The sequence below is a fragment of the Pteropus medius genome, unplaced genomic scaffold, assembly GCF_902729225.1.
Source record: "Pteropus medius unplaced genomic scaffold, Ma_sr-lr_union100, whole genome shotgun sequence".
NCBI classification, from domain to species: domain Eukaryota; kingdom Metazoa; phylum Chordata; class Mammalia; order Chiroptera; family Pteropodidae; genus Pteropus; species Pteropus medius.
Window position 1 is genome coordinate 1,843,947 of NW_024352790.1, and position 72,089 is coordinate 1,916,035.

General features: G+C 35.3%; 1 protein-coding gene across 1 annotated transcript; it reads left to right on the forward strand.

Annotated features, from left to right (window-relative positions):
• Positions 1-1,459: 1,459 nt before the first annotated feature.
• Positions 1,460-59,385, forward strand: ENPP1 (ectonucleotide pyrophosphatase/phosphodiesterase 1). Its single transcript, XM_039849951.1, has 25 exons — positions 1,460-1,708; positions 23,427-23,499; positions 25,898-26,014; positions 26,765-26,890; positions 27,781-27,841; positions 29,850-29,947; positions 31,855-31,934; positions 32,851-32,970; positions 34,028-34,137; positions 35,418-35,483; positions 35,774-35,846; positions 38,452-38,560; positions 39,512-39,643; positions 41,032-41,063; positions 41,823-41,950; positions 43,191-43,260; positions 43,982-44,069; positions 45,191-45,360; positions 46,135-46,186; positions 47,475-47,626; positions 49,438-49,567; positions 50,642-50,725; positions 51,520-51,652; positions 53,203-53,365; positions 56,288-59,385. The coding sequence occupies exons 1-25, from the start codon at positions 1,472-1,474 to the stop codon at positions 56,456-56,458; spliced, it is 2,775 nt and encodes a 924-aa protein (XP_039705885.1). The 5' UTR covers positions 1,460-1,471; the 3' UTR covers positions 56,459-59,385.
• Positions 59,386-72,089: the final 12,704 nt, after the last annotated feature.

Genomic DNA, 72,089 nt, shown 5'->3' on the forward strand with positions numbered 1-72,089 from the left:
CAATAATGCTTTGATGGATGGCCTTTTACTTCTTCCAGATGTCAGTTACTCTTTCCACTAAGCTTTCAGACTATGCTATTTATTTGTGGCTCTATTATGCATGTATGACTTGGGTTTTAATTTTTTGTTTATTGCCTCTACCCCTTCGACTCAGACTGAAAGCCACTTGGGAAAGATATGCTTTTATTCATCTTTGATATGATACCCATAGTTGGAGGCCAAAAAATTGAAGGATTCATTATTGAGTAAAAGAATGAATGAGTCAATATAAATGGAAAGTGTACAAAGTTGACTATTTTAAAGGGGACAACACACACTTTATATCTGTTAAACATCTGTACTCATTTTAAAAAAACATATGAATATATTCATGTAATCAAAATGAATTGAAAATGTATTATTTTGGAATTGTATAACTTTCCTTTGTCAGTGAAGGCAGTTCTGGGTATTGCAAAGCCATTGAACATCACTGGTTTCCCCTTGACAGGTAAGAATCCTTTCACTACACACTCGTGGTTTTTCTAAATGATGACCAAGGAAATGTAAAAGTTGTAGAATCAAAGGTGAATCAATACCCACCAAGAATTATAGCCTGTTCGTCGTGTCCTAGTTTAAAAATAAAGTATCAAAGTATTTCATATTGCGTTAAATGTTTGATATTACTAGAATCAGCGTCAACCTCAGGATAGGAAAACACACTTTGAAGCCTTCAATATATAAAGTATAAAGGAACCAATAAGTATATTAAAACAAGAACAATGACAAAAACTCAGACCCCCCCCGCAAAAAAAAAAAAAAAAACCCGTGGAAAACGAAGTGTTCCTTCCATGTGTGTTTTTGCAAAATCTGATATTTTAAGGATGGATGTTCCTTTCTCCAAGTAGTGTAGGTAGTGAGTAGCTGAGCTTGGAGGGAATTCTTGTTTAATTTTATACGTCAGAGAAAAAGGTCACAGTTCCCCGTGCTTGTCTCTATAGCCTAAATGCATGTGCACTCAGAAACACACAGGTCTGTCCTAACTCCACTCTTCCAACTCTGAGAAGCTGCACCAGCCTGGGCCGCTACATCCTTCTCCAGCTCCTCCAGCTCTATTTTCGGACCCCATGATCTCATGCCCTCTGCAGACCACACTCTGCAATTCCAGCCCAGCCCGAGCCGCGAGGCCACGCAGGGCGATTCCTGCAAGTGTTCGGAAGGTGGCCGGGGCGCGGCGAGGAAAAGGCTTTGGGGGAAGTGAAAGACACGCCCACGTAAAGGACCCAAAATAACCGACATGCACAGTGCCCGAAATCAGACAGGAAGCCAAATAATTCGGGGCGTTGAGTTGCTTTCCCCTCACTTCTAGCGTTGGGCGGGCGACAAGCCAAGGGTCTGGCCGCGAGGGGCGGGCGCGGCGGCGGGGCGGGGCGAGGCCAGCGCGGAGCCTATTAAAGGCGCGGCGGGGCTGCGGGGCGGGAGCGCTCGGGCCACGATGGAGCGCGACGGCTGCGCCGGGGGCGGGAGCCGCGGCGAGGGCGGGCACGGCCGCTGGGACGGCCTGGCGGGGAACGGCCGGGACCCGGGCCGCGGCCACGCCGCCGAGGCGCCCGGGGACCCTCAGACGGCAGCGTCCTTGCTGGCCCCCATGGACGTGGGGGAGGAGCCGCTGGAGAAGGCGGCGCGCGCCCGCCCGGCCAAAGACCCCAACACTTATAAAGTGCTCTCGCTGGTAGGTCCGCGGGCCGGCGCCCGGGGCGGGGCGGGCGGTGCCCGGCTCCTGCGCTCCGAGCGCAGTCAGCACCCGGGACCCGGAGAGAGGCAGCTCGTGTGCCGCTCCTCTGCGCCTTCACGCTCCGCTCTGCAGACTGCACTGCGTGCTCATCACTCCCGCGCCTTCTGTTTACCCCAGGGGAATAGTTCACTCTCACTCGTATTAACCGATGCTTATAAAAGAGCCTGTTTATGCAAGCAGACTGTTAAAAAATTGTGAACTTTAGAAATACTACCTCTAACCCCCAGTGAGTTCAAGGTGTTTAGAAAAAAAGAGAGCAGCCGGAAAGTTGTTGGTCTTCGAAACTGTCAACAATGTTTTACCCCTGTTGGGTGGCATTTTGCAGTACTAGTTGCAGTATTGATAACTCACCTTGCATTAACTGATTCCATTTGAAAAGATTTAACAGAGCTCAAGTTTGAAGGAACTTTAGAAAATACTTTTTCCTTTGGCTCTGTTGAGGAATTTCCTTGCAGCTGTTTAGCAATTCCATCACTATTAATCTCATGTGAGTGTAAAGAAACGTTTATGATTCTTTGTCCACCCTCTTAACCATAGGCTACACAGTTTTGTTGCTTACAGAAGTCCTCAGTATTCCTCGGCTATTTCATTATGACAGTTGCAGGATCCACAGCCAATTATGAAATATGGGAGTTGTTTTTCAGTCTAGATCTGTGCTGGGAAGTGCTGGACTGAGAGTCAGAAGCCTGGGATGTTGGTTTCATGGTCGTTATTAATTGCTAAGGACTTTATAATCTCTCCCCAAACTTCAGTTTCTTCTGTGTTCAAATGAGGACATCAGCTCCGTTGCATATCGTGTAAGATTATTGTGAGGATCAAATAGAACGATGTATGTGGGGAAGTAAATTGAAAACCTACAAGGAGATGAAATCATTTTTATTGTATTATGTGGAAAGAATAGATTTCTATGTATAGTGTACCCTAAAATAGATCGTCATGTACATATTATGATTTGACCAGTGCTGTCTAGAGAATATCTTTTCTGATTTTTGAAATCTTTTTTTCTTTCATAAACGTTTCCATTTTCATTATAGCTTGAGTGGCGTAGAAATGTTACAATACTTTCAGGAACCAACATTCCTAGACTAAAGAAATGGTGTCATATACTTAGTACTTAAAAATAAGCCCAAGATTCAAACAGTAAGTGTCCCAAATCACGTTTTTAACTCGTTATATTTTGTATCATATATCACTCTTTAGAACGCAAGCTATTGATGAGAACTTAGCTTTAGTCTGTTGAGTTACCTTTTCAGTTTTTTTCAGTAGGAGACCTTAGCTTTTATATCACAATCACTTAAGTTATTTACTATCAGTACTTCAGATGTTTTGCACACCACGCAGTATTTGGTAATTATATATTGAATCTATATGTAACTCCTATGTGAAATCATATCTAAATGCCCATACTCTTGAAAGGTTGCTAAATTTCCAATTGCCAAGTTTAGTTTTTAAATCTTTCCTACTCATTTATTTAGTGATCCACAATTGGTATCAGTAAAGGGCTGTCTTTGGAACATGCCTTCTAATCTTTGACCCCTGCGATCAGCTAACTGGTCAGACAGCATTCCGTTATGCTCTGATGATGCAACTCTAGAGAGGTGTTTAACGTGGAGGTGTCCTAGGACATACTTCCACAATTAGGACAATTCTGAATATTTTTTTATTGTTTTTTGTTTTTTGTTTTTTTTTTTTTGCCATAACACAGATTTAACTGGAAATAATTATCTTGATGAAATACTGTGGGACATTAACATCCACCAAAACTCATTGCTGTATTTTTGAAACTCTTAATTTACCCATTTTTTTCTCCCTCCCTTTCTTCAATACCCTTCTTTTCCTAAGACCTTTTCCAAATGATGCACTTCCGAATGGAAAGTCTCTAAAAGGAACTTGACAATTGTCATCAAAGAGCTCTGGGATATGTCTCCTAGAAAGAAGCTGCAATTATGGGATAACTTTTTCAGGTTAAACATGAGCACACTTTTCATCAAGCTGAAGACATGGACTGGCTAATTGCATCTGGGGTCGAGCTTATGAGAGGCCAGCCACTTAGGAGGTCCTCAGCCAGTTTTTATCTAGCAGGATAAACACGAGAGTTGCCGTGCAGAGAATGATCTGTGGCAACCTGACTATTGCATTTTTTGGAAAATTTCTCATAAACTAAATGATATAGGTGTGTGAGAGTGGATGCAGAGGGGAAGGTCCTGCCCTACCCTTGCCTCTCACCAGTGTGGTATTTGATCCCAGGAAAAGATCAGCAAGCTCTGCTCTTGGGGCTTTTGGCTCTAGGCCCTGGAAATGCTCATTCTTAGGCTCTCAGCCAGACTGCAGAAAATTTCAAGAGAGCAAATACAAGTAGTATTCTCGATATACTTCAATAGATATGTTAAATACTTTCCTTGGTTCCAAATTAAGTTTTGAACTAAAATGTCCACTTTCACTGAGGTTGGACTTGAAGGTTTATTTGAAATGTCCTTCTTGTTTCCTGGCATAATTTTAAAGGGACAAGTAACTTTCAGCCACATGGCAGTAAATTTCTCCATTCTCTAGCGAGCTGTTCTACAGCATTATTTTGTGTTTGTGACCTTCTGATGTACTTATGAATATATAGACCTATGTATGTGTAAAGAGCCTTATGTGTGGGTGGTGGTGAGTGAATACTACTTTCACCTTTCAATGAAAGAGTTCTTTGTAAGTAGCAGAAGTTGGCCTTGTTTATCAGACATTTGGTTGCAAAAGTTATTAATTCTGTTAGCTTTCCCTTCCTCTTGCAACACATTATCTTATCTCTAAAATACAGCATGGACAATATTCAAGATAGTTCTCTGCTCTTAATCTGACCTGGAATTGACATTGCTCCTTGATTTGTAAAATTTGGCATCTGTCCAGCCATAGTTTAGCATTTTATTTTTAAATAACCAGAGCATCTTAGAGGCCAGAGAAGTCCCCTGTTTGCCCCTTATGATATTTGTTACATAGGTTCTAATAAAATGTGCCAGAGATTTCTAGGAACCCAAAAAGATTGTTGTGTTTGCTGCTGGGACCAGCACAGTGTCAGCTTTTGGTTGACTGAAGAATGCACAGCATTTTTACTTAGTCCTAGTAACACTTTGACTTGGAAAGGGGCAAGATGGCAAGACTAAATACATAACCACACACTCATATGGCCAGCTGAAGGGCAGGAATCCAAATATAGATACAGTGAGAGAGATGACACTTGGGTATAAACTCAGGGAAAAGATCAAACTGGTATCAAACATTTTATTAGCATATGATAATTATCGCTATAATATATAATAATATAATTATTGCTATAAAAGGGAGATGGAAGAGGCAGTGAATGAACTATAAAGAAAAGTTCTGAACTAAGGCCAGTGTACCAAAGAGGCCAAACAAGGTCGCTGTGATAACTTGGATTCAGAATTAGGATCTAACCACGGGGCATTTGCTCAGGTACAAACAACCTAATGTGGCCATCTGACATGTACAAGTCAGGCCATCCTGTAGGTATGAATGAGAGTCTCCCTCACACCAAGGCTTCTTCTGTTTGGGTGATTTTGCTGTCGACACCCCAAATTCAATCTTTGTGGCTTTTTTAGGGAACTGTTTTCTCTAGCATTGCTTTCTATTGCTTCCTTTCTTCTGCCTTGAGTCATATTCTGGTATTTTTCTCTCTCAGTATTAATGTCTCAGCTATTTCTACTCCATGCAATCTCTTTCTCATGGATACACAGCCACCCTTTCAACATCTTTCTTTTTTTCCCTCCTATCTCACTTTTTAGTTAGCTCTGTACTCAGTTTTGCTGTCTCCGCCCCATCATATCCTAATTATGGCTGAGGGGAATCTCTAATGGGCATGTTGAGAGACATTATGCATTCTATATAATAAAGAACTGGAAAACATTAATTCTTTTAGAATATTTGCAGAAATTTTTATTCTCATCTTCCTCTAGCTAACACTTTTCCCCTCAGATATCAATATTAAAGGTAAATGAAAATAGCCCTATATTTAATTTTGTTTTGATGAATTCCATTGCAAAATAGTCATGACTTTTAAGACATGGCAAATATATTTTATCTATATTTTATCTATATTATGGGCTTATTGAAGAACACAGAGATTCTGTTTTTTTTCTTTTTGCAAAGGGAAAGGGCATTTCAAGTTCTAAACAACTTAGGAACAAATAAGCTTTTAGAATACAACTCATAATTAGAGATCTGCCTTTAGTTTAAAATAAACATGTCTCTATCAACCATGAAATATCCTCCAAACAACAAAAAAATACAAATACTCCTTTGCAACAAGAACCAATAATCAAAATACTAACCCATCATGAACACTGTTTGGCATCAAATAAGACCTAAGTTATGTATCTACCAAGGAAAGAAAGTGTAATAATACATTTAAGAGGACTTTTCAAAAAAAAAAATGACCAGAATGTTCAGCCAAATATTAATTAGAACACTCTATTTCCTGAGTGTTTTAGCTATCTGAGATTCAATTCCAAGAATTAAGATAACATCGGTAATATTTTTCATTATTTTCTTCTCTTTTACTTGCTTTTAGTTTTTAAAATAAGATTTGGTAGAGATGTAGGTAGTAAAAAGTTTTTTAGATGATTGTAATCATTCTCATTGCACTTAGAAGTTTTAGAAAGCATTTTCCCATACATTCTTAATTGATCCTCAGCACCTCAGCAACTTTAAATTGGTGGCAGACGTACTTTACAGGTAAGGAAGCATCCGACTCACAGGAGTACAGTCAGGATTCTTAGACATTACTGTGCATAGGAACCACTTGGGAACTCTTATAGACAGATTCCTTGGCTCCAATTCCAGAGATTGTGAGTTGAATATTTGGAATTGTTATGGACTGAGTGTTTGTGGCCCCCCACTCCCAATTCATATGTTGAAGCCCTTCCTCCAGAATGTGATGGTGTTTGGAGGCAAGGCCTTTGGGCAGTATAATTAGGTTTATATGAGTGCATGAGAGTAGGACCCTCTTGGTGGGATGAATGGCCTCATAAGAAGAGGAAGAGCGATCTTGCTCTTTCTCTCTCTCTGTGCACTCACCGAGGAAAGGCCATGTGAGGACACAGCGAAAGATGGCCGTCTGCAGTCCAGGAAGGAGAGCTCTCCCCAGGAAATGAATTGGTTAGCACCTTGACCTTGGATTTCCCAATCTCCAGAACTATGAGAAAATAAATTTCCATTGTTTAACCAGTCTATGGTATATTGTTATAGCAGCCCAAGCAGACTAAGACAGGAATGGGCCCAAGGATTTTGCATTTTTTAACAAGTACCTTGAGTTATTCAGATGTAGATGGTTGATTTACTCCACTTCTAGAAACAGTGGGTTAAATTTATAGTCTATTAGTGACTAATAGACTTTCATAAGTGAATGAATTTTTAACTCAAATTTTCATTCTGGACTAATGGCTAATGCCATCCCATTCATTTGCTGTTTGCCATTGTGTGGTCAGTAGTCATGTGTTGTTGTGAGCTTCCAGTGTATTCAAACTTTTGGGATAGTGGCTTTCTTCTTATTTTGAGTTTCCTTCTCAATACATTTAAAATATACTAGACTAGAAAAATGGAGAGTCATGATAGTCATTTTGGAGGGAGTAATTTTTTGTAAGCATATCTTATTTGTAGATTGATCATTTGCTCATATCTTAAGACTTTACAGATTTAGGTGGCAAACATTTTATCATAGGTGTGATTTGGGACTCTTAAATTAAGATCATTTTTGTCTTGGTTTTCAAGAGAATAATCCCAAGAAAGTAGCTTGTCCTAAAGTGGCTTTCTTTCCCTTTAAGAACTTTTTGACATTAGCAGGCATCAGGAGCTTAAGAGGTCTCATGGAGAGAGAGAACTAAAAAGAAATCTAAGTGGTTTTTTTATGATGCTACTGTGCAGCAAAATAAATATAATTATTGTGAGATTTTTCCAAAGCCTCATATTCTCCAGATTACCTTTACATGATTTGGATATATGTTCACCAATAAGACAACACAGGTAAAACAGTTTCGGCCAAAATATTTCAGGTGGCAATTCTCAAAGCATGGTCCCTAAGAGCTTTTCAGGGAGACTGTGGAGTCCAAAGTATTTTAACAACAATAGTAAGACATTATTTGCTCTTTTCACCATGTTGACACTTACAATGATGTTATTAAAGCATTGGTGAGTAAAACTACTGGCACTTTGGTAGAAATCAAGGCAGTAGCACCAATTGTACAAGTAGTCAGGCACTTGCAATGAAAATAAAAGTTTTGCTTAAAAGAATGTACTAGATGAAACAGTAAAAGTATCCTTGATGAAGCAGATTTTATTAAATTTCAGCTCTAAATTACCTATTCTTAATATTCTGTATGACAAAATTGGAAGTGTGTGTATACTGCTGCATACTGATGTACCATTATTTCTGGAGGAAAAGCAATTGTGCAGTTGAGTTGTAAGGTGAACTGGCTGCTTTTTTTTTTCTTTTCTTTTGTGGAATACCAGTTTTAGGTGAAAAAGCAACTGACAAACTGGTTATCAGACTTGGATATTTGGCACATAGTTTCTCATAAATGAATGATGTTAACATGTCACTTGAAAGAAAACAAATGAAGGTAATTTTTGCCCATGATACAATATGAGCTTTCAAGCAAAAATTATAGTTTTGGAAAACTTGTATCTGCCATTGCTAGCTTGACAGCTTCTCAATCTTTAAAGACTTTTCTGATGAAATTGATGGTGATACAATGTAATTTTTATATGGCATGGCATGTGTCAACATTTAGAAGAACTACATCACTCGGTGAACCAATGGACTAATGGGTGATTTATAGAATTATGCATGGATAATAGTGCCAGTCAAAGTGTAAGATAGACTAATGGATTTTAATGTAATAGTATGAAAAGTTTATTAATATTGTTTCAAGTTTCATGTTGCATTTTGCTTTTAAGAAATTACCACTTGTCGGTGTAGTTCTAAAGAAAAAAAAATGTCCACAGTGATCTGAAAAAGGCTTTTTGGGTCTTCAGTGATTTTTAAGAGTATAAAGAGATTCTAAGACCAAAAGTTTGGAGAATATATGCTTTAAGAAAAGGTGTACATTCAGTAGTATTTTATGAACTAGGGAGGTGGGGAAAGGAGATTAAGACATAAAAAGAATCAGCTAGTTACAAAAATTATATCTTTATTTAAGTAAGGTCCTTTATAGATTTCGGAATACTTTTACATCTAGTAACTCCTTTGGTTCAAACCAGAGTTCTGCCATTATCCCCATGTTAGAGATGAAAAAAATCATGGCTTAGAGAAATTTGGGGGACTTTCCAAAATCACAAAATTAATACTCTTAATCTCATCACTGTAGTTTATTGACCAATGGTTTTAAATCCTAGTAGTGTTGTCTGTTTGAATGTAGGCAAATAACTTAAGTTTGCTGAATGTCAGCTTCCACAACCATAAATGAGAGATGATAAAACCATACTAGGTGTTAAGGAAATTAAATTAGATAACATATACAAAATGTTGCATAGTGTGCCCTAAATCAGGAGTCCCCAGCCCCTGGGCTTCAGACCGGTACTGTTCCGTGGCCTGTTAGGAACCAGGCCACATAGCTGGAGGTAAGAGGCGGGCAGCAAGCAAATCTTCATCTGTATTTGCAGTTGCTCCCCAGCGCCAGCATTACCACCTCAGCTCCACCTCAGATCATCAGGCATTAGATTCTCATAGGAGCACAAGTCCCTGGTTCCAAAAAGTGGGAACTGCCCTAAGTGATTGTTTTCTTGTTATTATTGCTAAGCTTCAGTGTGACTGAATTTTTTTATTTTTCCTTACTCAGAAGACACTTTACATCCTTGCTATTGGAAAGTGTGGTCTGCAGACTAGTATGTCAGCATCACTTCCTTGCAGCCTGTAAGAAATGCAAAATCTTGGGCCTCATCCCAGACCTACTGAACCAAAATCTGCATTTCCACAAATCCCCAGGATTTTGCACATTAAAGTTTGAGGAGCTATACTTCATAGGGCAATGCAGTAGAGAAGGCACAGCAACTGGAATTTCTTTAGCTGGGGGTCCTAATCAACTCTTGTTCTGCCATTGACTTCATATTTGATGCTATGATAAAAAAAAAATTACTAAATAGTCATTCATGACTTTAGCTGTGTTGGTGTTTGGTTAAAATGGTGCTACTGCTGATCGCATTTCACCCCTTTCCTTCCTTGGACCTCAGAGGAGCATTGATGAAAGTAGCCCCATTGTTCTTGTGGGGTGTACAGGACACTGGACTCGCAATTTCTTCCTCCCTTCACGTGTACAGTTTCCATCTTTCAGGAGCCTATGTATTTTCTTATACTTTACATTGCCTTTTCCTTACTCTGCCTTGGCTTGTCCTTTAATTGTGCTTTATTACTCTTGGCTGTGCCAATCTGCCTCTTCTGTGATCTGAAAACATTCAGTTGTTCTTTCCAATTCAACCATTCATCTTTTAAAGTATCAAGTAGATTTCACTTAACATCTCATCATCAATAGAACTCTTCAGTTCAGAGTTTCCACTGCAGTACCTTCTGCACAATCAACAATGTACTTGACACAAAACCAAAACAAAGAAATTGTATACCAGGGCTTTTTCAGGTGGTATTGAATCAGGTTAAATGTCCTTGGCACAGAGTTTGTTCCATAATGCTTACTCGGCCAAACACACTGGCTTCCTATAAAGTGCCACCCAGCATCATTTAGATTAGAATCTCCTGGGGAATAGGAAACAGGCGAGTGAAGTATATTCAGGTGGGAAGGGTGTGGGTCAGGAGGATTATGAATAGACTGTGTTGGTCTTTTCTATTTTTGGATTAACCAGGGAAATAAGTACAAAACAACTCTATACTTGTACACTATTTATTTAAATATCCTACTGACCAGCTCAAAGGAAGTAAATGTGAAGTATGTTGGCCTATAAAAGTATTTTACATTTTTCATCTCTTGGGAGCTTTCAAAGAAAAAGAGAATGATGGTTTTTCTGGGACGATTCAGACAAAAGTTTGAGAGACGGGTCATGTAAAGAGTCCTCAACTTAGAAACAAGAATTATTTGCCCTGTGACCTTTGAACAGTCGCTTTGCTTCTGTGACTTTCAGTTTTCTTAACCATAATGAGAGGGATTTGGATTAGGTGGGTTCCTTCTAGGTCTAAAATCTTTGTATAGAGAGCTTAAAATATTTTTCCCTTGTTATAAAAATACCACATATTGCAGAAAGCTCAGAAAATGCAAAAAAGTATAAAGAAGAATATAAAAATCGCTATCTTATTATATGCTATTAATGTTTTGTTTTTTTTTCCCCCTTCCCTCAGGACTTTTCTTTGTGTGTGGATCACTTTTTTTTTTTAATGGGATCATACTGCATATACTGTTTCATTTCCTTTTTCCATTTATGTTCCATTATGGGATTTGCCATTGCTAGAGAGCTTTTCATGAATAGGATTTGAGATTTTTATTTTACTAATCTTAGCTAATCTTAGTTTATGAGGTAATCTTTGAAACCATTTCTAGTTGTATCTCAGACATAATCAGTCCCCCAAAAATTATTTTTATTTTTTTAGTACACATTTTCTGTTGTTTTCATTTCTTCATTGCTTGTGTTTTTTTTATGGTTTGATTATTAGTTTTCCTAAAATAATGCCTTCCTTTCATGATGATTCCACTCAGAATTTCCCAGAGACTGCCACAACCTATGTGGGGAAATGTATATTCCTAAACTCCATCTTCTTTTTAGGCTTATTTCTCATCACTTGACTAACAGTTACCACCCAAGGGCTTACATGAACAGTTTTTTCCATTCATAGCACTCCTGAAGGTTATGACATACATGTGTAGTCACTTATTATTCAATATTTGTCAAGCATTTAGAGCAGACCCTTGCATGCAGTAAGTGCTATGTAAGTATTTGCTGAATTTCATACATGCCTTCATTGAGTTTACTCTTTGTCAGGCCCTTTGTTAAGCACTTTATCTCACTTTAATTGATACTGTGTAAGGTGGGAGGAAGCAAACCTGTTGGCTGGTGATTGAGCCTGGTCTGGGACCCACACCTCAGTCCTTTATCTTATATAGGACATTTGTATTATGCGAGTAACTTGGAATTAGGATTTCAAAGAGCTCAGTTATTTTTTAGTCAACTTCTGCTCTTATGGTACTTTGCCAATTTAGAGTCAGGGGCTCAAAAGGCATATCTCTCACAAATGTTCCAGCTTTGCTGAAACACACCTGCCATTACTATCAGGTCAGACTTGGACTGTTCCCCAAACACACTTTGTGTAGATTACTTCTGCTCTCTACCCCGGGAGTGATCCTTTCACTCTTTCTTACCCAGCACCCTGGGATCCACATCAATTTATTCTCCCACATGAAACATTCCTTAGCTGCTCTTTGGTCAGCTCTACCCTGTCCCTGAACCGCTGAATTGTCACTTAGGCAGAGAGAGGCCATAGAGGTTAGTGGTTAAGAGCCAGGCTCAGGAGCCAGACTGCTGGAGTGTGAATCCTGTCTCTGCCAGTAACCGCTCTGTGTCCTTGGGCAAGCCCCTTCTCTGTGCCTTAATTTTCTCACCTGTAATATGGGGATAATAATAAGAGCGACCTCATAAGTTTGTATTGAAGGTTAAATGAATTAATATATGTAAATTAATTATAAAAGTGCTTGAGAAATAGATGCTAGATTAGGGTTTATTGTTGTTGTTATGATTAATAACTTTTTAAACAAATACTTATCGTTTCCACTGTGTGAGCAGTCAGCCCTTTCAAGAGGCTGGAGGCTAAATGGTGATAAGAGAAGGGGAAAGACTCCCTGTTATCGTGGTCTATCCCCACAGGACCCGATATTTAAAATTAATTAACTAATTTTATAGTTGACATACAATATTTTATTAGTTTCAGGTGTACAAAATAGTGGTTTGACATTTATATACTTTATGAAGTGATTGCCACACTAAGTCCGGTAGTCCTCTGTTGCTGTACAAAGTTATTACGGTATCATTGAATATATTCCCAGGACCAGATATTTATCAAAGATTCCCACAAGATTGTCTCACGTTGCAGCTGTGCTACGTGCTACCTAGAAGCTGTACACAGGGCTTAGTCGTAGAGGTCTGAGAAGGCGTCCCTGAGGAAGTGACAGGTAAGCAGAAGAGGATTCTGAGGGGACGTAGCAGCATGTGCATAGGTGCTGGAATAGCAGGGAGTTATGGTCCATCCCAGAAAGGGAAAAAAAAATATCCAGGGTGGCGGGTTACAGAGAGGTGTGTGATAGGTGACAAGGTCAGAAAAGTGGTCAGGGACCAGGTCTAGGCAGGGCCTTGAAGACCATTTTAGGGATTTGAGGTTTTGTTTAAGGGCAAGTGGAAATCACTGAAGTCTTTTTCTATTTGTTTGTTTTTGTTTTTAGTGCCAAAATCTGATTTACATTTTGAAAAGGTCATTTTAGCTTTAGTGGCAGGAACGAATTAAAGGGAGCATATTGGGTCAAGAAAGATCATTTTTTACTTGGCCATTTCATAACTACCTTTTTTCTACTAAATTTTAAGTTCTAATGTGGCTGTTTAAAATTTACATTAATTAAAATTAAAATAAAAAGGAATTAAATTTCTCAGTCTAACTACTTTTCAAGTGATCAACAGCGACCTGCCAGCCACTACTGTATCAGGCAGCACAGACATATGGAACTTTTTATCTCAGAACTACTGTTACATAGTGCTTAAAGGTTGTGTTAGTGAAGAGATTTTTTTTTTTAATTTTATAGTTCTTCCAGAAAGTAATAATGAAACATTTGTTCAATAAACATTTGTTAGAACAAAAGAAATTGCTTAAAAGGATTAAATTATGAATGTTCTTTAAAAAATAATTTTAAGATTCCTTATCCAAATAAATTAGTATAATTAAGTTGACATAAGCCTAAATATATACACTGAAAGGTGATACATTTCTGAAATTATGTTCCCTCCAGAATAGTAAACCTATGTATCTGTTACCAGTTTTTAAGTTCTTTCTGTAAGCTGCCACTGGAATTGTCATTTGAGTCTTTACAGAAGACTCTATCTGGATCTTTATAGAAAGTAAGTGGTTGCTTGTTATCTCTCTGTTACCCACTTCCTGTCCTCATGAGAAATTACCAAAAATCCTCTCTTTCTGTTGTCTATTTCCACTGTGCCCATGTTTCAAGAATAAATACAAAGCACTCTAGTCATTATATTCCAAAAATTATTTCATAAAAAAAAAGAAATCACATAACCCTAACTGAGCACAGTGTTCCTTTCCACCTTTGTGTTTCATCTTTGACCTACTCTCTGCATAGGCAAGATACCTACCTAAGCAAGAAAAACAATGTCTTTTGGATAAAACCCATGGTGCTTTACCTTTTAATCCATCTGTTTTTATCCTCTGCCTGAAGATAGGAAGGGCTGTCCTGTACCATAAATAAATGACTTTCGTCTCATGAGTTTAACTAAACATAAAACATTTTTCTGTAAAATCATTTAATACTACTTTTATTTAATGAATCATATCTTTCTCAGTCCTAGTTTCAAAAGAAACAAACTATTTTCAGGATGATTTTGGCTGCGCTGTTTTTTTTCCCCCCTTGAAATCCAATTTAAGCAAGATCTAATAAAATATTTTTTGCATCCAGGAGTTTAAGAATTAAAAACAAGTGAACCCTCAAAATGGGAAGATCTTTGACTGTATTAAATTTAGCTCAGATTATATACCTTGGGATGTGCGTGTGTGTGTGTGTGTATGTCTCTCTGTCTCTCTGTCTGTCTCTCTGTCTCTATGTCTCTTTCTTTCTATCTCTCTGTCTGATGTCTGATCATTTGCTATACTGGCCAGGGTCCAATCAGAAGAACAAAGGCCATACTTGATAATTTAATCAGGGGAATTTGATAAAAGAAACGAGTTACAAAGGCATTGGAAAAGCTGAAAGCCAAATGGGGTAATGTAGCAGTGAGGCAATGCCTTCCTCCAATGAAGTAATGAAGAACCAGGTTGTGACCCTAGTAAAGCTGACCAGTTGTGCACTTTCAGCATAATCAGCTCTTTGCTTCCTTCATTGATCATTACCTTGGGAACAATTTAGGCATATACTCTGGAAGAAGGAGAAAAGCAAGTGTGTTCTTTCATGTGGTCAGGGAGCCATGTTGGTTATACTACCCATTTGATAAATTCATCCCTGTTTAGCATCTGATCATTAGCTCTGTAGACTCAAAAACCTCTCACAGTTTTTGATGGGTCAGAAATTCTGGAAAGGCTTGACTGGGCAGGTGTGGTTCAGTGTCTCTCTTGCAGTTGCAGTCAGATGGTGGCCGGAGTTGCAACAGTAGGGAATGGAGCATCTAGGAGCCGGCCAGGTGTCTCTCTCCCACTTCTTGTAGTTTTATGACTTCACTGTGTGGTCTCTATACATGGGATAGTTTGGGTTTACTCACAGCCTCAGAGTAGATTGCTTACGTGGGGGCTGAAGACTTTAACACCAGGTATAATGGATCTACATAATTAAAAAATGATTGGATAGTATTTTATATTGTTTGGAACTACCATAATAATTATATTTACTCACTTGTTTATTAACAGAAATTTAGGTTATTTGCACATTTTGCTATTATACACATTACTACAATAAATAAATATCTGTATGCATGTGCTTATGTGAAATTTTCTATCATATAATAGAACTGGCTTTGCAGAAGTAGAGGATATGAACATTTTGAATTTAGATAGTTATTTAAATGACATTTTAGAAAGAAACTTATATTTCTATGAAGACTGTGAAAATGCCGGTTTCACTTCACATTCTTGGTAACACTTGAAATTATCAGTCTTTTTTGAACATTTGTCAGTTTTTTTGAGTAAAAAGGGGACTCTAATTTATAGTACTTTAATTTTTAATGAAGGTGAATGTCATCTTTTTATTAGCAGTTTTCTTTAAAAAGCTGATTTATTACTTTTGGTACTTTGAAAATATGGGTTATCTTTTCTATTTGATTTTTATACATCCATTATCTATCATGGACATTAACCTCTTGTCATATGTTCAAAATGTTTTACCCTGGTTTCCTCCACCCAAATTTTACTTTTGGTAAATTTTTTTGTTGCAGGGGGTGGTTGTAGAAATTCGTAACTTTTCTGGATTTTGCACTATACTTGTAAAGGTGTTTACCATCCTAAAATTATACCCATAATTTCTTCTGATATCATGTTAAACCTTTAAATGTTAACTCTATCCATCATTTTGTTATAAGACAAGAGACAGAAATACAGTTTATTATACACTTTCCTTAAGATCTCTATTCTCAATAGATTGTTTTTCTTAAGAAGCTAAAGTAAATCAGAAGATTATATAAAGGCCACAAAAATGTATTTTGCTATACTAACAGTCCTACTGAAGACAGAAGACAGTTAAATAAGATATCAGATTAAGAACAGAGTGTTGATATTTTATAATTCTGTGATCACTTCTGGCATTATCTTTTCGTGGATGTAAATAGAAGCTCTAAGGGCAGGAGGCTGTATCTATATAGGAGTTAACCCCCACCCCCAGCCTTTTTAACAGTGATCTACTTTGTATTGAGGTGTTATCTGTTACTGACCTTGTTGACTAGGTACCTGTGTCCCAGGATGCAGTGAGGGTGTACAAGTCATAGAGTAAAGGGTGCCATCCAAGCTTAGTCTCTACTGAAACCATTACTTCACAATACCAAATGGGTGTTTTACCCTTTGACCTTTAACTTCAAAGAGAAATGGTCTGTGACTGTACTTGGCGAGGTCTGGGAGATGTGATTTGCTCACTCAGGCAGAAGTTGTAAGTGGATATTCTTTTCTTTGAAAACATTTGGTATTGTTTAAAGCAAAAATAAATGGGAACGGGATGGGAAAGGAGAATCACTACACTAGGTAAATCAGTTCTCTAGAGGCCTTTCAGGGTCCCAGGAAAATTTCTAATATGAAGAATAAGAATATGGCTCAGGATGTGGGGTGGGGAGTGATCCAAATAAATGCAGGCTCAGTTGTCAGGGAGAATTAGATTCATTGATATCTTAGGTTTATTAGGGACCGTGGAGAATATCTAGTCCAGTCAAAGGAAGGGACTACAGATGACATGGCTTTCTCAGAAGCACAAAGCTCCAAATGTAATTCACATCTTAATTTGGATATAAAGGCTTGGGAGTTATTGGTCCTTTTGTAATTAGGGCCACAATTTTACCATACTTATGTTTTTAATAAAAAATGGCTAGAATTTTAGTAATTTCCTTACAATTTGTGGTAAAGTATTAACATTGTTTTCTTAAGCCAGCCTTTTAATTTGATATTTCATTTTAACCTGTCCTCCTAAAATTTTTTTTTCAGTCAACATTACCAGCTCCCATAGTCTACTGATATGAACTTTCTTTGAAACTTTTCTTCAAATAATTATTTACCAGGATAATTCTTTGAAAAGTAGGGAAATGATAAAATGATTATTCGCTTAATTATCAAAGGTACAAAAAAAAAAAACAAACTTTTCTGGACTATTTTAGTTTAGCGAAGAATCTCATAGTTTTATTTTCCCAAAAGGATGAGTTTTACCAAATGTGTACTGTGCTCATTCAAAATAATTGTTTCGAACTGTACTTTCTTTTGTCAGTGACTTGCAACAGATTTATATTAGATTAAGGGCATTATCTTCTCTATCTTTTATGTACATAGTGTCATACCTGAATTAAAAAAAAAATCTATCAGTTATTATCTTTCTTTCTTAGGAAAGGGTTAAAAAGAGCCCCTGAACCAGTTTAAATAATAATTTGTTTCTATTTCATGTCTTACAAAACTGCTCTCTGTCTCCTTCTGATTTTATCTTTCTTCTGTTCTTTTTAAAAAGATATGAGACAAAAAGAAACGTGGAGATTCCAAAAAAGAACATGTTTTTTTTAACGTGTATGTAGTTCTCTTCACTCACAACTGGAATCCACTTTAGTAAAGTCTATTAAACTCAGCCTGCTGCTGATTTCCCTGCTTACTAACTATGAGACATATTTGCCATTTAAAAAAAAATGCACTAGATTCATGACATTATTTCTGACAAATTAGAAGCAAGTACTATTTGAAATGATGGCATACATCCAGCAATTCTATTAATCATTATTGTAAAGAAATGTGTTGATGGTGGATTCTGGGAATGTAAACCAAAATTTCTGTGATATATCTTTGAAGAATGTTTTTGTGGCCTTTGGTTTTAATAGCACTTTGGAAAGTGCTGTACTGTGGAAAGTGTTTGTGGTTTTCACAGAGAAGAAATTCTTCTTATCACGTGGTGTTACCGTATTCTGTTATGTTGTTATTAGCCTTCTGATTGGTCCTTTAGTTACTCTTACAAACATTGGTTTGGTAATAAATGGCCTTGTATACTAAGGCCCTAGATATTTTGGGGTTTTTGTTGTCATTGTGTATGAGCATGTCGTTTAATAAATTACTAGTTATTGCTTAAAACTTTACAAAACGACACATGTTACTTTTAACTTAATAGCTTTTCTTTCTTCTGTGAGCAGTCTTGAATCTGTGCTAGTCTCAAGTGACAGATATTGCTATAATTTCTTAGATTCTTAATTGAGATATGTTAATGACATAATAAACAATATCACTATTCCCATAATTGCCAAAGCTGACATAATTGTGAGGATAAAGGACATTCTGCTTAAGACATTTATCATATTAGATGTTCCCTGGCACAGACATTTATATTTCTTAAACTGAATTTGATGAGGTTTAGCATGGGTTAGAGAGATGGAGATATAAAAGATATATTTTTGAAAGCTATCATAAATTAGAAATGGAGCTAAAGTTTCGAAGTCATAGTTTCACTCTGTGGGAATTATTCTATTGTGTTGTTGAATTAAACTACTTTGAGAAGAAAATTCAAATTGAATTAGATTTCACGGCTCTCAAAATTGAAGAGAAATTTTCTACTGAAAACTGTTGTGTCCAGAATAACCAGACCCAACTTGAGTGCTCTTAACCAGGAGACAGTTTATTAGCCGGCGGCTGTCCTTGCAAAGGAGCAGCCCCGAAATGCCAAGATACAAGGTTTTTAAGCCCTAAATCCTATTTCTCATTCTGTCTTAAACACAAAGGTCCATCTTTCTCCTATTCACTACCTGTCAACCCACTGGTCAGGTGTGTAAGCGGGAAGTACAGAAGCAGAAAGCTTGTGTTAGAATGTTATGTTCCTATGGGTGATTGCCTATGTTTTCATGGACAATAGCCAGTGTTCCCATGGGCGATGACCAAACAGTAATTTTCAGCTTATATACAATTGATTATTTTTCATGCCACGCAAGCAAGCAGGGTTACACAGGCTAAAATTGGCAGTTAGCGTATGAGCTCATTGTTACAAGTTTCATGATTAACAGAATGTGGTTAGGGGTTCCAGAAACTAGGCCTAAGTTATAGACTTCTTTTGTCCAGTTTCAGGTTTTAATTATTCTTTAACCCTTTCACATTTCAGTGGGCTATTACAAAAACTATTCTGATTGGGTTTTGCATAACAGTAATAGGCATTCCAAATTTCATCTTTTATGGATGGAACTATAGATGAGAAATGATTGGTTCTGTTTTTGTACTTTTGTTTTAATTACATGCTATGCATTATCTTATATAAGGTAAATCTAAGTAACATCTTTTCGCAAAGAAGAGGTGATTAAAAAAATCAGTGTGCCTCTTCTGCAGGAAGTCTTTGGCCTCCATATACCATAAGCTGGGTGTTTTAAACTAATGGTTATGATTTCAATACTTGCTTACCACTATATCTTTCCATAGTTTTCCTCAAGATGAGACTTATTTGTAACAAAACTGTTCACAAGTTCTCTTTTACATTTAGTAAGGACAGTAAAGTTATTGGTAATCTTCATCACTGAATTTCTTCCAGCAATGAGGGAATATGTATTTAAAGTCAATAAATTTCATAATACAAATAAAGTTCTCTGTGATTTTCGTTTATTGGTAAAATGTTAATTGAATAGTCAAAGTACTAGAACTTTGGGGTCAGTCTTCTTACTTCCAGCAAGTCCATCATGCCAATTTAAAGTTTCTGCTTTCGGTTTCATCTCCATTCCATTCTGTCCTACTTCAGAGAACTCAGATTCTGAAATTCCTTTCTGGGCTTATAACTTTGGTTCTTCTTCCTCCCTTGCTTGCTCTCTCTTTCCCAGTTCCTCACACCCTTGACCTCTTCTCTTCTCCTATTTCTCTATTCAGATACCCATGTCCCTGTGGTCCTTACCCTGTTCAGCCATTGCATCCACTCCTTGACTTTTTTTGTCCCCTTTTCTGCTCTGTTTTCCTTCCCACCTCCCCATGCCATGTTATCTCTTTATTCCATTCCCCCACTGCCACTCCTGGATGTCTAGGCCATTTGGGTCCATTATAATCCATGATCTCAGGTGAAGCTGGCCTCCCAGAGCTTGAGAATCTTCTCTCTTCCCTTGTTGACTCAGTCTCCTTCGTCCCCACTGATGTGCTGCCATCCTTCTCATGGAATGTCCTAAGCCCCCTCTATTGCTTCAGAGCACCAGCTTGACTTTCTCACTTCCTGCAGATGCTTCTTACTTATCCAAGAAAATGGAAAAGGTCTGTCATCAACTGCTTCCATCAGTTTCTTATGGTTACATCTCAGGTTTTTTTTCTTTTTTGTGTGTGTGTCTTTTTCTCAAACTTCTTCTGACACCCCTATCTTTGAGGCTAACCCCATGAGAATATGTCATTTTATAGATTAAACATGACTTATTAAACCAGTCTCTCAAAATGAGCTTAGGCTGTATCTGGTTCTTGTTGTTGTTGTTGTTTTAATGAATTCATTCAAACTATTTTGAAATAAACATCCTTGGACACCTGTCTTACTCACTTGTGAGGGTATAGGCAGTTATAGCTTTGTATGACTCTGACATGCACAGTTTCAGTTACCATAGTTTAACACCTGTGCCCCAACAATATGGTTCGAATTTTCAATTGCCAAGATTTATTAACCGTAGTTGTATAAAGTTCAATCTTTGCTGCTAGTTTTTCAGTCCACAAACCATTACGTATGTAAATGCATATTGTAGTGTGGTCAGTGACCAATGTCACTTCTTCCAAAGTCTGTCAGTGATTGGTAATTATATATCTGTTGATCAGTTTAGCACAGAGAGCAAAGCAGATAGTTGAATTACTTCTTTGTCTTCCAGTGGTAAGCCTACACGACATTTCATAGAGGTGGATAATTGAAAGAGGGAATTGGCTGATGAAGATGAAAGCGCAGTAAAGAATAGAAAAGTGATAATGTTGGAAGTGAAATTCAAATTGAATATAAATGGGATTTTGGAAGAAATAGCTAACTGTGGGAATGTTAGCACTGTTGCTGTTGAATAGACTCTAGATATGTGGCCAGAGGAATTTAGTGATGGAGAATTTATTGTACTAAGTAAGGAGCATGGTTTCGATAAAAATGATGAAAATGTCCCAAAGGAAGTGACACGGGCACAAAAATTCATATTACAGGAACTCTTGAAGATGTCTCATATTGAAAGTGCAAAGGTTAACACATTGGAAACTTATCTAAAATTAGAAAGGAATGTGACAATTCACCAAGGCTTAGAAAAGATTCTCACTCTGTATTGTAAGTTATGTGATGAGAAGACGATAAAGTACTGTGCAAACTCTTCTTGATAAGTTTATTACAAAAATAGAAATAAAACTTTAATACTCCATGTTTTAAATTACAAGGTATTAAATATAGGTTAGTTTTACTGTAAGGGAGTTTTTAATATTTTTGATAGATACTTTAACCTTATGCTTCTGTGTGTTTGTGTCAGTTTAGACCACAGTCAAAGGTTTAGGAGACTCCATTTGTACTCTCTTCTGATACCCGGTCTGCCTCTGCTGTTATTTTACCTATTTGTTCAAGCTCTTCTGATGATTTCCTATTTTAATGGACATATATCCACTTAGGTTTTTGATTTCCTAAAAAAAAAAGTACTGGCCTAGATCTTGTTGTGTTTTAGACTCACTATACTCTTGCTCTCCATTTCTTTAATTGTTCCGTTTTGAAATAAGTTAGACCAGCTCCTTCAGTTTATTTACCATTCCTCTCCTCTTAGTTCTTGCAGTCATTTGAAAATAGGCACCTCGAGGACATAGGTTATGTTTGTTTTATTACTGAATAGCCAGTACTTCACCTTGAGACTGGCATGTGGTCAATACTGAATGTTTTATTTGAAGGAATGTGTTCATAAAAGCCGCTACCCACCATCCACCCTGCCCCATTCACCCATTTCTCCCGTCTCTTTATGTCTTCATCTTGGCTTTTGGGAAATACCACTACACCTTTCCATACCTCGACCCTGTGTCCATGTCCATTCCCTTTTGCATTTTCTTTGTTCCAGCCGAAACAGCTTCTCATTATTCATCTGCCACCTTCCATTAGCCTTCCTTCCTTTGAGCCTTTTCTTTTGCTGGCCTTCCTCCTAGAATTTTGCTCTGCTCTGTCCTCTCTCGCCTTCCCTCAACTCTTGCAATATCATATCATGATTTCCCTCTTTCAAGCCCAGCCCAAAGGATTTCTCTATGATGCACTTTCTGATCTCCCTCTCCCTAACCCCTCCAACCTTTCTCCTTTAAACAACTAGAGAACTTTGCAACTGCTTTGTAGGTCCTACCAAATATGAGCCATTTATGCTGTTTTTACCTTTTCCCACACAAATAGAAGCTTCCTGAGGTATCGCTTATTCTTTCCTTCAATGCATAGCATAGTCCTTACACATAGTTGATATTCACTGCATATTTTGTTGAATTGGCAATGTGGCATTTCAGAGAGCTGCCCAAAACACTGCATCCCACTAAAAATATTGAGAATTGTTTTATGGATTCTTCTTCTTTTTCTTCTAACTCACAAATAAAAATTCTGTCATTGTTCTTTGGAGTTGTATGGTATATCCACTTAGTTTAAAATGTTGAATGCCATAAGAGCGTAAAATGAGACAGTGGCCAAATGTTAGAGCTGGAAAGATTTTTTTTTGAGATCCATCTAGTCCAACTGTTTAGTTTTTCAGTGAATAAACTGCTGTCTAGAATGCTTAAGTGATTTGCCTCATATCATACAACCAGTTGGTGTGAACATTTGGACCTGAGATGCAGTCACCTAACCCTCTCCACTGCTCATTCCACAAGCTGACATAGTGCATATGAGGATATTTTGTGTAGTTAAACTGCTTTAAAAAAGGCATCTAATCTGGTACTGCCTTTTATAGATTAACAAATAGGAAATTGAGTCTCTAAATAGATTTTTCTCTCTCTCTCCCTTAATTACTACAAATTCTCTGACAAGATCCATTTACATCTACTGGGAAATTTCTGGCAACATTAACCTCGGATGGCATAGATTCGCTTGGTAACATTTAAGTAAACCTTTTGTTGAAGTATAACATGTATATAGTAAAGTATGTAAATTGTAAGTGTGTAGTTTGAATGTTCACAAAGTGAACATATTCCTGTGACCAGCAGCACCCTGATCAGGAAACGGAGTAGCACCAGCAAGTTTAGAAACATTTGAAAAAACAAAATATTTGAAGAAATAAAGGTTTTGAAGCTTTATAACTTTCTTTTTTCTCCCCACAGGTATTGTCAGTCTGTGTGTTGACAATAATCCTTGGTTGTATATTTGGATTGAAACCAAGCTGTGCCAAAGAAGGTAATTAGTACACTGTGTGTGTGTGTGTGTATGTGTGTGTGTGTGTGTGTGTGAGATATTCAGCCTTCTTCAGAATGTGATCAAGGTAAGCATGTCCGAATCCTATGGGTACTCAGATATTGCAGATTTGATGCTGCTTTGATCCTTCTTCTTCAAGCTCTTCTATAATTTTCATATAGTATTTTTTACTTGCAAAACTTCATTTCAAAACAATGAAGAGGAGCTATGACTGAAAAAGCAACCAGTCAACCAACCAAACAAACAAAAGAGCAAATTAACAGAAAATAAAGCTGTCTAGAACAAAGAAGCAAACAAGGAGACATGGCCGACAGAGTCTGGTGCCGAGCTCCTGGAGCCTTCTCCCTGACTTCCTCTTGGCGCTCCTAGGACACCCTTTCTCCCCAAGCAGTTGCTGAAGCAGCCTAGGAAGTTATAAGGTGACAAGTTAGCATCCCTGGGCAACCAGAAGCTTATCTTTCCCTACACTTAAGGCTTTTAAAATTATGGACATTGGTAGTTTCAAAGAGATAGTGGTATTTTTAAGCTTCTGCATATTTTTTTTTTCTTTATATCGAGTGTAGAATTATCCGGCATTGATAAGATCATTATAAGTAATAAACTTCTGAATCATAGTACATCGTAGTAGTCATTATTTGCCTCTGAGGGAGGTTTGTTTTTTCTAACCTGTGTAAAATCATCGATGGTGTTCCTAGGAAATTCAGTTTTGAAAATTGAACAAATTTTCTTCCTCCTCACTTCTTCTGTAATTGTAACAATGGTTATTTAAAAATTTGGTGATTGTTAAGCTATCATTTATTGTTAAAATGAAGAAATACAGTAACTTTATGTGTTTAGTCCATAATCTACAGGCATACCTCAGAAATATTGCAGGTTTGGTGCCAGACCACTGCAGTATAGCAAATTATAATCTTTTTACTGGTTGAGGGTCTTGCCTTCAGTTTGTTAAAGATGCAGCATGTGTGAACCGCAATAAAACGAAGCACAATAAAACAAGGTATGCCTGTATTTATAGCAAAGGTACCAAAGTTTAACAAAATTAAGCTACAGACTTTAGTGTTCACCTGTGTAGTTTTTAGGCATGAAGTAATTTACCTTTAGTTCAGTAAAACTGAAGGGTTAAAAATAGCAATTTTAATCCAAAGATAACATAGTATGCATAGTATTTTAAAAAATCACTAGGTGCCTATTAATGAGCTTCAAATAATAACTATTATTCTAATAACATTGCCCTACCCTGGATCAGGAAAATAAGTACTTCTGACCCTAGAAATTGTTATTGTCATTTTATAGCCTTAAAATTGAAGAATTTCTTAGTGTCCTGTGAGTTAAATTTTATGGCAATGTCTTGTTGGGTCAGAAAACTATTAAAGTCAAGAGGTAAGATTATTCCTTTTTCTATTGGACTTCCATTATTTTACAAGTGGATTTTTTTCCCCTTCATCATCCTGATTTTTCAGTAATCTAATAGAAACCTAGCTTATTCCAAAAATCTAGTAAAGAGTTACAATATAAAATCTTTGTTTTTTTTTTAAAGAAAAGTATTTTCCTTCCCTTTCTGCCATTTATCCATTTAACAGAAACTTAACTGGTACCAACTATATGCCATTTATCTTGCTGGGTGTCATAACAGTGCACTGAACTAAATCCTGGTATTGTCTTTTTTTAAAGAAGTTGGTGGTCTAGTGTGAGACAGGGAGACTAACCAAGTAATCTACTCATAAATAAAATTAAGTGATGGAGGAGAAGGCCAGGGTTTTTAAAAAGCTGGAAAAAAAAGAAAATGGACCTAGGCTGGGGAGTTTGGATAGGCTTCTCAGAGAGAGCCAGGCTGGATCTGAAGGTGAAATGGATGTGTAAGGTGATGGGGGAAGGGACAGTCCCACAGAATTTGTGTGTTCTGCACAAATACATTACTTCAAAACTGAGAGTGAGGTAAGTCAGATATTCTTGCTCTTTCTGAAATATTCATAGATTATCACTTTTAAAATATTTTCTCACATTTTGAAATTTTAGAGAATGCCATGGCTATTTAAGCTAAAATTTTCAAAGCATAATATATTCACAAATCCTTAGTTTGATTTTTCTTTACCATACATTGGTATTTGAGTCTTATCAGTAGGATTTATAATAAATAAAAGATAAAAATTCTCTTTTCTATGGCAAGAGATAAAATCACAAACTATGTGAATAAGGTGACCTTATATTTGTGGTACTTTGTGTATTTGTGAAAAGAGTCTTAGGTAAGAATCTTTATTATCCCATTTGTGTTTTCTAAAGTAGTATTTGAATTTACATGCTACTTAGATCTATTAGTTGATGTTTGCTTTGTAATCATATAATGATTAGAAACATCTAACTCATTATTTAATATTTTCAGTTAAAAGTTGCAAAGGTCGCTGTTTTGAAAGAACGTTTGGAAACTGTCGCTGTGATGTTGCTTGCGTTGAGCTTGGAAACTGCTGTCTAGATTACCAGGAGACATGTATAGAACCAGGTAAAAATGTGCAGTGGAAAAAAATGGAATATAGGCTTTAGCAGTGAAAGATCAAAGCAATGTTCTGCATCTTTTAGGTATGTGATTTGCCTCACTCATTTGAGATTTTTAAAAATTTGGCCTTTATGATTTTTTGGAGGAAAAAATTTTTACATATTTTGATTTCATTAAATATTTTATGGATAGCAAAATTGTGCCTATTTTTAATGTATGCTGAAAGCCTGTACAGGCTAATTTATGTTTAAACTAAGTTCAAAAAGTCTACTTGAAATATGTGAATGTTTTCATTATGGGCTTATAAAAGCAAGAGTTCTTAGATGTCCACTTCAACTTTAAAATAAAATCATCAGAACATGGAAATTTTTCTCATTTTGTAGGCTTCTCTACATATTACATGGAATAATATTTAAATGGGACTGAGCCAGATTTAGATTAACATTTGAGAACCTCAAAAATGGCTGGTGGAAGAAGCCAAGATCTATAGATGAATCATATAATGATAATTATGTTTGTCCACATTTTAAAGTGAGATTCTGGCATTTTAGTGAAATAATAACAATTGTTACCTGCATGTTTTCTGTCTGTTAGTTCTGATTGACCACTGTGGTGGCAGTTTCTGTGAGTGATTACGAGTTATGAGCTAGTTCACTGTCTTTTACAGATCTTGCTTCAGAAGACAACAATTCAGTTTTCACTTTGGATGTGTTAAGTTTGGACCATGCAATTAATTTTGTTGATATTTATTTCTAGAACACATATGGACTTGCAGCAAATTCAGGTGTGGTGAGAAAAGATTGTCCAGAAGCCTCTGCTCCTGTACAGATGACTGCAGGGACAAGGGCGACTGCTGCATCAACTACAGCCCTGTCTGTCGAGGTCAGGTTTTCATGTGCTCAGCAGGTTCTACAGCAACCTGACCTCTTCCTAGGTTTTAGCTGGGTTTTGCATAGGTGTTATTTTTTACATTGAGTCATATTTAGTGTCCAACTATATTAACTGAAGAAATATTTTTAAAACATTTTGTTTTTAAGCATATACATTAGTGGAGAGAGAATGTGTAATGAACCTTGTATCCACATTCAGCTTAATAATTGTTATCACACATGGCCAACCTTGTTTTATCTATAGTCACTCATTTCCTCATGTTATTTTGGTATTAGTTACACATTTATTTAATGCCGTATTTATGAAAAGATTGTTCTGGCTAAAGTCTATGTCCCAGGTTCTGTTGTGAAAAATGAAGATAAAGTCTGCCATACATTGAGAGAGTAGATGTGAAATTACTGCAAAAGATTTAGGGGTATAATATAAACTAATGTTATTACGAGGTCTTGGCTAAGTGTTACAGGGTTCCTTGAAATTCCTTGACAGAATTTGGCTCTTTATGAGAAGAACTAAGACATCAAGGATTTAATACCAGACGATTTTGTTGGGTAGATAGAATGAGAGTTGTAAATTTTGGCTAAAAATGTTAACAATTGGAAAAGATGCCTTCATGTTCTCACAAATAAAGTATTGTGTTTTAGTCTTGCAATTATACATTCATTTTTTCTTCCTATCAATTAACTCTTTGGAAACAGATTTTTATTTTCAAACAGATTACCTCCCCTTTTTCATTATATTTCCCTAGAATCATATTCCATATTTCCTATGTATCTGTTAACACATTTTGTTTTTAAAATCTGTCCTAATGTGTATCACCAGCATCACAATTGTTGTTACTGTTAAGTGTGTTCAACTCATTTTATTTCTTGAAAATATTTTAGGTGAGAAAAGTTGGGTAGAAGAAACTTGTGAGAGCATTAATGAGCCACAGTGTCCAGCAGGGTAAGATGATATTCTGAGATATAAATTTTTTCTTTTTTAGAAGTAACATTTTTTTTTTCTGTTTCTAAATTGAAAAGAAAATATAATAATAATTATTTGTTGGTTCATTAAACATGATTTAAATCAGGCCTCAGTCATGTTTAGCACTGGTGGTATAGAATGGCATGACCCCCACTGTAGAAGCTAGTGGAAAAAAGAGAGGTCATGATTATTTCATCTTAATACTGGTATTCATGAGTGTTAGGTGGAAGTATTTATATCTTTTTGGAAAAGATGCCCTTTTCATTTGGAGTTATGAGAGTTGAACTTGTAGCAAATTATAGCTTTTTATTTTTGTATTTTGTTTTATACATAAATTTTAGGGATAATCAACATGTCTGGGGGATAAATTTTAGGATGTTACATAGTTTTTATGATTTGTATTTGTTCTTTTCATCCTTAAAGTATTTTATGAAAGGTGTTAGATATATTTAGCTTTGCTCCACATGAGATCTACCTCATATAATTTGAATTATTCATCTTCAGAAATATATTTTTATCTCTTTAAAACAATTTTTTCAAACTATTAAAAATTTTAAATCTGTATTTCAGCTTATTTTGTTTATGTATATAATTAATTTTGCTTTATAAGATGTGTATTATTTTTTCAGTGATGTTGACTCAGTGGAAAAATATAAATCCTCCTTTCTTTATAAGAAGATCATAATTTAGAATACATTTTATTATACCAGAAATTATTATACCAGTATATTTACCTAGTGGCCCAGTAAACTCGTTTTATGTTTTCTGTTGATTTAGTATAAATTCTCTTATATAGATATGGGTCATTGAGACTATTGCAGTTGCATCTGCAGAGTTGTCCAATAGCTATGGTACAAACCAGTAGTATAAATTATGGTACCAGTTAGTGTAAATTATACAGAAATTTTCTTATTTCATTTGTGTTTGTATATGAGAGTAAGCTAGGGAGGAGATAGGCAAGGTGAGATAAGCATTTGCTTTCAAATTTTAAATTATTGAGTAAATTTTCAGTGGAAAGTTTTTTTATGGTAATCCAGTGGTATTCAACACCCCTGCCATGTACCAGATATCATTAGAAGCTGCAAAATTTCTGAACCATGCCTGTTTTGGTGTAGCCACGTAATAGTTGTCCATCATTATTCTGTGTGTGTGTGTGTGTGTGTGTGTGTGTGTGTGTGTGTTTGCCTCCTTGTTTAGACTTGCACGCCACACGCATTAACTCTCTTTCCCTCCCTCCTTACCTTCCTCCCTCTCTCTCTGTACACTCTTTTTAAAAAATTTTTAAAAATTTTAAGTTCTTTAATGTCACCATATATTTGACCACTTTTACCTCATCTACATCCCTTCTTCCCCCTCCCCTCTGGTAATGTATACTCTCATTGTTTGTTCATTCCTAGCTTTGGATCATTTCTTTGTTTATATATTTAAATTTAGTGAATACCTCTCAAACTTCTCTATTAAATGTTAATATATGTAAACTATGTTAAACATAAAAAATAAATTTGTATATAATTTATGTGATATGAGGTGTTATCTATTAGATTCAAGTTGAGACAATATTAAAAAGTGGTTGTTCAGAAAAAAACATAATGGAAACGAAAATATAACTTAGAAAATGCTGTTTGTTAACATTTATTCTCCTGCAAATTGGGAAAGTAGTATTAGCTTTTAGTAGCATTTGGTCTAACTTTTGGAATAGTGGGAACTCTGAATGTTGTCCTCTATATGGTGGCTCAAAATGGTATGCGTGCTTAATAAATACTATCTGATGATAGATATCTAATGAAATATAAAAGCATGTATATGAATATAAATGCTTATAAAATACTCTGTATGAAGGTGCTTGCTGAGCTTGTTTGTTTACTTTAGGTTAAGTACCCACCTCAGTGGAAAATCTTCACTGGATCTGTGGCCAAGGAGAGAGAAAATCTGCACTGGATGTGTGCCTTTCTACTTCTTTAAACTTTTTTTTTTTCTTATTACCCAGGTTTGAAACGCCTCCTACCCTCTTATTTTCTTTGGATGGTTTCAGGGCAGAATATTTACATACCTGGGGTGGACTTCTTCCTGTTATTAGCAAACTAAGTGAGTAACTTCAGAGTTTACTATTGGAGTGTCACAGTTTTAGTGAGATAGACTAGGGAGGTAGTTGCTTTTTGGAAAAGTACTAGATAAACCTGTTTTGCAAAGTAGTTGAATGTGGTGATAAGGAACTAGCCTTTAATATTGTAATTACTCTGAAGCTATCTTTTAAAGACTTCTAAGATAATATAATTATCTTAGAATTTTTATCTCCTGGCATATATATAGAAACAATATAAATAAATATATAAATGGCTATATAAGTATGTACTTTTTTCTTAGAATTTTGGATTTCTTTCCTGGAAATTTTATTTATTTATTATTTTATTTATTTAATAAGTATTATATCTTAAAATAGAATTTCAAAAATCAAAGGTATTTCTGTTATGATATTAGTAATGTAGACATAGAATATTTGCTCACTAGTTATCCTATAGTATCATGTAGCATCTTTCCAATTTCTTTGCATCAATCAAGGCCTTAATTAAACAATTATGTTACTGATGCAATAGTGAATAGTCTTTTCTTAGTATTAATGCCAAAGTTTTAAATAATATTAGCCACCAGTAAAATGGGCATCCCTTGAATCATTGTTACTGAAAAAGGAAAAATTATACATGAGTGTAAAACTGTAGAATTGTGCTCATTATCAGTAATCAAATTTAAGTAGCTACAGTGTAATACTGGATTGACATAGAAGTATGTAAATACAGCTATTTAGTGTTCTGGAATTCTAAAATGTTATTTACCAGACTTGAGTATATGAGATTGATTTAAACATTAAAATTACTCTCAGTAAAGACGTGTACATTTATTGTCTTTTGTGACAAGCCAAAATAATTTTGGAAATATTCTAAAAATTTTAGTTTTTAATTTCTACCTGAAATAAAATAGTTTTTGTAAATGACCATTTGACATAAAAAGTCTTCAGCAAATAGTTTGCAAAGGCAAGGAACACTCTGTTCTTATCAGCTAGGCCCATGGGCTTTGAAGCTTGAATCTGGCCCTTTGATACCATTCGGAGGAAAGTTTGTTTTAATGCACCAAATATGGCATCCTGAGTTCAGAATTAAGGAGCTATAGAGACCTATATGTGAAGTTTAAAAGAAATCAATACACAGTTAGCCTAATACTTAGCTTTGGATAATTGAGGAATGTAATATGATATTATGAGCTATTTGGAAGGCATTGTGATAGAGAGACACATGTCAATCCCAGGACATTTTCAGTCAATGAGGTATTTGAAATGCTAGTATCGTTAGTTATATATTTCTTCCCCAATAGTAGATGCAAAAGAAGAGGAACGTGACACAAGGAGCATGACAGCAGGGCTAAATCAGGAACCGTCTGACTTCTGCACTTTCCTTGACTTGAAACTGGAAGATGCCCTTTGTCTTTCAGCAGTGTTGAATGTGTCCAGAGTTAGCTACTTCTGGATCTATGGATTGGAACACTGTCACCCAGCTACTGCTTCACCCTTGTTTTAATTTTGCAGATTTAGCTAGTAGTGCAGTTTTATTGTTGTTATTTTGTTTTTTGTTTTGTTTTGTTTTGTTTTACTACCTCTTGTAATTTAGATATGTAACCAGTAAATAGTAACAAAGATCTAGCAAACATCATTATTATAAATGGTCCATCTGGAACTTAATGTTATTAATAAGTAGAGGATAATTATTTCATTGGCTTAATTATTTAAAAAAATTATTTTTTAACTAAGGTAAAAATTTGCTCTAATCTTAACATTGAATTTGAGTACACAATGTTGCTTTATTATTCACTCTGAATTTTTATATGGTTATAAACTCCTGGATTAATTTTTTTATACAATTTAGACTGCTATGGTACCAAAGCCAAATAAGATAAACAGATGTCAGTTTTTTAATAACCTTTAACTTTTTTTTCCTCTGTAGAAAACTGTGGAACATATACTAAAAACATGAGACCAGTGTATCCAACAAAAACTTTCCCTAATCACTACAGCATTGTCACAGTAAGCTCCACATTTCAACTTTTCTATCTTCACAGAAGTTAGATGTAAATGCAGCATTTTTCAAGGGATTAATTAGATATCAGATCAGAAAAAAATTAATTTCTTTTCCAGTTGTATAGTTAAGTGAGGAAACCTAGGTTCTGGTCATTGCTACTAACTAGCCCTGGCCTTGGAATGGTCACTTTACCTTCTGAGTCTCAATTTTCCCATCTGTGAAGAGAGATGATGAAAGACCCTAAGAAGTGATTTCTTGGTTTTCCTTTTGTTTTAAGATCTCTGATTCTTGTGATCTGTTTTTTATTACTAGTTTTATAGCTTAATTTATTTGAGCCCCAAAACTCACATTCATGTGTTCTCAACTTGTCTTTCCAATCATCTTGATGTATAAGTGATTGAGCAAGTCAAGTCCCTCACTCTGCCTGACTCTGGATAGGATTATAGCTCTGTTTTTCTTTCAGTCAAAGCTTCCAGATTTAATATGAATCCAGGAAAAAAAAATGTAGAATTCACTAGGCCTTAACGTTGAAGAAGAAAATTTATACTTCAGCTTGTGTTGATACAAGCTCTTCTTGTACCAAACCAAAAAAGTTTGTTCTGCAGCAGTTTTTTTCAGCAATGCAGAAGGAAAACAGTGTACTTCCTTCAAAATTTGGGAGGCTGCCTCTTTATATAGAACTTTTTCCATAGCATTCCTACCTTATTATCTACTATTACATAACGTAAAATACAAATGCTAGGTAAAATACTGAGCGATTGGTTGTGTTTTGACAATAGCCATTGTTTTGTTTTTTCCTGCGTAAGCTGTGTTAAGTTCTTTGTAGCTTTGGTTACTTGTTTCTCTTTGATGAAATCATTATGTGACTTTACCATTAAAACATTCTTAACTTGCATAAAATATGTGTTTTATATTTTTTAGGGTCTTTATCCAGAATCCCATGGCATAATTGATAATAAAATGTATGATCCCAAAATGAATGCTTCCTTTACACTTAAGAGTAAAGAGAAATTTAATCCTGAGTGGTACAAAGGAGAACCAGTGAGTTGCTTGTTTGTTTTAGCTACTAGAATAGTTTCTTTAATTATTCTCATCTGTTTCAATCAGAGTAAAATGCCAGATTCCCTGGAGCTCTTAATAACCTACTTCATTTACTATGTCTGTGACTATTCTTTTGTAAATGGAGACTAATGCTGATAATCCTAAATGCTGTTTGTGTCATTGTATGATGAGCATAGTAGTAATTTCAGAACTGAGTTTGGGTTATTCCGAACCATTTTTCTTTTCTACTTGATTCTAGCTTCTTGTACTAATAGCATATAGCAGTAGGTGAGTGGGGGTAATATTCTAATCTACACAAATATAGTTATTTCTGAAGGAGGTAAACTTTGACTTCATTTGCATATGCTAACTTAGAAGGTCTCTCTGTAATTTAGATGTGTCCTTTAAATTTTTTTCATTGTTACAATAATTTTATAAAGTCTATTTGGATAGTCTTAATAATCCTCTTAGAAGGAAAAAGAGCATGATATTTAATTTAAAGTTTCTAAATTCAAATTTTAGCTCTGATAATTAAAGTTCTGTGACTTTGGGTAAATTATTCTTTCTGTGCCTCAGTTTTCTCATATCTATACTGTGGATAATACGTTAATACCCTCATGAGAGGATTGTGAGGATTATTTAAATTAATAATCTAGGATGCTGATAGGAATACTGTTTAGATCTGTAATTGCCAATAACAAATGCTTAATAAATGTTAGTTATATAAGTAAAAATGCCAATAAATTAGGCACGTATATTTGTGAATTTTTCTTCTTTCATAGGGAACCTATCAAGTAGGGGCATGGTTCTAAAAGTTGTAAGAGTTGACAACTGACTTATGTCCATATTTTTTAGGTTAATTTAATTTCTAAATATTTAATTCTTTTTGCTCCTTTTCTGTTATATATGATTATTTTGCTGTCTAACTGCTATAGCTTGTTAACTTCAAAAACATTCTAGCACTTTAGAAGAATGTCTTGGCATCGCATGAACAGATATTTTCCTAAGAGATGAATATTTGCATAATTTCCTAACTTTTCTTAATTTTCTTTCCCAGATTTGGCTCACAGCTAAATATCAAGGCCTGAAGGCTGGCACATATTTTTGGCCAGGATCAGATGTGGAAATTAATGGAATTTTCCCAGACATCTATAAAATATATAATGGGTATGTATAGATATACTTTTTCTAGGACCTATTACATAAAGATTATCTCAGCCTGTCTTTTTTATTAAGTCATAAGTGCTAACATTTGAGTGATATATTGGCTGAAAAATGAGACTTGTCATAATAAGGACTCCATCTCAAAGAGTTTTAGATAGGTGGTAAATAATAAAACAAGACAAGTTTTTTTTGTAGAGGTTTTCTAGACAGCTTTGGTAATGTATCGGGGTTTGCATTTAGATCTTTGGGCAGGAATAAAAAATGAAGTTATGGTGAAAGTAGAGGGGTCTCAGAGTGGTGGTACTGCCCGTCTTAGCTCCAGGAAGAAAAAGAACTAGAGGAGGAGATGAAAGTATTAAAGAGAACACAGGTAGGAATGACTCTTGTGTAGAGATATTATTAAAAAGAAGATATTAATGGCATCTCTGAATTTGTATTTCCAAATTACTTCAGTAAATATGCCATCTACTGTGAAAAACCGATTAGAATAACCTCTGTGATATTCAAAATCCATGACATATTGAGGGAAAAAAACACTTTTTTTCCTGGAAGACTCTCTTTGGGTAATTTCACAAAATCAATACAACAGTATATTTGGGGGTCAACAGAAAGGATCATGAATCCCAGACGAGAAACGCACAATGATTTTCTTTGGTGATCTTAGGCTAGTGTTAATTCTTATGGTTCACTTGAGGATAGTGCAGTGCTTCTTCCCACCTCATTATTTGCCATTATTTTTATTCCATGGATGATGACTGAGGTTTTATTGCCACGCTCTGTACTAGGCATGGGGGATTCAAAGATTAGTGACATAAGTTCTCTGGCACAACCAGCTGTACTTGGGGTTGGGCAAACTCGCATTCTGATGGAGTTGTATAGACCAAATCCTGTGCTCAGAGGAAAGTGTTATTAATGCTGCTGAGGAAATGTTCCTGGGGAACTGTCTGCTCATCATGTGCCTACTACCCACTTTTACTGAGTCATCAGTGAGAGAATATATTGACATGTGGTTGGTAGCAATTGCTTTTCTCAGGTACAGGAAAAATATCCTCAAGGAGACTATAGAAGCAAATTTTGAAACCCAGTAACGACTTTCATATGTGTAAAACTTAACTTTGGTTCCTTTGTTGGGAAGACATTTTTGGGTTTTCAAATAAAACTCTTACATTACTTCAAACACTATTGATGTATTTGATTGTTTTAGTCTTTCTTAATGCAATTTTTTTAAGAAAAACATATTTTAAACATGAACAATTGTTTCATTTTGTTATTCTTAATTTTAGTTCAGTACCATTTGAAGAAAGAATTTTAGCTGTTCTTAAATGGCTACAGCTTCCTACAAAGGAAAGGTATGCATTGTAAATACTCCTTTGTTTTACATAAATTACACAATATTTTTAAATAGACTACAAGAAAACTTTGGTATTGGCTGTGAGGTTTTATATCCAAGTGAACTCTTTAGTGAATTATTAGTCATATTTAGAAGAACTCAAAACCTGTAAGTTATTTCTCAGCAAATTTAGAAATGTTACCCTAGTGTTTGTATTATTTTTGTTCACTATCATTTGTTGAATTATTCTTTCTATTCTCTTTTACAATGTGTTCATAAAATATTACATTTTGATACTGTTTGATTTAGACCACACTTTTACACTCTGTATTTAGAAGAACCAGATTCTTCAGGTCATTCATATGGACCAGTCAGCAGTGAAGTAAGTACATTTTATCAGTGATTACTTCATTAAACCTGGTAACAGCTAACTGAACCTCGATTTGAAGTAGGTTACGAGACTGTTCTGTAAGATTCCATGATTTTTGGAAAGAGTGAGTGTTAAACACAATTTTACTAAACCAAAGAATGCACTGTAATCCAAGTAAGAGTTGGGGGAATTGTTTTGTTTATATTTTCACAGTGCTAACTGAGGATGAATTAAATTCATTATTTTCAATTTCAAAGCCTTTATCCACTCTCTTTCCCCCTACATTGTCCTAAAACCTATGTGTTCTTGTAAAACTCAGTAAATAGGTAAGATTCCAGTTTTCTAGGAAAATGTAGGATAATATATCAAATAGCAGAAGAAGCCTCCTATGAAGTCTCCAACTTAGGAGATATATCTCTCACCATCTGAGACCATGCTTACAACAGAGCTTGGGCATCGAAGGATTGGAGATTTTATCAAAAATATAGAGAACTTCAAATCATCATTGGTTTATTGAGTGGTTACTAGGAGACGAGAGATAGGGAAACAGCTCATAGACTAAGGCTCTCAATGTAACAGCTTATTTGACCTGACACTCTTTCACTCCTGGCTATGTTTGTAATTGGTACAACACTTTAAAACATCAAATACTGCTTTCAGTTTCTGTGTGTCTATATCATTTTATATAGAGCATAGGAAGCATTGGAACAGAAAATGATTTGAGCTATTTTCCTTGTACCTCTAAGCTGACTTACCTTATAATTTATATTTTATATAAGATTTAAAATTTACATTTTACAATATGAAAAGAAACAGTAAGGCTCTGTGAATATCATTGGTCATATTGAAAAAGAGAAGAGGTATTGCCAAGATCCCTAATCTCAGAATTCTTGTCTTTTTCCCCATGTGATTCCAAGAGATGAAAGACTAAGAAAAGACACTCTTTCTTAATGACTAGAGTTTCACTTCCAGATTAACCATCAGTCCTGCCCAGGTTACTCAGGCTGGAGAGTGTGTGCACCTCAAGGGCTCTTTAGCACAGGGTTCAGATGAAAGCCTGGCCTGACATGTCTGTTGTGAGCCCTGTGTTTGAGGGTAGTGCTTGCTCTAAACGCTTGTTGCTTAAGCAACAGCAGAAGGAAGAGAAAAAGCATGCTTATTTTTCTCACTCGAATGTAGAACAGCTGCCCAAACCACCTTCCTCTGGTTTCTCTTTACCTGGGTCTATCCTGAATCTGCCCCTCTTAGAGAACAGGCTCCTCTTGGGTACCAACTCATAAAAGAGAGCAAAGAGAAAGTTGACTCTCACCTGGATCTGTATTTACTCTGTATTCTTTCCAGCAAAATCCATTTCTAGCAGCTCCGACGTAGTTAGCAACCCATGTGTCCTTGTTTTGATTCTGTCCTTCAACTAAGCAGAAATGCTCCTTCTTAGAGGTGGGATAAGGAAAATGTGTGACCAACAATGTGGTCATGTCATACTTGATCAGATGGAAAAGTTTCCTGTAGCTATTATCTCAGTTTGAACAGTTGGCCAGATGCTAGTATAATTTTCATTCTTTCACTAAAGTCACTGACACCTAAGACCCATGTCTAGATCAGTTTGGCCACAAGTAAGTCTAAGAATCATTTTGTAATTGCTTGATTATCAGATCATAAGAGTTCTAAAATCAATGCTGCCTTTTCTAAGTCATTAAAGATTTTGCAAAATATTTGCTCTTCTGATTCATCTTCATTCAAGGTTGAGCCCATTGCTTTTGAATCATATTCACTAACTCGTAAACTGTTAAACTCTAATATTACTGGTACGTAAAAATACATTTTATCTTAATACTTGAAAATTCCAATTCATGTTGCTTAGATATCTTCGAGTGACTGAAAGACCATATTGAAAGAGCTTGTTTTATATTACGGTAAAATATGCTGACTGTAAATAAAGATAACAATGATTTGATACATTACAGAAAACACATGCAAAACTGCACAAGAGTTTTCCTCAAGTGGTTTTGTAAGAAGAGAGGAAAAGAAATGCTAAAAGCAGTTTGCTAAAACAGTTTGCCATTCTATGTTCTTGTGATATTCATATGCAAAATACATGCAGCTTATAAGGAAATAATGGGTTGTAGTCCTAGGAGTTCTACTTTTAAAAATTAAGTGCATAGAACTATAATAGGCATTTAATGAATAATTTTAACATTTTTGTAAATTAAAAAACATTATATTTATACAGTAAACATTTAAATGACCAGAACGTATACAGAGAACTTAATTTTTGAAAATGAAGTGACAATTGAGAACACATTTGTTTCTGGCCAAAAACTATGAATTTGGGCTAGTATTACTTTGGCTTAAGTTAGATCTGGTCTAAGGAGTAGTGTTCTTAACTCAGGGAAGGAGAGTTAATCAGATCAGCTAATGCCATTTCTAAGACTTAAAATTAAGCACTGTGGAATTTGGGCCCTTCCTCTGTTAATGGTCTTAACTTGTCTTTGACTAATGTGAATCAGTTATCATAGTATTTGCATCCACTGACCTTCTCTTTTTTAACAGAGATAGCTTTATATAGAGTTAGCCATTAGTGTGAAATGCATCACATAAGATTGGTTCTCTTTCTTAGGTCATCAGAGCATTGCAGAGGGTTGACAACATGGTTGGCATGCTGATGGATGGTCTAAAAGAGCTAGACTTGCATCGATGTCTGAACCTCATCCTCATTTCAGATCATGGTAATCTCTACTTCCCTCACTGACCCTTTAATTTAAATGGTCTCCCCCACCCCCAATTTTGCCTGATTGATTATTGTTTTATTATTTCCTCTGATTTTTAAAGTTAATTCTTTTTCTAAAACATAGTTTCTTATAGAAAGTAGAAATGTAATACAGAATTCACAGACATCTAAGAGCCTATCAATCAAAACACATCCATCTCCTGATTTGGGAAAGTCTTATACCAGGAATTTGGATAGTTAAAAATTTCTTTTTTCCCTATTCACTTTTGGTAAATCTACTGTAACAATTTTAGATTTAATTTGAACAGATTATTATGTACCTTTTCTATTTTCTTTAGCATGATAAATCTGACTTTGGAAGCAGCGTATATTAATTTTGGCAAATTTTAATTTCACTTTTACTTACTATGATCTTTATAACATGGTTCTATATAGTCTTTGGACTACAGAAGTGGGGTGTATACAAGAAAACAGAAAACAGATTTTTTTATTGTTCATTTTTTCTTATTATTGTTGTTTGCTTCAGAAACAGTTACTGAAAACTATTCTAGAAACAGTACGAAAAAGTTTTATACTAAAGAAACTCCAGTCTTGGAATGAGACCGATTTTTATACTCCAGTTAATATCCTTGGTGATTTGGGGAAAATAGCTAGGCTTTCATATTCAGTATAAAACTGTGATAATTTTCCTCACTTGTATAAAGATATTATAATATGTAAATAAGAAGAAACATTAAGCTAATTTTGGATGAAGGAAAGGGAAAAGATTTTTTTTTAAAGTGAAGTAGTAAATATAGCTGAAATTCCATGTCTTACCTATTAGATATTTAACTAACACAAGCATTGAGCACATATTTATTGAATTAAATTCTGGCAATGAAAGAAGTTTTGTTCTATGTGTTAAATTTTTAATTAAAGTTGCAATGTGTTTTGGAATTTTTTTACCTAGGCATGGAACAAGGCAGTTGTAAGAAATATGTATATCTGAATAAATATCTGGGAGATGTTAAAAATATCAAAGTTATATATGGACCTGCAGCTCGATTGAGACCCTCTGATGTCCCAGATAAATACTATTCATGTAAGTTTATCTCTATGCTATCTTTGAATATGATTATATTTAGAAGACATTCCTTTAAATCATTATATCTCTAAAGAGAATCCATTAAAGTTAATTTCCTTTTCATGATTAAATGTCTCAGTGCCTATCTTCTGTACCCAAAGGGACTTTATGGGGCTAGATGTGAGGATACAAGTCTAACCACGTACCACTTTGGTATTCATGGCTAAGAATATTATTTGATGAGCTTAGTACATCAACATAGTGATCTATATGCATAGTGACTCTATATGCATGACAAATTTTATTACTATTTTTTTAAATGTATAAAGGTAGTACACAGTTATTGTAAGACCTCTTATGAAAACTATAGAGGGAATGGAAGTCCCCAGAAATGTTTAGGATGGGATGGCTGAGGTTTAGTTACACTCTTAACTCAATTAGGCCCCTAAGTTTCCCAAACTAAAGCAAAAGCTATGTCTATTTGCATAATACATAAAATCTATATACAGTACATATTCTTTTATCTGGATAATTTTCTCAAATTTATGTAAAGTCTAGCTAAAAGGATCTTAGGAAGCTAGTTAGTATTGGATTTGTAGCACAAGGTACGCTAAGTAAGTACACTGAGGGCTTGCTATGCAAATTCAGTTTCAAAACTATTCTACTTGTTGTCTCTTCTAAAAACTATAAAAAACTATTCTACTTGTCCCTCTTATTTGAATCTGGAATTATCAGTGAATATCAAAATATATAAAGTAAAAATTAATAGTTTCCCCACCCCAAATCCCCATAATTTATAGCTTAGTTCCTCTCTAGAGGTAAACACTGTTGAGTTTAGAATGTGTCTTCTCAGCTATTTGCTATTCATAAATAAAACATTCATTTTTATTTTTACACAGTGAAATTGTACTAGATCTAGATAGATGGATGCATGAGTATTTGAATGCATGGACAAACAGATGGATAGATGAATGGACAGGCAGATGGATAGAAGGCCAGATATATGAATGGAAAGATGGATAGATGAATGGACAGGTAGATGGATAGAAGGCCAGATATATGAATGGAAAGATGGATAGATGAATGGACAGGTAGATGGATAGAAGGCCAGATATATGAATGGATGCACAAATGGATGAACAGATGGATGGACAGGTGGATGTTCTGTAACTTGCATTTTCATTTAACAAATATGGCATAATTTCACTGACTTTGGGTGGGAGTAGCCAAAGATCTGTCTTATTCCTATCAATGGCTAATATGTAATGATTTGAATGACCTTTTTGAAACTTGCTTTGGTCTTTAAATATAGGATTTGAGCCTGACATTCTATAATTTTTGTATTATTTTTATTGCTAATTGTAACATACCATCCACAATTAATTCTTATCTTTGTCTCCCTTCAGTTAATTATGAAGGCATTGCCAGAAATCTTTCTGTGAGTATATTTATTTTTCTATTATCTAATTATTGTATTATCTAGTTTTGTTTAACATATATTTAGGAAAAAAGTTTCAGTATTTGTTATTAGGATTATAGGATTAGAATTTTGAGTGTCTGGGTCAACATTTAAATTCTCTGTAGGTTTTAAAGATCTTTAAGGACATATCCCAAAAGTCTAGGTTTGAATGTTTTTAAGAATTTATTTATTGGTATTGTTGAATTTATGTGACAATACAAGAAATACATAATCGAAAACAATAGAAGGAAAAAACCTAGACATGTTCTGCTATAAATACTGTTAGCATTATGATCCATAGTCTTTTTTATGCCTATCTTTTAAAAAGCAAGTTTTTGTTATAGTGCTGAGTTATCTATACTACGTTTTTTTTTTTATTTTTACTTGATAGAAAATTGAATTTTGGAGAAAATTCTTGTAATTGTAGTTACAAGAGTGTTTGAAAATAGGATCATCAGTAGTAACTCAGATATAATCTAGTGACACAGTCTAAGCATCCTGGGACTTCTATATGGTGATTATGATTTCCTGTAAAAATAAGGATATTCAACAGCTAGGAAATGTCCAACTCGTACATTATACAAATAGTAACTCAGTTATTTTTCCACATGTTACTTATTAGGCATGCTGGTAAAATGTTTGTGAGAAAAATTCATATGGAATTAGAAAGCACTTTCAAGAGAAGTATACTAAAAAAATATGGAAGTAATGTTTTTTCTTTGCCTTCTACAATTTCAGTGCCGGGAGCCAAACCAGCACTTCAAACCGTACCTGAAACAATTCTTACCCAAGCGTTTGCACTTTGCCAAAAGTGACAGGATTGAGCCCTTAACATTCTATTTGGACCCTCAGTGGCAACTTGCATTGTAAGTTCTGAATCTCCCAGGTTAACTTAGCCTGATCTGTTAATAATTCAAGGTAACCATGGGTCCTTTCCAATAGTGTTGTTTGTTATATGAAACTGCACAAATGTGATTTTCTCAATCACTCTGTATGAACATAGTAGAGGTGTTTTGAGATTAGATAAGGGGTTCTCAACCTTGGCCTATTGACATTTTGGATCAGATAATTCTTTGTTGTAGGGAGCTGTATTGTGGGATGTTTAAAAGCATTCCTGGCTTCTACACACTAAATGAAAAAGTGCTCTTTCTATATAGTTGTGACTATCGAAAATGTCACCAGACATTGCCAGAAGGCCCTGGGGAGAGGGGTTCACTCCCAGCTAAGAAGCACTTGCACTGTCTGCTCACATCCATATTGACTATTTCTTATGCTCCATATTTGTGATACCACTTGCCATTGTATCTCTTCTGCACATTACAGTGATGCCTAATAAGTCCAGCAAAGTTCAGCAAATAATTGGCTAAAGCTCTTTACCTTATAATAATGATCAAGTACCTTCATCATTATACAGTTTTTTTTTTCATTCTTGTTATACTAATTCGTCAATAAACCTCAGTCTGTTGGTATGTTCAGCAAATTATTTGGATGGTTAAGTTATTAACATCTCCAGACTTGATCATTAACTCTTTTGATGGTTGCCAGGAAACCAGGGATGATAAATACCCCTGTCAAGCAAAACCTAAGCAGCAAACCAGAGTTCAGTCAACAGAATTGCACCGTCTCTACGTTATTAGGAAGCTGTGCTTTTAGTGTTTGAAAGAATATGAAAGAAGGGATGGTTCTTATTCTCATGGAGAACTAATATTGAATGAACATCTACTATGTTCCAAGCATTTCTTTAGGTTAAACCATTTAATTTTTACAAACAACCCAACATAACAAAATTGAAACCAAGAGAAGATAATTAAATTGCCAAAGTCACAGCTAGTTAATAGCATAGTCAGGGTTCAAGACCAGTTCTATCTCAGTGCCGGTGGTTTTTTTTTCCCCTCTATGCCATATTGTTTGTAGTTAACTCGTCTACAGAATAAAAGATAAAGGCAGCCCTTTACTGCTTTTCAAAGCCAGGTGATTTTATTTACCTTTTCTTGGTTTGTGTAACAAAATAGTTACTTATTCTTTATTAATAGAAATAATCCCATAGTTATCAATTTTTCTTTATGAACTGACTTTACATTATTAATGCATATTATGCCAAATTAGGAATCCTTCAGAAAGGAAATATTGTGGAAGTGGATTTCATGGCTCTGACAACATATTTTCAAGCATGCAAGTGAGTAAACCTACTACATATTTTTTAAATGATATATCTAAAGAAAAACTGCTATATAAAGTTTTAGACTTAAAAACACAGACTGATTATGTCTTAAATGAGAAGTAATGAAGCATATACATTCATATAGCTCTTTTCCTTTGGACATTAAATTAATAGAATTTAGTTAAAATTTTATATTCTTATTTCATGAATGTGTGACATATACCTCCTACTAAATTTCCAATAATTATTTTGCATATATTATGCTTCATTAAGAATGTTGCTCCACAGTAAATGAAAGACAGTTGGTTAATATTTGAAAGGATATCAAACTTACGTTCTAAATGAAGATAATACCTTAAATTTACCTAGCACTTTAAGATTTTAAAAAATATATTCACAACAATTATGTAATTTGATTCCTGCAGCACTGCGTGAGGCGGGCAGGAAGAGGTTTATATCCCATTTCTTAGATGAAAATCTCTTTCATTGTCATTCTGCTCTGCAGGTCAAGTCAGAAATTGTAGTAAAGCTAAGATAAATATTCTAGGTGTCCTTACATTATATGTGCAACAGGGGTTTAAAAAAATTCTACAAAGCCCATTCGGCATAGTGTTTTTCTTTTTATCTTAACATAACCAGTTTATATATGTGTACTACAGAAAATATAAAATAGTTTTTGACCAACTACATACATCACTGAAGTGAATTGATAAACTTCCTTTTCTGGCCAATCCAGGCTCTCTTTATTGGCTATGGACCTGCATTCAAGCATGGCATCGAAGTTGAATCCTTTGAAAATATTGAAGTTTATAACTTAATGTGTGGTAAGTGTGAACAGGCAACTTTCATCTCTTCTGAAAATAGAGCTAGAATAGGATGATCAAAAGTAGGCCACATGATGGGCACCTTTGTGGAGATGATGAGGCAAGACAGACACTTACATTTCTACTTTTCTTCTTCCTGACCCAGAGTCAATGAAAAAAATATGCCATACATACTCTCTGATTACTTATCTGATTCTTCCACTAGGCTGCATACTGGTGAAGTACAAAACCCAGAGAGGGGAGGTCTGTACATTTTCGGTGCCTGGTTCTTTGCCTGCTCTGGGCTTAATTATATGACAACTGAATCAGATCAGTCGTGGAAGCCAGAAAAAGAGTTTGGGGCTGTGAAAGGTAGACAAAACAGGTGGAACCTCTGGTAGCAATAATAGTTGAATGGATGACAATGTCAAGGTTGTAAAAACAAAGGCAGACCCATTAGATATATTCTTGGTTTACTCTGTACCTTCTTAGTACTATTATGGTTGAGGTATTGCATCTTAAATGTTACTTCCTTTTTCTGATGATACTGGGTATTTGCAAAACCTTAAATATATCCTGAGTATAATTCTTTTTGAGAGCTGATATGCATAAATGAGATAATAGATCCTAAAGCAGTTAAAACAGTGCCTGGCATATAGTAAGTGCTTTATAAGTGTTTGCTGTCATTACTATTAAGAACCTGAGTCTTAGACTTGGACAAAGCTGGTTTTGAGTCCTCGGTCTATTATGTTAGCTTTGAGATCTTGGACAAAGTACTCTGATCACTCATTTACCAAATATTGACAATACTTATTAAATTGTTTTGAGGATTAAATAAGAAAAATATATTAGTATGGTGATTGACGTATAGTAAGCATTCAATAGGTGGTAACTATAATTATTATGCACATTAAAATTCAGAAATTTTTATAAGAAGTACAGCAATACACATCAGCATTTCCATTAAGAATAGCATAGTCATAAATACTCTAAAACCCAAGAGAGTTTTATAGTTTTATTTTAGATAAAGAATTAAGGACTCATATAAAGTTAATTTTAAAAAATAAGAATCATAGTACACATCTACTATTTATTTGATTTAGAAACTTAAGTAAATCTTTACCCTTCTTGGAATTATGCAGATTTACTGAATTTGACACCTGCTCTTAATAATGGAACTCATGGAAGTCTTAACCACCTTCTAAAGAATCCCATTTATACCCCAAAGCATCCCAAAGAAGTCCACCCCCTAGTCCAGTGCCCCTTCACAAGAACCCCTAGAGGTAACCTTGGCTGCTCATGCGATCCCTCGGTAAGTATTGCTGAGAAGCTGAGCCTAGTGTGTATGTGTGTTTTTATAGCACCCTCTGCATAGCATGTCCTTTAGAAATACTTAATGATCAAATTCAAATTTATGAGCGAGAGTAAACATAATATTTATTTTTAGTTCTAGTGACACATGCAGACTTTTCTTTTTTTTTTTTCCTCTACCTTGTTTTTTTGCATTTTTGCCTCTATTTTTATCCCTGGGTGCCGTGACTTGACTTTCAGGTTGGGAGAAGTCTAGCTGAGTCCCGGAGCATCCTGAATCATAGAATTTATGCTGTTACCCTAGCAGTGAGGTCTTGGTTATAAACCAGTCACAATATTCCTTCTCTAAAATACATCGCAACCTATTTTAAATTTTGGCAGGGGGTGGATATCATTTTTTGGTACAAAACAGATATATGACACTGTTGCTTATAGTTATTGTAAAAAGATGAAGATTCGTGACAAGTTATGAACAAAATTGATAGGATCCATAATGATAGAAATTTGGGGAGTAGTTGATTTTATGCTTTCTTTTTTGTTTTAGGATTGTAGAAAAACTATAAGAATTATAAAGAAGCTATTCTCATTTTTCAATTAATAGTGTGCTTATGCTAATAATTTTATATTTTTGCAACTTCATCAAAAAAATGACTTTTACAAGTTGGTTTTAAATTTTATCTGTGTTCTACAATAGTATAATTAAGCTGTAGAAGTTGTTTGTTACAAATTAAAACATGTCTGTCATTCCTTAAAAATAGCATTATTAACTTTTTAGATTTTTCCAGTCATGGATTTTCAGACACAGTTGAATCTGACCATGGCAGAAGGTAAGGCATGTTTACGCTTGAATTTGAAATGTTGAAGAAGGCTTTTTCTCAACAGCGTGAACCACAGAGAATTGGTTTGGGGGCATTTTTGAGAATAACCAATAAAATAAAAGGAGTAGTGGAGGACCACCTGATGAAACACAATTTTCTTTGCTTGACAGTCTAGACTGTTACTCATAAGGCAAGAAGGAATATTTACAGTGTAAACAGCTTGTAATATATTTATTGGAAGCTGAATCACTCTTTACGAACATAGTAGAGGAGTTTTGAGATTTTAAAGATTTTCATAGGCTTATAATAAATTTTCCAATTTCCATTTAAAATAACCTGTTAATTGTCTATCTCACTGGTTTTTAATTAATTATGAGATAGTATAAATTGCTTTTTTAAAGTTATTTTTTCATAAGTTTTGAATGAAAATTAAGAATTTGCAGACACCTGATGAAATTTGTCATTTGTGACCTAGATGTTCAGTGTCCCTTTGATAGAGTCTCCGATAGATTAAGTTACTCGTCTCACAATTTTTTCCTTCTGGAATAAAAAGATGAATTCTGCAGTGTTCCTGACTTGAATTTGTATAAAATCTCTGTAAATGTTCAGATTAGAGAAATCTTTGATGACCCCAAGGTGGCAAAATGTTGTGGTGAAGAATGACACTTTGGAAACAGAGTAGATTGGGGTTTGAATATGAGTTTAGGAACGTATGTCCTTGGAAGGATTTAGTTCCTATAAACTTATTTTCTCATCTTTAAAATGGGCATATAACCTTAATTCATAGGGCAATATGAGAATTAAATGAGATAATGTCTACAAAGAACCCAGCACTTGGGAAAAAGGGCAATAAATGGTCCATACTAGTATTGTTTCATTCAGTTTAATCTTATAATTTCAGTTCTGAACTTTCCAAGTGCAATATCATTCAGAAACTTTTCTTTCTGGAGTACAGTTTGAAGAATAAAGTAATTCAAATGATGTTAAAGAAATTTAGTAATATCATTTAAGTCCTAATTGCTGAAATTTCTAGCAATTTCATGTAGTGTGTGTCTCTTGTGATATCTTCATATTACATTGCTTTTTCAGAATCTATAGGCAAAAATAAATCACATTTGTTTCCTTAATTATTTATCGTTCTTCTCTTTGTAATTAGTTTTTTTTTATAGTTAAAATAATTTTTCAGTAGGGTGAAATAGAGGAAAGAATTAGATGAGTGTATCATATATGTTATGATATAATGCACATCACGATGTTTAAATGGTAGTTCGTTTCCATTTTCCCCCTGTAACCCAAGAGAAGGTTGTAAGACGTGGCACTCTACCCTATGGAAGACCCAGAGTTCTCCAGAACAGCACTGTCTGTCTTCTCTACCAGCACCGGTTTGTGAGTGGCTACAGTCATGACATCCAAATGCCCCTTTGGGCATCCTACACCGTGGACAGAAATGCAAGTATTTGTTACCCCTTTAGCTATGTGTGGTAATTTCAAATTATCATTAAGCAAAACATTGGGAGCATAGTTTCTCACTGTTAATTTTGGCTCTATAATCAGTTCCCAAATTAGATGATCACTGAATGGGGAGTCAGAAACATTAGGTTCCAGCTCTGCCACTAACTAGCTTGTGACTTTGAGACTCAGAGCATATTTATTTTTCTGTGAAATGAGGGGTGTGCAGTAAAGTCTTCTCCTTTGGCTTTTTTTTTTTTTTTTTGGTTTAAATATTTTATGATTCTCGTGAAATGAGTTTTACAGTCAGTTACAGTTATTCATCTCCAAATATGTAGTATGTGAGCACAAGGATGTCCCTCAACTGCCCAACTTCTAGGGGATTCTCACTGGTGGGGAAGGCCATTAAAGTTCAGTAACCTCACTGCGTACACCATCTATAGGAAAGCTCCCAGACCAAACCAGAGAGAGGCTGGGATCCTGTTCACCCCCAGACCAGAGGAGTTAGGCCTTGAAAGGAGTGAGGGGAAGTATCCCAGAATAAGACCACCATTTTCCTCACTCCCTGCCTTCTGGGTGCTTTGGTGGAAGAGAAATGATAAAGGAAATAGGCTTTGAAAAAGAGAACGAAGGGAGTTGATGAGATTTAGATCTTACATGGAATCAAAGTTTGTTTGTTTTTTTTCAATTACAGTTGACATTCAATATTATTATTAGTTTCAGGCGTATAGCATAGTGGTTAGGCATTTATATAACTTGCGAAGTGATCTCCCCAATAAATCTAGTATTCACTTTGCACCATATAAGAATTGAAGTTTTAAACTAGACTGACCAGCTTTTCAGAAACTGAAAGTTTTTGGCAAGCCATACATGGAGTTGAAGTTTTAAACTAGACTAACTAGATTTTCAGAAACTGAAAGTGTCTGGCAAGCTATAGGGTGCCCTTAAGGGATAGAAAGAGGATTTTAGAGCACTAGGTTGAGTCATTTAAAAAACAAAACTATTGTTAACATCACTGAGATTGTTAAATAAAAAGATAGTGATATATATATTATGTATATATATATGTAATTTCTGCATTTAAAAAATATATATATACAGTATACATACACATTCACATATTTGCATAAAATTTCTACCTTAAACTTGATTTTAAAAAATTTCAGACTATATTCAAACAGTTGTATTAACCAATGTTACCCCAATAAACTTAATTAAAAAAAAAACAGTAAACACTTTTTTTACTTGACTTTGTAATATACAGCATGCTACACAGTTTTCGTAGGTCCCATCCTATTTATTGTTGTTTAGTACCTCAATTATGGTATTTTGATTGTTTGAATTTTCAGTTTTCTTATGTAATTAAAGCTGCAAAAATTGGGAGTCATCACTACTCCCTAGGTTTTCATATTATATTGCTATTCATTGTCTTTTTTTACTCCCCTCCCCTACAAACTTTTAGTTGTGTAGTTCAGTATGGAAGATAGTCTCAGATCTCTAAAACTCAGCAATTCCCTATATAAAAGTGTGAAATTGAGTGAAAAAAAATTAACAAAATTAATACAACATATTAGAAAAAAGTTACACACATGACAAATGATTAATATTCTTAATACTGTAAAGAGCTTTGAACTTCAGTTAGAAAAAAAAAGTTGAATACACTAGTAGAAAAATGGAAAAAAGGTGAAAGACAATGAGCAGACAACTACAGAGCCAAAATTCTATGATGCAGTTCACCTTTAACTATTTACAAAGCTGTCTTTTCTTCTGTGCACTTGATACTTAATGGTTCTTTTCATTGTGTTCTTCAGGACAATTTCTCTACAGGAGACTTTTCCAACTGCCTTTACCAGGATCTTCGAATTTCTCTTAGTCCTGTCCATAAATGTTCATTTTATAAAAATAATTCTAAACTGAGTTATGGGTTCCTCTCCCCACCACGTAAGTTTCTTCCTTTCTGACCTTCCCTTTCTCTTATCCTCTTTCTTCCTTTTCTTTTTCTTTTTATGGGGCAATGTACATCATTTCGTTTATTTATGGATGAAAATTATGAATAAGAAATATAACTACTGGGGCAAATTTTAAAGCTAGGTCTAAAATTTGAGTTTTAGAAAACTTTTAACTTTTGTTTGAAGAATAGTTGACTTAACCCAGACACTGTAGATAGGACATTCTTCAGTTTTCTGCATTTCTTTTAAACAGAATTTGAGAAAACTCAGCGAAGTCAGATGGATGCATCAGAGTTATTAGGAAGGAATGTCATTTTGTTGTTTAAAAAGAAAAATGTAATTTGTCAAAGAATTAGGTAAAGGTAGAACTTAAATGTGCCTGTTCTTTCACCAATACGAGCCCCTAGGGAATGACTTTATTTATTTATTTATTTTTTTGAAGTTAAATGTTCTGTTTTTAAAGTGGCAAATTTATATGTTAATGAGAACATGTATTCAGACTGCCCTAAAAAGGCAAAAATCAGAAGGCTCCAGGTGCTCAAATATCTAGTCCAGTCGCCAGAGTGGGTGTCTGAAGTCAGAACTTGGCTATTGCATTATAAAAATAGATGAAGCCCAAGCCGAAAATCCATACAAAGAAGCCTTGTGCAGCATTTCCAAGCAGACATCCTGTGATGTTTTTTTCTGGGTAGTAGGTGTTGTTCTGAAGCCAGATATTCTCGTTTTTCACTGTGAAAGAGTTTAAGGAAAGAATATTTTAAACACAATATATACTTTACTTGAAATAAGGCAAATAACATAAAATTTGAATATGTTTAATTTGGGGCCCTGCTTATTAAAGTTTTTGTCTTTGGTAAATTTATCTTGAAGAAGAAAAGATCTAAATGATTATTTTGTTAAGGGACTGGACCAAACACATAATGTATCTCCTCGAACCAATACCTGGGAAAGTTTTACGGGTTTAGGATAGCACTCAGCTAATTTTTTTAAAATTCCCCCCATGAGAAAGTATAATTTCTAATGTTATTTGTGAATGAAATAGTTGTCCTTTTTATTTTCTTTGTAGAACTTTTAAATAAAGGTTCAAGTAAAATATATTCTGAAGCATTGCTTACTACTAATATAGTGCCAATGTACCAGAGTTTTCAAGGTAAAAAATTTTAACCCTTTATCTCATAATTTCAATGAATTTCTGTATATTATAGGTATAATTTATATGTAAGACTGATGCTCTAAATTAAATGACTAAATATTCAATACATTCTTATAGATTTGATTGACAATATTTATTATACTGCTTTGTATTTAAATGTTTATAAACATTTTTTGTGGAAAAAATATGTTATGTTCTAAGTTATCTAGCTAATATAGTCTACTAACATCAACTTTCAGTCTGTTTTCTATTTAACTATTTCAAGTTTCTGATAGTTGTTTTTGATCTTAAAATGAACAGATTTTATACCATTATTAATTATTGCAGCATTTGGCTCTTATAAGAATAAATATACATTTCTACTTCAAGTGACACATGAGATTTTAAAACATAGAGCATCCAAGGAAATTTTTACTCTCTATCTAGAATACTTGTGACTATTTCAAACAGAATATTCAGATATTAACAATAACTCTGAATAACCTGCCCCTTGTTTCTGTTTGTGATTTTTTTTTTTTTTAATGCTTAATGATGAGATGTGACCACAAGTTCATGGTGATATACATGTTCAGAGATGTCCGAAATAGAATTCAAGTCAACTTTGTTATATAGTCCTTGCAAAGGCCAAAGCTGAACAATGAATGTTTGGCCTCACACTATGACCGAAACCAAACTAGACTTAATCTCTAATTATTACAAATGCTAATTTTGAATCATGGCATTGATTTATTTCACATGAGAGCATGACTTCTTGTTCTTTCTAAACTATGCTGTCTTGTTTCTTGTTTCAGTTATATGGCGATACTTTCATGGTACCCTACTGCAAAGGTATGCTGTAGAAAGAAATGGGGTCAATGTTGTCAGCGGTCCCGTATTCGACTCTGATTATGATGGACGTTACGATTCCTCGGAGACTCTGAAGCAGTAAGAACATATTTCATTTACTCTTAACAACACCTATCAAGTGAGATTGCCATCCAGATGAGTCAAGACAACCTTTTCTAATACTATTCAGGTTTATATATGCGACATTTCTGATTACGCTGGAAGCCCCTTTAAATATCTGATTAGTTTTTATGTTTTGCTCAGTGTTCAATAAAATATTTTTTTAGATGAAAGAAGTAGTGTTTCTCTACCGCTCAGCTCAGAGGAGTAATTCTTGAGCTTAGATTAAATACTGAACTCTGCTATGTGTTCAGAAGGTAACATCAATGTTTAAAATCTTTACGTGTGGCTAAAATACTATTTTAATTAACATACTGCTAGTTAGAAGATAAAGAACTATATGTGGCTAGAGGTATCTTGAGCCAAGGAGTCAACAGATTTATAAAGCTATAGTGTCCAAGTGTAGGCCTTGGGTAAATGACACAACTTTTACCCAAGCCTGGCTGAAGGGAAATGATAAAGTGACCATCTTGAAAAAACCATCAGTGGTGCTGTTTTTATAAAGAAGATGAGTTTAGAAAATGGTTGATCTTTATTAAAACAGTAATTATAAGATTTTTTGAAGCAATTTTGCTATTAAGGCTACAAGAAAAAGGGACTGAAACCTCCGTTAAAATTCAGCCCCTTTCTGAGAATTTATCTCCCAGGCTGACTTGGGGATTACTATTTATACACATATACATCTGTGACTACATTAGTTTGTAAAATCACTTTATTTTTTTTTTTACTATATTCCTTGAGGCATAAGGGTCCCACGTAACTGTCTCATAAGTCACAGCAGTAGAATGGGTAAATTAAAGAGCTTTATACCTTTCCCATTCATAGCTTCAACCAGAGCTCTCTGTTTTAAGGTTTTATATATTATGGTACTACATAAAATTATGTTTGAAAACAATGATCTCACTACCTTAAATTTTGAAAGATGCTGAAAAAACAAGCAAACAAACCTAGCTTTGAGACCAAAGGAAATAGGAGAATTAAGATGAGGCAAAAGTGTTAGTTGGGACGTCTTTAAGAATATGCTGCAATTAAAAAAAAAAAAAGTTATTGGGCTAGGAAAGAAAATTCAGTTAAAACAAAGAATTCACAGCAATGTGGCTTCCCTGAAGGAGATGGAATAAAAAGAATCCCAAACCAGTTTTCTCTCCGTACATTGTCTGTCCACAACTACCCAGAGTTTAATAGACTATGAATAATGTGTTAGAATGTTGGTTGTAAGTATTCAAAAACATTATTATTTTCTTTATTGTCTCAGTTCTAGTGTGCTAAGGTAGAATTTTTAAAAATTTAACAGTTTATTAAATTTCTATAGAGAATAAAAATTCTTTGGATTGTGTTTATATAACTGTCTTATAATTCTTTCAGTCTGGCAGAATATATTGAGGTATTATGATTACTAACTTCTTATAATACAATTGATTATTTGAATGAATTTTATTTTTAGATGTATTAAAAATGCTTAACTGAAGTATTCATTAAAAAGAAACTAGTTATTTCTTTCTTAAGGCGAATATTGCTATATTTTACAGAAACAGCAGACTGATCCGTAATCAAGAAATTCTGATTCCAACTCACTTCTTCATTGTACTAACAAGTTGTAAAAATACATCACAGACTCCCTTACAGTGTGAAAATTTAGATACCTTAGCTTTCATTTTGCCTCACAGGACTGATAACAGTGAGAGTTGTGTGGTAAGTAGCCTTTGCTAATTTACCTTAAACATTGAAAATATAAATATAAGTTTTAGTTTGTGTCTTACCTCTAAAATTTCTGTGGGAGAAAGTATAACTTGAATATACGTGTACTTTGAAATCATAGGATGGTCTTAAATTTGATTCTCTAAGATGACAAATCTTCAGAAAAGACCACTCTTGTCTGTTAGAAACACTAAGAATCAGATCAAAATGTAAAAACTTAGTGACTTCATATGGTTTAGTGACTAAATTTGGTTTAGTGACTAAATTTGGTTTAGTGACTTCATATGGTTTAGTGACTAAATTTTTGAAGTATGAATTTACTCTTGTCTCAAGTCTGGGTTTATAATTCTAAAAGCATCAGTACTATTAGAAATTAGTCTTTTTGTTGTGATTAGAAAGCATTTCAAATTAATTTTCTATATATCACTTTATTATAAAAATCATGTTTGTCCCTAATTATCTTTTCTTATTCTATTATCATTCCAGTGTTTGGAAATGATTGTTTTATTTTATCTTATTTGCTCAGAATTTTAAAAGTCCAAACTATAGTCTTTGACCATCAAGACTTCGTTAAAATTTTAGCAATTTTTAAGTTTTTCCTTATGGTAAGTGAAAAGTTTTTCTTTTAGAGTACTTACTAGATTTCCTAGTTTTTTGTTTTTTTGTTTTTTGCTTTGTCTTTTTTGTTGTTGTTGTTCACTGAAGTTATACAAAGTAAGTCGAAACCTAAGTTGGCAAATAGCAGGGGTCTTGGAACTTGACACCTGGAGTCTTATAGTCAAAAGAATCTTGAGGCCCAGTCAGCTTGGCAGGAAAGAGTGCTGTGATCACTCATTTATTTATCCCTTCATTCATTCTTTTATCCATTTTAGGAGCCAGCCATTGATTCTTTTATCTTTTCTTAGAGCCAGCTGTTCTTTCCTTTAATAGATATTTCTTGCTAGGTAGTCTAGGTTACTGAGGACACAACAGTGAACAAAACACACAGTGGTCTCTGTGGTGGGCCCAGGAGTAGATGGAATACAGTGACCCATTTGCCGTCCCCGATCTAGAAGTCTTTCTATGTATTATTCATTAACATCAGTGAGGATGCGCCTCTTTGTTTCTATTTCAGAATTAATTGACCAGTCCGCATAGAACACATTTCTCATTAAGTTATTTTTTTCCTTTTCTTCAGAATTAAGTGCAGAATAGCAAGATTTTAACTATTCGGATGCCTGTTGAGCATCTAACATTTCCTACTGTTAATATTGTGGCTCCTGTTGGACACATACCAAGTGTTTCCTTCTTCATTGCTTTATCTTCCTTGAGAGATTGAATTTTCATTAAAGTTATCAGTGTTGTGTTCTGCAGCAAATAACAGAGAACCCAGGTACTTGAGAAAGTAAGGGGTTCCTCAGGTCACAGAAAGTCCGGAGGTAGATAGTCTTGGTACAGTACATTGGTCAGCAGCACTCTTAGGGACTAGGACCTTTTCTGTCATTCTGTTCCAGTATTCTTAGCATATGGCCCGTTTGGCCTAAAGATGGCTTGTACTTCTCTAAATATTATATCTGAATTGTGGTCCCTGACCCCCAAAAGAAGGCAGCAACAGGCTTATGCTTACATCTCATTGACCAAATGATATTAAATGCCGAGTTAGGTGTTGAGTTCCTTATCCATCTCTACCATTCCAAAAACTATTGTACAGATATCTTCAATACAAATATTTTATCAAATTTTATAATAACATTGTGCCCAGAAGATACTAAGTATTGGCCTTCAACCAAGGAGAGGATTATTTGAAGGTATATCACACATATTTACTTCTGTTTCATTTCTGAAAGTAGTGACTAAGAGTCAGCTGGATGTTGACCTGAAGAAACATGCCTTATGTACACTTTTTATCTATTTCTGTAAATATTGGAACAGATAGCAAATATCTTCTGGCCAAGGGGTCTACTGAGTCAGGGCTATTTCTCAGAAAGCCAGGGTGAAGACAGCTACAGAGAAGAAGACAGTGGAGCAGTAGTATTGAGTGGTAGATAATTTGGAGGCTAATGGGAAAATGGAAATTATTGGTCTGTTCCTCTTTTATGTGACAAGTCTATATTTATCATTTTCTACTAATAATGTCCCAAGGGTACAAGAAACATTATTGAAGTACAATCATAGCTCACCAACCAGTGGACACTTTCCTAATCTGGCCTTCTCCAGTAGATATTTATTTATACTAACACATGGATGTATGATTTCTATCTCTATTACCTGCCTCTGCTACCACCTCTGCTTCCATGTGCCAGGTCATGTGCCTTTAATTCTTTTCTAATCTTATATTAGCTAAGACTTAACAATCTCACTAGAAGTGAAATTGTTTTACCACCCCGGACCCCTTTCTTCACTGCAACTATGCATATAACTATGATGAGAACTAGTGTTTGTATAGTGCATATGCACATGTCGTTACATTGGATCCTCAAGACAACCCAGTAAGGAGGGTGCAGGTAAAAGAATCAGGATTCAGATATTAAATAACTTGCTTCAGTTTACTTGGTAGGGTGATGGTACAACCAGAACTTGAATCCAAGTTTCTTTATGCTAATTCCCATGCTTTTTTCTACCATCCCATGTTGCTTCTGTTTTCCACTTTTAACCCCATGAAATTGAAGTTTCTTGCACCAATGCAATAAATGGACATCTGCTCCAGGTATACTTTTCTTTCACCAAATTTGATACATCTAATTTAATAAACATGCATATGGTATATTAGATGGTGAGTTACTCAAGAGCAGGGATTATGCCTGGCAAATCTTATGACATCTGCCATTTGGGAGCTAAAATGTCATAGCTGATTAAAATGAGAGAGATGGAGAGCTTGTAGGGAAAGTGAACTGCTGGTTCTCCAGTGACTTTCTTCTTTATTTTACACCCTCATAGCATGGGAAGCATGAATCCTCATGGGTTGAAGAGTTGTTGAAGTTGCACAGAGCTCGGATCACGGATGTTGAACATATCACTGGACTCAGCTTCTATCAAGAAAGAAAAGAGCCAATTTCAGACATTTTAAAATTGAAAACACACTTGCCAACCTTTAACCAAGAAGACTGATAATTTTTTTATTCCAAAACACACTATAAATCTTTTTGAAAGAACCTTCTATTTTATACAGTCCTCTTATTCATACTATTGCATTGTTTGGAAAGTGTCACCCAGAGTTAGAACTGGGGATCCTCTGTGACATGTGACCATCTCAGGGAAACTGGTGGCCTCAGCAGAGCAATAGGAAAGTGTTCCTGTTGAATATCGCACATTGTTCAAATGTGTAAGAATTGTTCAAATTCAGGAATAAAGACAGACCAAACCTAAAACTGCTCTTCTACTTCTCTTAAGGGCAGAAATAACCTGTGGACACCAGATATTTGAACCTTATTATCATCGATAAACTTTTATGGAGCCGGCAAACACTAGACTAATGAATAGGATTGGAATAATCCATGTTACACTAGTTTCTTCACAAGAATTTAAAAATAATTCTTGATTTTTTTAGAAGCGATTTTTGAATTTCATGTATATTAGTTTTAATTTTAAAAAAAGTTAATAGAAACAAAATGTTTCTGAAGTCTTCAAAAGCCAAAATATGTAATCTTGTATTATTATTTTCTCATGATGGCTTTTTTAGATTTAATGACTCTAACAAGTTAAACTTTGAGGGAAGATCTATGAATTGAGTACATTGACCTGTTGTAAAATTTTACTCTATATTTGTACCAAAAAAAAAAAAATCCCATTCTGCTCACTGGTAATTAACATGGGTTGAAAATAGCTCTAAAAGTGTTTCTTTTACACTGTTAAAAATGTCTGTCTTGGTGAATCTTTAGAGAACTTGTCAACACATGCAAGGTGGCATTTTTCCTCCTCTGTGCACAAAAATGACCCCACCAGCAGCAGAGCTATATTGTACTGAGCTGTTCATTTTGAAGTTCCACAGATTTGAAGAGAACATGTTACCATCACTTCATATCTTTTGGTGGTCATGATAAATGAACTTGATTTCTCCACTGCATAGACTATATCCTTTAGTGCTGACATGTGAACCTTCAAAGGCTACATTCACTTTCAGGCTACCTGGGTCTAACTTAGGTGTCCTATTAGTACACTGAAGATTTATTTGTATTTGTCCTTCATATAATACTCATTCTTCAACAGCCTCAAGGCCATAAAGGCACCTAAATATTGTTTAATAATTTAGAAAGTTTCATTGGTTTCTGTTTTAGTTCCTCAGATCTCTGGAACTCTATACATTATTTTTATCTAAAAAAATTTTTTTTTAAATTATCTCTCTGTTCAAATTGAGGAATTTCTATTGTTCTATCTTTAAGTTCACTCTTCCTGTATCTAATCTATTCTGCTGTTGAGCCCATACATTGTGTGTGTTTGTATACACACACACACACACACACATATTTCAGTTATTGTATTTTTTATTTGCTGAGAATTTTTATCTCTGCTGAGACCTTCTATTTTTTCATTTGTTTCAAGAATGTTTGTAATTGCTTATCGAAACATTTTTTATGATGGCTGCTATAAAATCCATGTCCTCCATTGATACTTGGGGTGAGAGGGAACCCTTGTTACTGGACATGGTGGGAGTTCAGCTCCACTCTTGGCTTCCATTGATGCCTACCCGGCTGGGATGTACAAGGTGTGCTGGTACTGCCCCAACGTGGTCTCCACTGACGCTGTGGACAGGGGTGGCATGGAGAGCTTTGTTGTCACCAGGTAGGGACAAAATTACCAGTTCCCTACTCAGCCTTCTCTAATATCACCCTGGTAAGGCACTTGGGGCACCTCTTTATAGCCTGGCAAGGGTAGAATTCTAGGTTCCCCACTCCGCCTTTGCTGGTATGGGTGGGGTCATGGTCTTTTCTCTGGCGTTTGGCTGGAGTGGAGAAGTTATTGTTTTCTCTCTTGCTAGGCTACTCTTCTGTTTCTCTGGCTAGAGAGAGCACAGGCCTTGTCCGGGGCTTCTTTTTGTCTGTATTCAGCATTTCCAGATTGCTGACTTCTTCAGCTGCAAGTCTGGGATATATGAGTTAACAAAAAAAACCTCAAGAATTCATTACAGTGTTGTTTCTTAGGTCCTAAGGTCCCTAGCCTGTCTGTCTTCTCCTCTCCACTTTTCAGAAATTTCCTGGTTTTTTTATATGTAATAACCAAGCATTTTATCTGCACTTAGCAGAAGGATATCTACTTCTTTGTAGAAGTGTCTCATTGATTTTTATATATTCTTCAATACACATGCAGACACATGATTGCCTCTATATAAAGCATCTTAGCAGATCTTAATTAAATGGATAGATGCCTTTTTCCTTTGCCAGACACCAGGAATACTCAGAAAAACAGGTTATAATCTTTATAGTCTTAGAGAGACGAAGGAGGTTGCAGAAGTGTAAATGATCCTTAAAAGGTGGTAAATGGAGGCCTGTGAGGTGCCAGCGAGCACAAACAGGCACTAGGTGCTGCTTGGCAGTGTCAGCAGCTTCCCAGAGGTAGTGACATTGGAGCTGGGACTTGAAGGATAAACTAGGGCATTTTAGGTGAAGAGGTGAGGAAAGGACATTCTAGTCTTTCATGGATGGATACGTTTTTGCCATTTTCCTTTTTACTGTTACTCCTGATATTTTCTTCAAGCGTCACTGTGACTAACTTATAATATGCATAACTATTTCCTGTTTTTTTTGTTTTATTATAATAATCTCTCATTAGTAAAGGAAATGTCAGACTATGAATTCTGTGCTGACTTTTTAAAGGAAGTGGCATCCATATCTGTTCCTACTTAGCCTTTTTTTCCCAGTCGCTCTTATATACTATTTCTTTTTTTATTGTCTTGAAAGAGACCCTTCCTTTCTCTATGTCATCAATTTAAAACATGTGACTAGTCCCCACTTTCCCAATTTGAATGGTAATTCACATGACCATATATGGAAATTCTTTCTCCTACTTTCTTTAATAAAGGTTATTCCTTACTTCTCAAATGCTAAGCAAGACTTTTATTTATTCCTAATTTTACTGCCATGCATCTGGTCAGTTAAATGAGATAAGTAACTTCCATATAAAAATTTCATAGCTAGTCAGTTCATACGTCGCAGAGCAGATAACCAGATGGAACTTAAAAATATTTTCAAAAATTGGAGAAAAGAGGGCAAACTTTAGGAGGAGGAAGGTGAAAATTCAGTTTCTAGCAGGGTGAGTAAATATGTAGAGCTCTGTTAGTCCAGTTTGCCTGGTCTTGCTTAAGGAGATAAAAGAGACAAGGATGGAACTGAACCACCTGCTCCTGTCAGAGAGGCACTTAGCCCCCGCCTTGGTATTTTTCTGTCATTAGCTACAATAACTGTCCTGCCCTGCTCTGTGGGTACGTGCTTATCGAATAGAAACTGGCATTTGGACTTTGAAACTAAATATGATGACTATACTTCATGCCAAAGCCTATCATAGGAATTTTAATAGGTATTAAGTAAAATTTTATCATGGCTACAGTCCAAAGTCATTCTCCCTGATTTTTGGCCAGTCTAAATATTGTAAGGTAGGAAAAAAAAATTATATATATATATATATATATATATATATGTGTGTGTGTGTGTGTATATATATATATAGAACATAAATGTCTCTAGGCTAAGATATGTGATTTACAAATAAAAGTTATACAGAAGCTTGGCTGCTTTTCTCTGTGTGTGTGTGTGTGTACGTGTGTGTGTGTGGAGGGTGGGGGCAGGGAACAGGTGGTTCTCCAGGAACTGATAGTGCAAGGGTTGTGGACAATTAACCACAACTGTATTGTTGAAAGGAGAAAAAAAGATCCAAAGTTCATTTTAGTTTCACAGAGTAAACATCCATTTCTGTTCTGTGACCTATATTCTTATTTTTGGTATTTTAATTATATTTAATCATACTTCTAGGTAAAAACAAGCAACAGGCATATATAAATATCTTTTCAGTACTTAGAATGATCTGAAACCAGAGGGAAAGTCTCCAACTAGTAACCTTCATGTATTTTTTTCCACATGAAAATTTCACATTTATCCTCTTCATTGTATATAAATAGTGATTGGAGAAAAAAATAAAGGTGTTTACTAGAAATCATATTTATACCAGAAAACAATATGCGTAAAATATGTTTTAGCCTAGAAATGAAAGAATCTCTAGAATAGGTAGTATACGGGATGACAAAAGGAAGCAGCAATGTAAAAGCTTCTTTCATCCTACCAGATGCTATTTTAAATTGAACTTCATACTTGATCATATATCTCAATTTGGGGGACAATTTGAGGATTTTTTTTACCTACACCACCTGGTCTTTCTAGTTGGTTTCCCATCCAAGTACTAACCAGGCCCGACCCTGCTTAGCTTCTAAGATCAGACAGGATTGGGCTTGTTCAGGGTGGCATGTCCAAAGACAGAGGATTTTAATAAAAATATCACAATCATTTAAAATTTATATCCAATTTTATTATATATCAGAAGTTCAAAACTCAGAATAGACTTCAGCTTTCACAAAACAGAAATACAAAACAATAAATATCCAGGAAATAAGATTTTTATAACATCTCGTAATTTTGCCCCGTGATGTCAAGGTATTTTTCAATATCAGAAATGTTGTATGCCTGTACTTGGATGGTATTGTGCTGAGCATAATATAAAGGAAGTACAGCAGGGGTCTTGGAACTTGACAAGATTTTAATAAATGAGACCAAAATTTTCTCAGTCCAATGAATGGATCTTGTTGCTTAAATTTTCACAAATTTTAAAATCTCAACACAATTTTGAATTCTCTATCATAAACTATCCTATACCTTGATACAATTACACTGTCTTTGTTTTAAAGTGTTCCTTGTATTAAGGTCCGAACAGAAACAAAGTGGTAAGTGGGGCTTGTGTTTGTGAACTTGTTTGTTTCTAAGATATTGCCACAGTTAAACTCAGCAGCATTTAAGACATTACAACTAGATGAGATTCAATTAGATCAAAATTGACAATAGATTTTCAAAGCTGTGCTTTCTCTGTTTCCAGGAATTAAACATTGGGGATAAGTTGGAGAGCAGGACAGATGATGTGCCTGCCACTTGGTCCTTACTTATCAACATTTCACCTTATTTCAAGATTCATCTCAAGGTCCCTGTTCTTGTGATACTAGCCCTCTTCTCATCTGTACCTCTAAGGCACTGGTTTTGTGAACAGACTGTCTTTGACAGAACAGATAGTCAAACTAGTCATTGTTAAATACAAGCATACCTCCTTTTATCCAGCTTTATTGCATTATTTATAAATTGAAAGTTTGTGGCAACCACTAGCAAGCAAAAAAGATTAAGACTCCTGAAGGCTCAGGCAATGGTTAGCAATAAACACTTTTTTTGCAATAAAATATTTTTTAATTAAGGTGTATACATTATTTTTGTAGACATATTGCTATTACACAATTAATAGATTATAGTACAGTATAAACATAATTTTTATATGCACTGGAAAAGCAAAAAATGTGTGACTTACTTTATTATGATATTCACTTTATTGTAGTAGTCTGGAACTGAACCAGAAATGTCTCTGAGGCAGGCCTGCATCCAACTGCATGTATGTAATGCAATATATTGTTTCATAACCTGTACACAATGTTGTAAGATGGCATTGTGACCTACTAAGACATTGTACTGTGGACTGAAAAAAAGGTTCTATGGAAAGTAATTTCACAGGGTGGTCCGATCATAAATTCCTAACTGGGCAGGTTACCTTGAGTAGTCATGCCCCAGGCCTATAAGTTCTTTAGTGAAAGCTTTTAAGCCAGCCCTGTACATGTTCTCATGCATCTAGGTTAACACACCTTTGCAATGTCAGAAGTAATACTCCTTGAAGGGGATATTAACCCTCAAGAGAGCACAGAATCTTGTTAACTATCCTGTAATCCAATCTCCTGTTTTGCTTTCTCCTATCTTCACATAATCTTATGTTCTCTCCTTAATTTCAAATGTACAAAAAATGCTGCAACACTGTTCTCCAGAGCATTTGAGGTCTTGCTCCCCAGCATGCGTCATCAGTTTGGCTCAAATAAACACAGAATAATTCTCTACAAGTTTAGACATTTCTTACGTTGTCAGTACCCAGGCCCTTGATGCTAGATCCAAATACATTGCTTGCTAAAGGTAGTCTGAAACCATAAAAGGAAAGAAAATAATTTCAAGATGGTGTGGTTATAGGTATAAGAGGATCGTTAGCTTCCCCATGGGGCTTTTAGGGATCTGGCTGGATTGTATGCTAAAGAAAACACATTACCACAAACCTCATAAGGAAATTGAGAAGTACCAAGCTGTACTATCTAAACATGTTCAGCCTTTGGTCTTATGTTGAATTTGCCAAGACTGTATCCTTTGACCTTATTCCCCAAAACTATAGTTTTGATGAAATGTCAAGAGAGTGCTATTGTTATCGGGACAAAAAAGGGGTCATTCTGCCTGCCTGTGTCTAAGCCAAAGAAGAGATACGTGTAGGTTTTGCAGCAAAGAAAGTAAGATTTATTAGAGATGCAAGTCTTGGAGACATAGGCAAGCTATCACTCAAAGGCCTGGCCCTTGGGGTGTCTCAGAGTACAGATTATATAGGGAAAAATCAGTAGTATTGGAAACTAAGGGAGTTGGAGTCATGTGTGCTACTAATTGGACAATTGGAGAGGGATGAGGTAATTGATCATTGTGTCCGGTTCTGGAATTAATAATCATGGTGCCATCCCATCTGGTCCTGTGGCTGGTGGGTGGTGGTTCTGTCTCAATGGGCCTGCACTGAAACACCTAAAGCCAAGATGTTCTCTTTAGTCTAAAGTCCAATGGAAACCTAGTGTTCTCATGATTATGGACCTGCTGCTCAGTTAATCTTATGTCCTAAGGCTTAATGATTAAAGGAGCATGCACACAGAGGATAAGGGCTGGGGAAGGGTGGGGGAAGCAAGTGAGTACAATGCCATTATCCGGGCAAAACCAGCTTGAATCAGAGAAAAAACACTGTAGTTAAAAATTGAATTTTGTGTGTAGTTACACTGTTTCACAAGGACTACAACTCAAATACTGTGGGATTTTTTTACCCCCCGGTGATTATAACTCTTATGGGGCATTTAGCATATATTTCTTAAATTGACAGATTTCTTTTCATGTATTTATCGTCTTGTCTCCAAAGTCATCTGTCATTGAGAACTGAAATAATCTTTTTATCTACTGTTTCTAGTACAGTGCCTGGCACATAGTAGTTTCTCAGTTAAAAAAATATGTCCAGATGAATAAAAACCAATGAGATAATTCTACCAAAACATACATTTAAGATAGCGAAGGAATCATAGGTTCCAGAAAAGCAGCGAGAGCAATCATACAGAAATGAATTATTCTTTGCATCCCTAGTTTTTAAGTGCCAGATGGTATTTTCAATGGGATATTTTTTAAAAGAAGTTCATTTATAGATATCTTCATTGTGTACAAGGCAGAATTTTAAAAAATAGTAAATAGAAGATCAAGTAATGCCTTTTCAAGGGCTGTTCACAGTTGTTTCATTGACTGCATTCCTGTGGAAAGTATGATGCCTAATGAACTGAAGAGGAAAGAATGAACTTTTCAGGGTTTTGACTTCTCAAATGCAAACGTCTCTACAAAGCACATAGTGTTTCTTCAGCAACAAGCTGCTGTGTAAGCATTCAGTGGCAATGGTGGAGATGCCACCATTGGTGATGGGGCATCTTAGTTCTCATGTCCATCAACTCCACGTAACACTTTCTGCTGTGAAGAAAAACACATCACCTTGGAAGGAAATAAACAGAAGAGCAACACAAAGGAGCATCTAGAACAAATAGATTTCGGGCAACTTTGCTTTATCAAAAAGGAGAGATATTATCCCACCCCATTTTTCTATCTTTGAAATTCAGGGCAATGGAATCTAGCATTGCCTAAGATGTATTGAACTAAGAATTATTAGAGGCGAGTAAAATCATCCCATCCATCAGGTGTCTGATGGAAGGTTGACAGTGAACAAACTCAAATTTTTATATACCTAATGAATCAGTAATGTTATTGTGATAACAAAGATCTCTGAAACTAGATCAAATATGATAATTATAATAAGTTATCCTTCACTGAGTGCTTATTTTGTTTCAGAAATTGTACTAAATGATTTATATATGTTTCCTCAACAATTGTGTAATGTGATAATACTAACCCTAACTCTGATTAGTGGGTTATCCCTTGTAGGGACTTGAAACCAGGTCTTGGAAAAGCTCAAAACAGTGTATCATCATGCCTCCTTAAAAACCGCATTGAAAATGTTCAAGTTCATCAAGTCCTACTCCATCAGTAGTTGAATCCTAAATCAGTTCTTGAAATAAATTTTTAATAGAATATCAATAGCATGAAAAAGGGCACTTAAAAACAAAGCAAAAAAAATGTTGACTCTCAGTTGAAAAATGGGCAAAAGTCTGGGTTAAGATAATCATAGAAAAGAAATGTAAAGAGCAAACAAATACATAAAAATGTTTTCGCTCATTAATTGAATCAAAGATATGTCAGTGACATATTTTTGTGCTTACCATATGAGAAAAGATTAAAAGATGCACATGTTCTCTGCTGTGAAGTTAATACATAGTCATGCCTTGATGACAATGGCACAAGGCATAGCTGAAGGCAATTCGACAATTGTATTCTGAAGGTCTAAAAATTGTTCGTAAACCATGACTCCCATTCATTTCTTCAAATTTATTCTGAAGAAGCCATTTTAGGAAGATACAAAGTGATGCTCAATCTAAATGGCTGACTCTTATTCGAGAAATGGTAGTTATGTAGTATATTCATATAATAGAATACTTTTTAAAAAATTTAATGCTTATCTAAATTTACTAAAGTGGAAAACTTCACAATATAGGAATTGAAAATGATGGCTTCTAAAATAGCATATGATCATTTATTTATTTGGTGAAAAGAAAAATAGAGTCCCCTTTTCTTCCTCTTTCCCCTCCTCTTCTTCTGTCTCTCTCCTCTTTAGTTTCACTACATCTTTCTTCTCTCTGGAAGTTAATTCACTAAAATATTAACAATAATTATACCTGTGTGGTGGGATTTGAAGTGATCCTTACTTTGTTTTCTTATAATGTATTAATTTTATAATTTTGTATTTCTGGGGGGAAAAAAACTTAGTTTGGGAAAAAATATTTTTAAATCTCATACAGTATTTTAGATGTCTTTACCCATATCTCTATATATGGTAATCAGTGTCCAAACAGCAGAAAGTTGTGGATAAGAAATATTCCTTTATTATATTGCTATTCACCATGGCAATGTGAACACAATCCCAAAAGGCCCATTCTGACTTGAATTCCGCCATACTGCACAAGACGCTTGTCTTTTATCATTTTCCTTTCCACTTTCAAGTGTTTCTCTGTTTGCGCCTGCCCAGCTTCTTTCAAGTCCCTTACAGAGAAAGTAGGATTCTTTTTTTTTTTTTCAGACATGGCTCTTCACTTCCTCCAGGGCTTTGTTTCCTTAATTATTAACCGCTATTCTCACACACACGCACCTGTGATTCCTACCTGTATACGGCTTCTGTCTCTGCTTTGGCTATGCACTTGTCCTTCCATTTTCCTACAGTATTTACCTGATTTACCTTCTGGCTCTCACACAGTCTGCTCCTTTCGCTGCAGGACAAGACAAATAAGGGGCTGGTTCTCATGTTTTTACTTTATTTCCTTACCAACCTCTCCTGCTTCTTGAAACTCCTATAAGTTGGTTTATGACCACTTCCTTAAACCTTCTTACCTCCTATAACCTCTTTTAAAAAATAACAATGATTTTCTATTTGACAGATTTTATTTTTATTTTGGAAATTAAAAAAAAAATGTACTGTAAAATAAAAGGAGGAAAATAACCATCATCCCATGAAGCCTCCTGTTTACATCCTGTTTACTTTATTAGCTTCTTGATTATTGCATTAATCTTTTTCTTTTGTATTTTCAATCACTGTGATTTTCTCAAGCATCCTTATTATGCCCTCAATTCCATTTTTCAGCAACATTTATTTTCTTCTTTGTTACTTGTAATGAATTTCTAAAATATTATTTCTTTGGGCCTGTTAAATCTATTGTTTTATCATATCTTCTTTGAGTTTACATTTACTTATTGAATTCATGTTCTTATTTACCTGTTCTATAATGTGAAAAGTTTCTTCAGCATTTTTTTTATTCTTTGACTTATGTTTCCTTCCCTCCCCTCTCCCTTCTTTCCTTCCTCCCTTCTTTTTTATCCTATAGTATATTTGCTGAGTTTAATGCCATTTCTTTTTATCTTGCTCATGGTTGACATTGTATTTTACTTTGAGATGGAGTGGGTGACCGTCTTCCAATATTTTCTGAGAATCAGTTGTTTTTGTTTTTGTTTTTTTCCTTTAAACGACAGCATTGGGGAAGAATATTTTGTATCCTATCTACTTTTTTAAAATCTGAGTGTAGATAAGGGTGGGAGAAGATTTATTGAGGTTGTCTTAGAGTTTCTATGATATTTGGCCTCTTCCCCTCTTCAGAGTTTTTGTCTCATAAAATGTTCGCTTCATCTGAGGTATAAATAATTCCTGCGTTGGATATGTTTGGACATTGGCTCATATCCTCAATTTAGTGCATACCCAGGATATTTCACATCTCTGTCAACTTTATTTTCTTTCTCTTTTCTGTTTCACTCTTTTTCCTCCCAAAGTAGTTCCCCTTATATTTCCCATTTCACCACTGTAGTAGATTGTTTGCTCTTTCCATCCTGCATGCCTCTTTGCAATGTCACTTTGCTGCTCCATCTCTCAAATTTGGGCTAGGTAGAATGTGGCAGATGATGAGGTCTCCTTGTAGCTTATGCTTTCAGCTCTGTAAATACTCCTACCACCACGTAAGGAAACCCAGGCTAACCTACTGAATGATGAGGGACTATGAAGGAGAGAGGCTCAGCTCAGAGCCTACCCCAAGGCCCTGTATGAGAAGGTAAGGCCATCTTATGCCCTCCAACATGAATGGAGCTGTCAGATGATGGCAATTATATGAGTGGCCCCAGATGAGACAGTCAGAAGAGCCACTCAACTGAGCACAGCCTCGAAATCATGAGAAATATTAAATTATTCTTTGAAGCCACTATGTCTTAGAGTGTTTTTTGTTTTCTGTTTTTTGTTTTTTTATGCAACAATATATAATTGTTACCTAAAAGAAGTGGTACTATAAGGACAACTTGAAACATGTGGCAAAGGACTACCTGTTTTATGTGTTATGTAATGTTGCAGCTCTTCAAAATTTATCTCCAGTTGTTTGAGAAATGCTCTGAAGACAAAACTGAGTTCGAAGTTGAGATGCAGCTCGTGTGTATTGATTTCATATACTTCTTTGATTTTTTATTTTTCAAATACAATTGGCATACAATATTATACCAGTTTTCAGGAATATAACATGGTGATTAGACATTTATATGACTTACAAAGTGATCATCCCAAAAAATGTAGTACCCATCTGACATCACACATAGTTATTACAATATTATTGACTATATTCCTTATGCTATACTTTACATCCCCATGACTATTTTACAACTACCGATTTGTATTTCTTAATCTCTTCCCTTTTTTCACCTACCCACCCAACCCCCTCCTATTTGGCAATCATAAAATGTTCTCTGTATCTATGAGTTTGTTTCTGTTTTGTTTGTTTTTTTATTTTGTTCTTTAGATTCCACATGTAAGTGAAATCATATAGCATTTGTCTTTCTCTGTCTGACTTACTCCATTCAGCAGAAAACTCTCTAGATCTATCCATATTGTTGCAAATGGCAAGATTTCATTCTTTCTATGACTGAGTAATACTCCATTGTACATATGTAGCACCTCTTCTTTATCCATTTATCCATTAGTGGACACCCAGGTTGCCTGCATATCTTGGCTATTGTAAATAATTCTGCAATGAACATATAGATTCAATTGTCCCTTCAAAGTAGCGTTTTGGGTTTCTTTGGATAAATATTCAGAAGTAGAATTACTGGGTCCTTCTTTGTCCCTTGTTCTAGTCTTTGTTTCAAAGTCTATTTTGTGTGGTATTAGTGTTGCTACCCCAGTTTTTTGCTTGTTTGTTTGTTTCTATTTTTATGAAATATCTTTTTCCAACCCTTTACTTTCAATCTATATGTGTCTTTCGATGAGAATGGAGTCTCTTGTAGGCAGCATATGTAAGGGTCTTGTTTTCTTATCCATTTATCCACACTATCTTTTTATTAGAGCACTTAATTCATTTACATTTAAAGTAATTATTGATCGATATGTAATTATTGACCATTTTATTATTTATATTTTTAATCTTTTTTTACTTCTTAAAGTCACTTTAACATTTCTTGTAATTCTGGTTTGGTGGTGATGAACTCCTTTAGCCTTTTCTTGTCTGGGAAGCTCTTTATCTGTCCTTGCTGGATAGAGTAATCTTGGTTGGAGGTCCTAGCTTTTCATCACTTTGAATATTCCGTGTCAAATATTCTGGCCTGCAAAGTTTCTGGCTTACAAAGTTTCTCTTGAATCAGCTGACAATCTTACAGGAGCTACCTTGTGGGTAACTAATTGCTTTTCTCTTAATGCTTTTAAGATTCTTTTTTTTGTCTTTAAATTTTGGCATTTTAATTATGATGTGTCTTGGGGCGGGCCTCTTTGGGTTTATCTTGTTTCGGGCTCTGCACTTCCTGGGCTTGTATGTCTACTTTCTTCACTGGGTTAGGGAAGTTTTCCATCGTTATTTCTTCAAATAGATTTTCAATTTCTTGTTCTCTCTCTTCTCCTTCTGGTACTCCTATTATGTGAATGTCAATAAGCTTAATATTGTCTCAGAGGACCCTTAAACTATCCTCATATGTTTGGATTTGTTTTTCTTATTTCTGTTCTGATTGGGTGTTTTGTGCTACCTTATCTTCTAAATCATTGATTGGATTCTCTGCTTATTCTAATCTCCTGTAAATTACCTCTAATGTATTCTTCATTTTAATTATTGTATTCTTCATTTCTGACTAATTCTATTTTATATTTTCTATTTCCATTTTTATGTTTTCTATCTCTATGTTGAAGTTCTTACTGTGTTCATCTACTCTTCCCCTAAGTTCATTGAGCATCCTTATAACCAGTGTTTTGAATTCTGCGTCTGGTAGATTACTTGTCTCCATTTTGTTTAGTTCTTTTTCTGGAGCTTTGTCCTGTTTTTTCATTTGAGATATGTTTCTTTGTCTCTCCATTTTGTGTGCCTCCCCATGTTTCTATATATTAAGTAGGGCTGGTTGTCTCCAGTTTTTGTAGAGTGTCTTTATATAGTAGGTGTGCTCTAGGACCCAGTGGCACAGTCTTTCCTGGTCACCTGAGCCAGATGCTCCAGGTGTGTCCTTGTATGGGTTGTGTGTGCCCTCCTGTTGTAGTTGAGCCTTGTTTGCTGTTTGCATATCAGTGGGAGGGATTAAGCCTATGGCCGATTGATTGTAAGGATTGTCTAGTGAGGGGCTAACCCTACAGAACAGGATTCACTTTAGCAGAAATCTGGTACCTTTCCAGTCTGCCATTTGGGTGTGTCATCCTTGGTGCAGCCCTGGGTTTGAAGACAGTCACGGGACATGCCAGCCTCCCCATACCCGGTGCCTTCTTGGAGGAGTCCTGCCACAGACCAAGTTCAGCTGCAGGCTGTGCCCCGCCTAAGACCACCTGGCATGAGCCCCAATCAATTAATTTGCATATGGCCGCCACCCTCTCTGGATTAGATGTGCCTAGAGAGGCCAAGCCATGAACTGAGGCTAGCTGCCTCTAGCGCCAAGCTTGGGTATGGAGCATGCTCTAGTGCTTAACAAAAGGTATGGGGCACACTGAGGCCAGTTGCTTCTTTGGATTTTGTAAATCTTGATAGATTTTAGGAAAATTCTCAGCATGAGCCAAGATAGGCCATTTGTATGGAAAAGGCTTTAGAAGAGCCTTGGGGAAAACCACAAGTTGGGAGGGACAGGATTTCAGGGACTAACCAGGGTGGGTGACCCATTTTTTTGGCGGAGTTGATGGAGACTCAGATATGGGGCTGCCTGCATCTGCATGCTGGGATGAGGACAGGCTCAACAAAGAGACAATGGGTTCTATCAGCACTTCTCTCTGGGAGAAAGCTGCCTCTCCAGCCCTCACCCTGAAGCCAAACAATTCAGTTCCTCCCCATATGTCCCTGGTACTTTTTGAGCAGCTGCCCCAGCACTGGAGGTCAGAGCAAGTGAGTCCATCAGTGAGTAAATCTGTGCATGGGCCCTTTAAGAGGAATTGCAGTTGCCCTCTATCTCACTTCTGTCTCACTCAGCCACAATCTCTGCTGTTTTTCATAGCCAGATGTTATGGAGACTTCTCTTCCTAGCACTAGAACTGTGAGCTGAGGAGCCTGGTGTGAGGCTGGAACTCCTCACTCCTTTGGGGGACCTCTGCAGCTGAGATAGCCCTCCTGATTTTTTTAACCACCACTTGTGGGTGTGGGACCAGCCCGTTCTATGTCTCTGCCCCTCCTACTAGTTGCTAGGTGGCTTCTTCTGTATGTCCTTAGTTGTAGGACTTTTGTTTAGCCAAACTTCAGGTGATTCCCAATAACAGTTGTTCTGTAGTTTAGTTATAATTTTGATGTGGTCATGAGAGGAGGCAAGCACAGCATTTATCTACTCTACCACCTTGACCTGAAATCTGATTTCATATTTAAAAGGACATGTTGATGCACAGCCATGTTCATTGTAGCATAGTTCACAATAGTCAAGAGGTGAAAGCAACCCAAATGTCCATTGATGGATGAGTGGATAAACAAAAGGTGGTATATACATACAATAAAATATTCAGTCAAAGGAAAAAGGAAAATCTGTCACATGCTATAACATAGATGAACCTTAAGAGTACTGTACTATGCTAAGTGAAATAAGTTAGATACAAAAAGGCAATATTGTATGGTTACACTAATATGTGGTATCTATGAGAAGTCAAATTAATAAAAACAGGAAGTAGGTTGGTGATTACCAGGGGCTGGGGAATGGCAAACTGGAAGTTGTTTAATGGGTATCGAGTTTTTGTTTTGTAAGATGAAAAGTTCTGGAGACCTATTGTATAACAAAGTGAAAATACTTTCTACTGCTCTTAAAAACAGTAAATTTTATGTTATGTGTGTGTGTGTTTTTTTTTTATTTTACTATAATTTAAAAAATAATTAAGGAGGAATGAGGCTATGTTGACAGGATAGATGGTAAGTCCTGATTGTAAATGGGGAATTTTCAAGTTTATGAATATGCTTCATAGCAATAAGAACTATAACAGCAGTAAAAATAACAAAAACAATTGTCACTTTAGAAACTGTTAGTTCTATAAATGTCAGCATTGGATACAACAGAACATAGGAAACCCCTTTAGCTGCAGACACTACATGTTAGATTCCAATTCTAAACTGCGGAGTAGTTCTCCCCCTGCTGGCCTCTTGGAATTGTTCAGCTTTAGGAAATATTGACCACATGGTCCCTGTGAGATTAGGCATTTTTATTCACCAAAATATCTCCTGTAGAGACATTAAATTCCTATAGCTATTCTCTGAAATTCTTCACTCAAATTCATTCTTCCATTTCTTAAAATGAAGGTACAGTTAATTTGTATGTAGCTCACTCATTCACTAACG

Excerpts from the sequence above, each read along its gene's own strand:
- ENPP1 (XM_039849951.1), top strand. The coding sequence starts at position 1,472 with ATGGAGCGCGACGGCTGCGCCGGGGGCGGGAGCCGCGGCGAGGGCGGG. Across the intron at positions 23,500-25,897 it reads ACCAAGCTGTGCCAAAGAAG|TTAAAAGTTGCAAAGGTCGC; the intron begins GTAATTAGTACA and ends TAATATTTTCAG. Across the intron at positions 47,627-49,437 it reads CCTACACCGTGGACAGAAAT|GACAATTTCTCTACAGGAGA; the intron begins GCAAGTATTTGT and ends TGTGTTCTTCAG.